We start from the raw sequence: 72,089 nt of genomic DNA, 5'->3' as shown, positions 1-72,089 counted from the left end.
AGCCGGAGCAGTGAGCGTCCCTAGTCTACCGAGGGGGTGGAAGAATGATACAGATGCTGCTTCTTAGAGATCCCCTAAAGGAGTAGCGAAGCGCTCTTTTGGTGATTGCGGCGTTGGGTTATTGTCAGTTGTCTGTTTCGAAAATTTCCTGAAAGTAGACGACAAGTTTGAAATCTTAGCAACCTATTAGGGAAGCCTCGCCCTTAGCAGCTTTCTTAGCAGCTTTTTTTCTATGCCATCTTATTTACAAGGATCTTATCGACGCATCAAGGACTTTAAGATTAAGGCAGTCTTACTGAAAGCTGGTTTTTCCTCAAAGCCTAGATCTTCCTTATCATTTGAAAACTTACCACTAGTAATAATATCATCTGAATAAGGGTCATCCACAGTCATGAATCCATTTTCCAAGAGGAAGGGCAAAAATCAATAAGTGACATGGTCTCCTCCCCTGCCCTATGGAAGGGCAGTGGCCGAGGAGATGAAGGTGACTCTTGTTCCAGTGAATACAACCTATTCTTTGTGACTGCTCTGCAGGCTTGACTTCTTCAGCTTGAAAGACATCTAAGGAAAGAGCTACTTAAACTTAAGAAATTGATTTAGAACCCTTCATACTCGAGAATAAGGTCAGGAAGAAGATGAGTGAGCTTCAAAGCACTCAACAAAGCGCGAGGAGCCCACTCACAATTCTCATTGCCTTTAAGGCATCGGCGAACACTATGTAAGCAGCATCAAAGGAACTGAGACTTTTAATGCTACTTTCAAAAACCCTTGATTAAGAGGCTTAGCAAGAATTCGAAAGTTGGGATGGAGCCTTAGCCTTTCACTAATAGATAGAAAGAAGTGCCATAGTTGCTCTACGAAGAGCAGGCAATATTCTTTTCTTTCGGGCTAAGTCCGCATAGAGTACAACAGCCGATTCCATAGGCATTCTGGCTTGATGAATCCTAGCCTTTAGCTTCTTTCTTTGTCAGTGCAGTGCCATATCAAGAAGGGAAGAATCCCAGTCAATCAGCAGCTTATTCGATCTATATAGGATGCATTAAATTCAATCTCCTCGTCCATTAACAAGGCAAGAGCCAGACAGTCAGAAAGGCAAGTCTGATGTTAGATTATCGGACATAGCATCGTATATAAGAGAAAGGCTGCTCTTATAAGAGCTAGTTTCCCACAAGCTAAGCAAGGAGAGCAGCAATCGTCTTCATGCCATCTTCATTCAGTTGAATGCCGCAGATCGTCTTCTGCATAGGATAGGATGACTACTAAGCAGGATCGGTTATGCCATAAGTAGAGAGACCTTCAAGCACCTTCGAAAGATTAAGGCACAACTCCTAACTCACTAATTCTCACAACAGTTAGTAGACCGGGAACACCTAACTAACACTCGCACCATGAGGCAACCTATCGGTCAAGTGTCTACGATACTCACCTTTGAAATTGAGTGGCATTTGGGCCCATAGATAGAGTCATCCCATCAAATGCCTTTTACTTAGCTTCTGCTTTCTGGAAGAGAGGTGCCAGGTTCATCAGGGTCGAAATCAAACCTGATAGAAGATTCATCAACGCTGGGCACAGTGCTTGAAGATTGAGGGCTTTCCTAAGTAGAAGGCATGGAACTAGCGCTTCGCACCTGACCTTTCCACTAAGCTCTTGGAACCTTTCTATCTCAAGCCGCTCACTTGGTTTGAGTTGTATTCCGATCCTAGAAACAAAGCCAAGAAAGGCTAGTCCTAGTCATCCTTCTTGAGGCTATGAAATTGATTTAATTAGCATTACTTAGAGCAAAGAAAGAGATTTAAACATTAGTAGCTTATTCAATCCGATCAGGAATAGGATAAATAAAATAATGGAATAGGAAGAAAAGCCCCTCTCCGACAATAGGACTTTAAGGCTTAGCTCTTCGAGCCCGCCGCTACGCTCCTTTTTTACAGAATTAATGGTCAACGAGAAAGAACCTTGCCTTAATAATCTCTTTCGAGATAAAGGTTATTACAGAGGTGAAGGCACCCATCTGGCTTTTGAAGGAAGGCTAGTCACTCCCGCTCGACTTAGTCAGCTTCTTAGCCGCTCTCTTTGACTTCGAATATGGACGGACCTATCCCTAGGCCCAAGCCCAACTAAACAAAAAATCTATTATTTCACAATTATATACGTTACCATTTATCATCTTGTTTAGCAGAGGAGCACTCGTAGGTACCAACTCACCTATTCTTGTAGAATTTCGTATAAAATTGTAGTTATATAAAGTAAATTCATCCTGGATCTCATTTGGTATACATACGCGAATGATGAATAAACTCTTCTCTCGTCTCATCCAGGTAGACGCTTTTAGCTTTACTAGATGCAATCCTTGAATGACATCCAACCCCCTTTATCTTGTTTTCAATACAAAATTTCTTGTTCGATACGGAAGACTGATCGAGAGACATTGACACCGCAATGGACCGACTCTTCTCTATCCTCTGGGAGTACCAAATCTTTTTGTTTATATTTATATTAGAAATGTATCCCAGATGTCACAGGTCGAGAAGGGGGGCTAGTGCAATAGCTATTGATGGATTGATCCGCTTCGATTGGATTGATTTCATTCCTTCACTGAGCTGCGGGATAGAAAGCATCAACATTTGGACTCCGATTCATCTTCAAACCCTTCTGCCCAGCTCCACTCCCCTAAGCAGATAGAGAAATGTCGTTCACGGGCGTCTTTGAAAGCTTAGAAAAAAACATATAATGGACTTCGACTTCACTTCTGAACTAAACTATAATAGAGACAGATCTGCTTCGTCGCTTGAATCTTTAATCAATATGACTCAAAATTTGATTAAAATAATATGCAACACAATATATCCAACACAATTATATTTGTAGTGTATTGGAGATGAGAAAGAAAAACAATTAGAAAATCAAAATCTTTTAGTGCAATCACTATTTCTATATAATTAGAGTATTAGTTTCTCTCGACTTCATACGTATCAATTACTCCTAGAGAATTATTTTCCCATAATCCTAAACGACATTTTCATCCGGATATAAAATATTGATATAACCATATACTTATCAACAATATTCGTAAAACCAAAATATTTCAAACAGAGAAACCAATAATAACAATATCAAATTTGGTAGAATATTTTCATGAATTAATATTATGAAATCTCAATGCAATCCAAGCAAAGTTTTTAAACTTGCTTTATATTTTTTGGTTTATAAATTTTGTGGCCATGGAGTCCTTGGCTTTCTTTACCTCTCCGTTATATTTTAAATGTCATACAATACAGCCGATGGCATTTTAATCTAGGGCTAACAAATCAACACGCCCTAGGTATTCATCCAGGTTTCCAAAATCAGCAAAAACAACCCCAGAGTTTATAATTATGTTAAAATAAGAAGTAAAGGGGTAAACTTGTCTTTTCATAATATTTACTTCCAAAATTTTGTTTCGTTCTTTGTTTCAACGGATTTTCTTTTACATCCCGATACATACAAACTTTGGACTGTGGAAACATAGGTTACATTTCTTGCACGTATAATATGCTTATCTTTAATCAATAATTGAATATGTATGGTCATAATATAAATGCATATAAATTATTTTCTTGATCTTATCATTATATATATTTTTAATTTTTTAATTTTTCACTTTATGAAATAGACAAATCAAGTGAAGCAAAAGGATTTCTTCTTATCAAGAAGTGTCAAAATTGAAGAAATGCATGCACCACTCACTTTCTAATACAGCTTTTTAATAGTGTTATTTTTGGACTTTCTGATGTGTAAAGTTTTTTTCATAAAACTTTCTGTTATCAAATNACAATTAAGAGGAAACAGAAACTTAAGGGGTGTGAAAAGGTGAGAGTAGGAGAGAATGTTTCTGCAGTGATTCAGAGAAAACTTCCAGCGAAGTGCAAAGATCAAAGTATGTTTACTATCCCTTGTACGATAGGTAACACTATGTTTGAGAAGGCCATGATAGATTTAGGAGCTTCTATAAATGTCATGCCATATTCTATATATGCTTCTTTGAAACTTGGACCTTTGAATAAAACTGGTGTTATGATTCAATTAGCTGATAGATCTAATGTCTATCCTAAGGGTGTCGTTGAGGATGTTTTGGTACAAGTTAATGATTTAGTTTTCCTTACTGATTTTTATGTGCTTGATATGGGAAATGGTGATCAAACTGCTCCTATTTTGTTAGGAAGACCTTTCTTAAAAACATCCAAGACTAAGATAAATGTTCAAAGTGGCAAACTAACCATGGAATTTGATGGTAAAATTGAAAAGTTTAATATTTATGATGCCATGAAATATCCTGATGATGATGATGATAATCCTGTTTATTCTATTGATGTGATTGATTCTTTAGCACAGGAAGTTTTTGAACTTGATGGAAACGATGGATTGGGAGTTGCCATTAGTAAGCATCTTGAGGAAGAGAATGAGGAGTTAGCTTTGAGTACTGATTTGCAGGAAACTATTGCAGCGTTGAATGATTCTCCAAAGTTACAGCAGCAGTCAGGTAACCTTCGTTATATTGCATTACCAATTTCTAATGAGCGGCCTTTACCCTCTGTTTTGCAGGCCCTCGTTCCATATTTGAAGCCTCTCCCTAGTTACCTCAAGTACGTGTTCCTTGGAGATAAAGGAACGTTACAGGTGATCATCTCAAGTAAACTCAGTGCATCGCAAGAAGAAAAGCCTTGAGTCGAGCCAACGACAATAAACAAAGGCGCTGCTTGGGAGGCAACCCAAGGGGAGTTTGTTTTCTTATTCTTGCATTTTAAATTTTGGTTATTTTTGCCTCTTCTTTGCATTTCATCTTACATTGGGGACAATGTCAGTTTTAAGTGTGGGGGAGGGGATTTAGGTTGTGTTTTTAGGAAGGTTTANTCGCATGTTTCTTAATTAATTAAAACTAAGGAGAGATAGGAAAATAGTTCTAACGGTGAATATTCAGGGTATGAATTGATTTATTTTTGTATCGATGATCAGTTGTAAGATTCCGATGGTGGATGTTGACCTAGACCAAGTTTCGTTATTTGATTGATTTCGATAGTTTAATTTGAATTGTTTTTCCCGAAATTATTTCTGTTTTACTCAAAACCTCCCAGCCTTGTTCACGTAACATTAAACTCGACTAGACACTCTTCATGGGAACAATCCCTACTCACACTACTACGTGTATTTTTTAGGGTTTTAATTCTGGGTGCCTACGACAGCAAGCCAGATTTTTGCGCCATTGCTGGGGAGTGATTCTAGTTGATTTTTTTTTGTTTTTGTGATTCTTATTTTGTTCTTGTTGTTTTTTCTTTTTTTTTTTCTTTTTTTTTTAAGAAAAAAAAAAAGAAAAAACAATTGTGAAAAATAGTATTATTCATAAGAAAAATTTTAGTTGAATTAGGAGTACTGCAAGTATCCGTTTCAAAGAAAATGAAATTCTGAGCAAGACTTGAAATTATTTCTAGCCCCACCCTCTTGAGGCCAGAAAACAACGTTTTGATAGGGTTTTTGGCTAGTTTTGTGTTTTTGGTCATTAAAAAAAAAAAAAAAATAATAATAATAATAATAATTTTTTTTATTTTGTAGTTAGTTTTCATTATTTGTCATTTATTCTAATTCTTTTATGAGGTTTTTTGTTGTATGACTAGGTCCTCTCATCTTGGCGATTTAACATTCGACCCGAAAATAGAGAGCACTTTGCGTAGGCTAAGGAAGGAAGCTCGGAGAAATTCTGAGGAAAGAAATTTTTTTTTTTGAATCCCAATTTGCTAGCAACTCTGATTTAGAAGAGGAGGAAGTCATGGCTGGAAATCGAACTTTGAAAGAGCTTGCTGCCCCTGATTTGAATCAAGCACCTTTATGCATAACGTTTCCTGTTTTAGATGCTATTACTACTTTTGAATTAAAATCTGGACTAATACATCTCTTGCCCACTTTTTATGGCCTTGCAGGTGAAGATCCTCACAAGCATTTAAAGGAGCTTCATGTGGTTTGCATGAGTATGAAACCTACGGGGGTGACCAAGGAGCAAATTAAATTAAGAGCCTTTCTGTTTTCTTTGAAGGATTCGGCTAAGGATTGGCTCTATTATCTACCATCCGGGACTATAACCACATGGAACGAGATGAAGAGGTTGTTCCTGGAGAAATATTTCCCAGCTTCGAGGGCGGCCAACATTCGAAAAAAAATTTGTGGTATAAGGCAACACAATGGAGAGTCCCTACACGAATACTAGGAACGTTTTAAGAAATTATGTGCAAGCTGCCCCCATCATCAGATTAGTGAGCAGCTACTTATCCAGGACTTTTATGAGGACCTTCTATGCACTGATAGGAGCATGATTGATGCTGCAAGTGAAGGAGCTTTGGTGATTAAAACTCCCGAGGCCGCGAGAAACTTGATTGCGAATATGGCGGCCAATTCTCAACAATTTGGCACTAGGCTTGACCTTCCATCTAGGCGTGATAATGAGGTAAATATTTCTTCCCTTGAATAACAAATCTCGAGTCTAACTTCTCTTGTTCGTCAAATGGCTGTAGGTAATATGCAAACGATGAAGGCTTGCGAGATTTGTTCGGTAGTAGGGCATCCAACTGATATGTGCCCAACTCTTCAAGAGGAGCCTATTGAGCAAGTGAATGCAGCAGGTGGTTTTCCTGGACAACCGCAAAGGAAGTATGATCCCTATTCGAGCACATATAACTTGGGATGGAGGGATCACCCCAATCTTGGCTATGGGAATCCACAAGTGAATCAATCGGTGACTCAAAACCACCCAAGTTACCAGCAATATAAGCAGCCATATCCCCCTAGACAACAACTGGGCCAAACTTCTAATTCTAGTATGTCTTTAGAAGGTATTGTTAAGTCTCTTGCCACTAATACTTTGCAATTTCAACAGGAGACGAGGGCCAGTGTTCAAAGTTTGGAGAATCAGATGGGCCAAATGGCAACCGCAATAAGTAAGTTGGAGGCGCAAAGTTCGAGGAAACTGCCTTCTCAAACAGCGGTGAATCCAAGAGAAAATGTAAGTGCAATCGTCTTGAGGAGTGGTAAAGAGGTTGAGATTCCAGTAGAGCACATGATGGACCAAGTTGGGCTCTCAGTCAGACGACTCCCAAACAGTGCTTTCGACACCTTGTACCTCTCATGTGCGAGCATTTGTTTCGAAAAGCTCTTGAGGTGTAGAATTAATGGAAGAAGCGTCCATATTCTCATGCTGCTTTTGCAGCATAGGTGTCAATGATTCTAACATCAAGGATTGAATGCTATCAGCATCATCAAGGAACTTTGATAAGGATTCCTTTAACTTCCTGAGTGGCATCAGGATCAGGCTCGCCATGTATGGCTTTTCAAAGACCTACAATTTCTTGTCTGACTTGAGTATAATCCAAAGATTACGATACCAATAAGAGAATTGATCCATCCAACCTGTTTTCTTTCTATATTATCGGTCACAGGTTCATAATGCTCATTTTGGGAATCTACAATTGCAGAAAGATAAAGTTATATAAAGTTCATTATTATTAATATGGTCTTTTATAAACAAGCCCCCACTATTTTTTACTCAGGTCAATAGCTCCACTATTAACTCGGGAAAGCCCGTGACTTCCTAGTGGACCGGAACTCCATCTTGCCCATTTCAAACCTTTGCTTTGGTGGACAAGCCAAATTGAGTTGATTAGGTAGGCCAATAAACTTAATCCACACCAGTTGGTGCTCTACTATCAACCTCAAATGTGAAAAAGCAACAAGCCAATCACACACATCCAATGGTCCAACCATTGTCCTCAAGTGTGATTCTCAGTATCAGTACAGTGGACACTACATGTCACCTCGTACACATAATATGTGTACTGCTTTACTATGCCTATGATGCGTTTATCAAACCTTCGCTTGGTGAACAAGCAAAAACCGTCATTTAAGTCGACCCCATCACCATTAGAACTCTAATGCATTTTAAACCTCCCACTGGTAGAGTGTACCCTTCACTTTGGCAAAAGGTTTCGACGAACAGTGGTTTGATTAAACCATGGTGAGGAAGGCTTACATGACTTAATATACTTAATTGAGGGTTTGTATTTTAATGTCTGACCAGATTATTATTTTTGTTAGATGACATTGTTGGCAGTTATTGAACATTCAACCTTATCATGCATTTTTAAACAAAATATTAAAACGTGCCGGTACTGCCCAACATAAAAACCGATTTCCTCAAGCTAGAGGAATAGGTGGGTCACCAGGGGTCCTTTATAAACATCTTGAGTCTTCAAGTATGATTGCCTCGTCTTGTTCCGTCTCCCAGTACATACAAAAATATCATGTCTAATTTACAATAAGAATAATTATACAAAATCTTACATCAATAAATTTAGAAAACCTCGATTACATGTCGAGGGAATGAGTATGAGATAGAGAATTGTACATTGAGAGAGGGAAAGGCAGGATAACGTAGCCTTATTTAATAAATTATACAACCAACATACCCAAAAATATTTAAAACATTCACCATAGGTCTAAGGCTCATGTACCGGGCACCATGCAATATACAAGCCAATACAAATATATCTTTCAAAAACAACATTTTTGAAATGGTGGATTAATTATTAATTACCCCCTGACAATTTACAGATCAGATTTTGGTCCAAATAGTTTTGAAACCTTACACTCTGGCCCCTTGCACTCGGAAGTGCACTCGCTGCGGCTATGAGTTAGATCCACTGCAGCTGCGCAGGGTTAACTTGCCGTCACTCTCAACGTGTGATCGCTGCGACAATGGGTTATATCGCCACGGCGAGCGCTGATTTCGTACAGCACTCGTCCGGAGATCGTTGCGACGATGGTTTATATCGCCGCGACGCGAGTGTTGATTTCGTAACCAGTGCGAATGTGAGCAACGCACGCGTACACAGAATCTATAGCTGGATTCTGTTCATAAACAGTACACCAAATACACACCAAATGATTTTGCAATCACTTCATCACAACTAATTTCAACAAAAATCATCACCAGATTACCAAACTGCAGATCATCAACAAATTAAAATTAATCGATTAATTTGGATTCTTACAAACATGCTTTTAAGGCAGATTTTACGCAGATTCTTAAGGAACATATTATCATCAAATACTGTAATCAACCTCCACTAAAACTGTAAAATCTGGTACCAAGGTCTGATACCACTGTTAGGAAACGATCCATTGAGGCAGCGGAAAAAAAAATTAATAACAAGGATCATTCTATAGAACCAAGATCAGGGTACAATTTTACAGTTTATATACGCACTAAGAATCTACAAAAAATTAATCTAGAGTTAGAGAACATGCGCACGTTTGGAGACTCCTCCAAATTTGTCTCTGATGTATTTTTGCTACGACCCAGTGTAGGGCCGAACTGACGTAGTCCACACGAAGACAATCGCAGGAACTAGGAGGGATTTGCTAGATCCCTCTTTAGCCTTACGAACAAAGAGAAATGAAGAGAAATTGATTTTAGGCCAAAATCAATTCTGGCGTGAGAGAGTAAATAAGGGGCTGTGTGTTTTTCTTTTTCAATGAAAAAGAGTGTAATGAAAAACTTTACTTTACAAAGAACCTTGTTCTTTATAGTAAAATTTAATGGCCCTATTCCCATATGGAACAAGCTTGGGCCCTGAAAACACCCACATGTTTCCAAACACTCCCAAGAATTATTTTAATTCATCTTATCTCCAATTAAAATCCATTAATATATATTATATCTATTAACATTTAACAATAATGATAATTTATTTAAATATATGCTAACAATATTTAAAGTAATTCATTATTTAATTTTATTAACAAATTTAATTGCATGTGAAATTATCAAAATCCATTTCGCCCAAAAAGACGAAATCCCTTCTTTCTTCTTGAGTCTTAAATTATCTTCTATGTGTGTGACCCATAGGCTTCCATTCATACTGGTGTGTATAGTATCACGATTAACACCAAACTTTGTCTCACTAATACACAGACAAGATTGGCCCGGCATGAATTATGCTCACCCTATAGATTCGGATTCAGTAAAGTAGCATCTGTCACAATATGGTTTACCATCAATTCGATCCTTTCATCTACGTTATCTCGACGAGACGAAGCATAGAAATGGTGTCAACCTTCGGTTACTTTATGTATTCAGTTTCTAGACCAAGATCAGTATTATAAACTAGATAGAGCAACAACTCAATCCCACTGGGCCATAGTTTAATGTCATTTCTAGTATATTTTTCTAAATTGCGTCGTGGATAGCTTCTCCCGTACCCTAGAAGTGATGAATCCCTTTGTCTATCCACCATAGTCTTGATACACCTCCTTGATACAGCCATCACTACCGTACTGACAGCTCTGATAGAACCGTTAGGCTAGTGTAAACTGCGCTCCAGCGATCTCAAGTCTAAGGATCACCATACACCACCATTCGTTAGAGATTTGTCCATGTTAGACACTGGGTTACCATCCATATGGAAATCGTTTGGTGGGCTAGTCTAGTGAACTGCTGCGGTGTATTGCCCTACAGCAAGCACCTATGTGTTGCACCAGGTGGTTCACCAAACAACCTTGACAGAGATCAGTCACTGCCTTTCGACAGGGACGTTCAACATTATGATAGCCTACCGTATTATCTGTGCCCTTACTTCAGAAATAATACAGGGGCTACGGATGTTTTCTAGAATAGGCCACTGTGAGATTGTAAAATGTCATTTTTACCCCCTTAATGTCTAGTCTTTTATATTTATTTTTTGCCTAAATGTACTCATTAATTCTCATTTTGATTTAGGATGCAAATGGAGTTGTTAAATGCAAAACGGAACTAATTAGGTGAATTCGGATAGTTTGACATCCTCTCGTAATCTTGGCATAACTCTCTCATCCGAACTTGATTGAGATATGATTCAAAATGTTGTGGAACCCTAAGAAGAGAGTATACAACTGTTTATGTTTGAGTTTGGAGAGATACTCTGCATCTAAGGTTGGAATGGGGCTTCAAGTTGACACACCTACACTGCTGACGTTCTGGAACATTCCGCCTTGTTCATGCAATTCAAATAGGCGTTTATTATTGGAAGATTCGAAGACCTATTGCACAGCAAATTACAGCTGGCACACCACTTCCTATTTATTTAGGTCTTATTTAATTTCACATTAATTAGAATCAGATTAGGATAAATGTTATTTTAGGATATTAGAGTATTTTGAGGAGATTTAGTAGAATTCAAATACTGCAATTTGAATGGATATGTTAGAGGAGAGAGAGATCAGATTGACAACGGACACACACGCCTCTCTCTCTCCTCTCTTTCTCGTTTTCTGGAATTTTCTTTTCCTTGAGTTTTGATATGGCCATGAGCGCTAAACTTTTATAACTTGGTCGAAGGAAACAAGACCTCGGAATCAATAAACTGTGAGATCAATCTAGTTTTTTTCTTTAATGTTCATTTATGTTGAGTATTGAATGTTCTTTCTATGCATATTTTCATGATTGTTGCAGTTTAATACTAGGAGGCCCTACTAGTTTATTAATTGTTTGCAATCTACTGCTAAGTTAGATGTCAAATCCGTAATTGTTTGGCCCTCTAACTTGTGAAGTAATTAGGTTAAGAATTTGCTGCGTTAGGAATATTAAGTCTAAGAAAGAACATTTGACTGAATTAAATGCAACCGCTTGAGTTTGTGTTGTTTAGCTTCATCGATCTCTCTAGGTTCTTAGGCTGCCACTGATTAAATATTTAGCGCTTGTCTAGGGTTGTTTAGTAGTAAGGTGAATTGATCGAATGGAATTTATTTGATGAATATGATGAGATTGAGAAATGAATCATGTTGAGCTTCTTGGGTAATCACCATTGTAGTATTGAATGCTAGAGATAGATTTGAGAAACAATGAAATCAACTAGGATTCCATTAGCTTAATGAACTTGGATCTATTATTCTTCATTTTGTTGGGTGTGGAAGTTTAATAGGGAAAAGTGGGAATTCATAGCTTGAGAAGGTATGTTTAACAACATAGAGAATTCGATTTACAAATTGTGCATGTGAGTGTGGAATTAACATAGTTTGTAGAATTCATCCATAGAGTCCGAATGAAGTCAAAACCTCAACCTTTTGTTAATTTGATATTACTCTTGTGTTTTAATTCTTGCCTTTATTAATTAGTTTTTAATACTTAGTAAGTTTTGTTTTAGTTTTAGTTTAAATCTCTCCCATTAATCCGAACAAATTCGGTTCCTCCAACTTGAAAAACACTTCGGAAAATTAGTGCTTAGTAGCCAATCCTCGTGGGAACGATACTCACTCATCACTTTATTACTTTGTGTGACTAGTGCACTTGCTATTTTTGCATGTTGTAGTAAGAACGCATCAGCGTACTCTCCCAGCTCCTGTGCTGCCTGAGGTGATTCACTTTGGTCCACAAGTTATGGAGTAACCTCCTCTTGATGTTCAACCACTTCCTGTGGCACATCATCCCGTACTTCGTCTAGTATATCTTGTGGTTCTAGAACTTCATCAAGTTCTACTTTTCTCCCACTAGTACTTCTTAGAAAATATTCCCTTTCTAGGAAGACACCAGATCGAGCAACAAAAATTTTGCACTCTTCTGGGTGGTAGAAATAGTATCCTTTTGTCTCCTTTGGATACCTCACAAATATACATTTACAGGATTTTGGGCCCAGCTTACTCGAAGTCAATTTCTTAACATAAGCTTCGCAACCCCAAATCCTTAGATAAGACAAGTTGGGCTTTCGCCCACTCCATAGCTCATATGGAGTCTTATCTACAGACTTTGACGGCACTCGATTCAAAAAGTGAGTCGCAGTCTCTAGGGCATAACCCAGAATGATGCAGGTAAATCACTAAAACTCATCATGGACCTAACCATGTCAAGTAAGGTCCTGTTCCTCCTTTCAGACACTCCATTGTGTTGGGGTGTATAAGGAGGGGTGAGTTGTGATACTATCCCACATTCTTTCAGGTACTCTGAAAACCCTAAGCTTAAGTATTCACCTCCTCGATCTGACCGAAGAGCTTTAATACTTTTGCCCAGCATATTTTGTACTTCATTCTGGAATTCCTTGAATTTATCAAAGGCTTCAGATTTATGTCTCATGAGGTAGACATAACCATATCTACTAAAATCATCAGTAAATGTGATGAAGTATGAATATCCATCTCTGGCCTCAACTATTAGTGGACCACATAAATCACTATGGATGATGCCTAACAGCTCAGTAGCCCTTTCACCTTGTCCCGTGAAAGGAGACTTGGTCATCTTGCCTAACAGGCATGACTCGCATACCTCAAATGACTGAAAGTCAAAAGGGTCCAAAACTCCATCCCTTTGAAGTTTTGCAATGCGGGTCTTATTAACATGACACAATCTACAGTGCCAGAGATATGTCTGGTTTTGATCGCTATGTTTAGCTCTCTTGGTTTCAATATTGAGAATATCTTTATTGTTTAAATCAAGAACATATAATCCATTATATAACCTTGCAATTCCAAATAGAATACCATTCAAACTAAAGGACAACAATCCATTAGATATCTCAAAATGATACCCTATATTATCCAAAGCGGATACTGAAATAATATTTATAGAAATAGAAGGTACGTGATAACAGTTATGTAGTTCCAATAACAAACCCGTAGGCAAAGATAAACAGTAAGTCCATACAGCCAATGTAGCCACATGTGCTCCATTTCCAACTCATAGGTCCACCTCTCCCTTGGCGAGCACTCTACTCTGCCTTAGTCGCTACACATCAGTACAAATGTGAGTACCACATCCTGTGTCAATGACCCAAGATGTTGAGTTAGAGAAATTAATCTCAATCATAAAAATACCTGAAGTCATAGCATCTGACTTCTTCTTGCTTGCGAGGAAAGCCTCGCAGTGTTTCCTCCAGCGGCTAGGCTTGCCACAAAAGAAGCAAACTACCTTGCCCTTCCCTATGCCACTCTCAGACCAAGAGAAACTTGTCCTTTGGGCTTGGGCTTGGGTTTGGCCTTGGCCTTACCCTTGCCGTTACCCTTTGTTTTACCGGCAGCAACTAGTACAACAGGCTTGGACTTTTTCAAGGACTGCTCTGCAGTCCTCAACATGTTCAAAAGTTCTGACAGGGTTTTCTCCATCGTGTTCATATTGAAATTCATTATGAATGGAGCATAAGAGTCAGGCAAGGATTGCAGAATTAAATCCATTTGTAATTCTGCATCCAAGCCACATCCCAAAGTCTCAAGCCTCTCTATGTGCTCGATCATCTTGAGCACATGAGGACCAACTTGGGCACCCTCAGTCAGACGACTCCCAAACAGTGCTTTCGACACCTTGTACCTCTCATGTCGAGCATTTGTTTCATAAAGCTCCTTGAGGTGTAGAATTATGGAAGAAGCATCCATATTCTCATGCTGCTTTTGCAGCATAGGTGTCATTGATTCTAACATCAAGGATTGAATGCTATCAGCATCATCAAGGAACTTTTGATAAGGATCCTTTACTTCCTGAGTGGCATCAGGATCAGGCTCAGCCATGTATGGCTTTTCAAAGACATACAATTTCTTGTCTGACTTGAGTATAATCCAAAGATTACGATACCAATAAGAGAAATTAGATCCATCCAACCTGTTTTCTTTCTATATTATCGGTCACAGGTTCATAATGCTCATTTTGGTGAATCTACAATTGCAGAAAGATAAAGTTATTATAAAGTTCATTATTATTTAATATGGTCTTTTATTAAACAATGCCCCCACTATTTTACTCAGGTCAATAGCTCTCACTATTAACTCGGGAAAGCCCGTTGACTTTCCTAGTGGACCGAGATCCCATCTTGCCCATTTCAAACCTTTGCTTTGGTGGACAAGCCAAATTGAGTTGATTAGGTAGGCCAATAAACTTAATCCACACCAGTTGGTAGCTCCTACTATCAACCTCAAATGTGAAAAAGCTAACAAGCCAATCACACAATCCAATGGCTCCAACCATTGTCCTCAAGTGTGATTCTCAGTATCAGTACAGTGGACACTACATGTCACCTCGTACACATAATATGTGTACTGCTTTACTATGCCTATGATGCGTTTATCAACCTTCGCTTTGGTGAACAAGCAAAACCGTCATTTTAAGTCGACCCATCACCATTAAGGAAAACTCTAATGCATTTTAACCTCCCACTGGTAGAAGTGTACCCTTCACTTTGGCAAAAAAGGTTTCGACGAACAGTGGTTTNTGGGGTGAAACATAGAGTTGCAACACCCTACCACCCATAGACTAGCAGACAAGTGGAACTGTCAAGCAGAGAACTAAAGGGAATCTTAGAGAAGAGAGTCAATGCATCGAGGAAGGATTGGTCACGGAAGTTGGATGATGCATTATGGGCCTACCGCACTGTATTTAAGACTCCGATTGGTATGTCTCCATTTAGGATGGTCTATGGGAAGGCATGTCATTTGCCGGTAGAACTCGAGCATAAGGCCTACTGGGCAGTCAAGCAGCTCAACATGGATTTACGAGCTACTGGGGAAGAAAGGATGCTGACTTTGAATGAACTCGATGAGTTCCGTCATGAAGCTTATGAGAATGCCAGGATGTACAAGGAAAAGACCAAGAAGTGGCATGACAAGCATATCAGGAAGAAGAATTTTGAAGTGGGTCAGAAAGTGTTGTTGTTTAATTCCAAACTTAGGCTTTTCCTTGGAAAAATTAGGTCTAGATGGTCCGGACCCTTCATAATTACAAAAGTCTACCCATACGGGTTGGTGGAGCTGTCACATGAAGAAAAGGGCACATTTAAGGTCAACGGATAGAGATTGAAGCCGTACATTGATGGGGTGATGAGTTACAAGTCATTCCCCATCCGACTTGACATCCCGACATGAGAACTTGAGAGAGTTGAGCTTTCCGACTATAAACAAGCGCTCTTTGGGAGGCAACCCAAGTGTTTTCATGTGTTGTTGTTTAATTATTGTTTTGTAGTTGTGTAGTTTTCGTATAATTTTAAGATGAAGTCTAATTTGTGTGGTTTTGGGTGTTTTAGGTGAATTATTGAATCAAGGCGAAAAATGGAATTTTTCCAGTTTTTGCCGTGGCGAACTTCATTTTGCAAGAATTGGAAGTTGGAAAGTCCCAGACTTTGCTGCGGCAAAGTATTTTCTTCGCCGAGACGATGTAGCCTCTGTATTTTTCCACCGCAGCGAAGCAAGTTGGGCAAAATTCATTAAGGAAACTTTGTCGCGGCGAAGCTTGTTCTTCGCCGAGGCGATGTAGCCTCTGTAATTTTTCGCCGCGGTGTCGACTGGGTTGAAAATTTTTTATTTTTGGAATTAAGAACTTCGCCGCGGCGAAGTCTGTTTTTATAAATACCCACGCGACTGTTCATTTTAACGCAACAAACTTCGAACACATTCGAGAGCAAACATTCCCACCTTCAATCTTGAGCCCTTCCAGTGAATTCCGGTCACTTCTCCTAACTCCTAAACTCTTCCAAACACCAAATCAACTCGTTTTAGCAAGGAATTTTTACAAAAAAGTGAGAAAGATTTTGGAAACCCTTGGTTTTCAAAATTTGGGGATTTTGCGATCTAGGCTGATTTTGGCTCAATTTGTGGTGAATACTTCCTAGTTTTGGTAAGATTTCAAGTTCCCTAAGCTTTTAATTGCACAATTTCGAGTTTAAAGTTGTAGATCTGAAAATTTTGGTTGTTGATTGAGTCGTGGATTTTTCGTATTATTGAGCTTTTATTCTGTTTAAGGAAGTGTAGATTGTGAATTGTGTGGTATTGAGGAGTTTAAGTTTTGAATTTTGGAGGGTTTTGTGAAATTTGGAAGAATCGAAGTTTGGGGATCTAGGTGCGATTTTTGGAAGTGTGATATTTTTGCAGGATTGATTATGGTTGATAGTAGGGTGCCTAGAGTTGAATTGTCAAGTAAAATTGTAATTTGGGAAAAATGCCGCTCAAAGTGTTGTCCAAGGGGAAAGGAAAAGGAAAAAAAGTGGACAACCGATTTGTGAATGACAAGGCTCGTAAACGATATGAAGGGGCAATCCAAAGGAAAGATAAAGGATTTATTGCTGAGCGTGGATTGACCGCAAGCCAAGCTAAGGAGTGGAGTCGAGGGAGACGTTGGGAATTGTTTATGAGTGAACCTGCACATGCGGCCGTAGAGGCGATAATGCGAGAGTTTTATGCCAACCTCCCGGAGTGTGAATCTGGTTATGTGTTTGTGAGGGGTACTGATATGGCACTTGATGCGAAGGTCATCAATGAGTTTTATAACCTACCTCATATTGACTGTAATGATTATGAGGATTTTAGGAAGACATAGTTTGAGGATGATATTATTCTTCCGGTCATTACAAAACCAGATACCACTTGGGAGATTTTAAAGAAGGGCAAGAAGAGCATCAAAGGAACTAATTTGGCACCGGTGGCTCAGTTGTGGCAGTACTTTATTTGTGTGAGGATGATGCTGGAGACGCACTATAGTACGGTGACTTATGAGAAGGCATTATTGCTCTATTCTATTGCCACAGGAAAGAGAATGGATGTGGGAAATATTATCCTGACCAACATTCAGCATGCAGCCAAACTAGGGCGAGGGAGTTACCCTTTCCCACATCTCATTACAGAGTTGTGCACTCGAGCAGGAGTCGAGGCAACTGATGATAAGCCACTTATCCATGCTACCCCAATTCTCGACTCAGACTATTATCACAAGCATCTTGAACATCTAGCCAGTGAGCAACCCAACGCCGGGACAAAATGACAAAGAACCACACAAGGCATTACCACATCATCCAGTTCCATAGCCACTATGAAGGAGATGATGCAGCAGATGCTGGGTCAGATGAAACGGATGGCAAAACGTCAGGATTGGCTGGTGGAGCAGACCTAGATGATGTATGACATGCAGCACAGTTGCTTCACCAAGCTCAACGTTGATACTTCGAAATTCCAATGGGCGGACTGGGATTCAGAAGAATGGATGGGCTCCGACTCAGAAGAGGACGATACCGAGGGAGAGGATGAGGCCAAAGAATGAACCTGAATAGCTGTTTTTGTATTTTATTTTTCCTTGTTTTAGTTGTTTTTGTATTTTCATTTCAAACAGTGAACTAATTTGCTTTTTGTTTTGGATTGTTTAAATTTTGTTTTAGTTTCCTAGTAGTTGAAAAGCGAGATTAGGATTGTAATATTTTCACATCAGTCAGTGAACTTTTCTAACACAGTAGACACCACAGTTTTTCAATTGTTTTTCAGAATTTGGTGATGAAAAAGCCAAGGACCGGGTGTGCATGCTATTGAGCAAAACTTCAACTTCACGGATTAATTAGGGAACTATCTCGTACCTTTGTAGATTTCTGTTTTTCTATTCTTCAATTGTGCATAATGTGACATTGGGGACACTGTCATCTTTAGTTTGGGGGTAGGAAAAATTTGAAAAAAATTTATTTGTGTTTATTTTATTTTCATGTTTTGTTGTGTATGCAAATGATGAATTGTATAAATCTATGATGGGAATAGGGTTGTTGGGATTTTATTGTTGAGAAATGTTAAACATTGCTTCAAGTTTATGCTGATTGATTGAATTTTGCTTAAGGTTGTTTGAGTGGTTTAACCACCATTTTCATTTATTTCGGCATGCTTAGATTTATTTTATGTGGTTAGGTAAAGTCTTGATAATGTTGGTAGACTCTAGAACCTAGTTTAGAAATGCTTGAGGTGAAATTCTAGGAATAGACATTATTGAGGAAGTGATTTAGGCGATTTTTCGTAACGTTTGAGCCTTTCCAGCCGACCATGAATTCTATCCCTAGTTACCCATTTGAACCTTATGAAATCATCATTGTCCCTTTTTGTGTTCTTGGACAACCAATAATGCCCGAACCTTTCACCCTAAACACGTCCGCGACCTTTAAGAGAATTCTAAACCTAATGCAAACACAAAGAGCTTGGAGAGTTGTGTGAATGAACTAAAAGATTAGTTTGGGGTTTGTGAGAAGGGCAAGAAGAATAAAAGGGGTAATTAACCTCAATAAAATGATTATTGCTNATACCATTTCGCCCAAAAAGACGAAAATGCCCTTCTTTCTTCTTGAGTCTTAAATTATCTTCTATGTGTGTGACCCATAGGCTTCTCATCATACTGGTAGTGTATAGTATCACGATTAACACCAATTAATTGTCTCACTAATACACAGACCAAGATTGGCCCCTGGCAAGGCATTATGGCCACCCGATAGATTCGGATTCAGTAAAGTAGCTATCTGTCAACAATATGGTTACCATACAATTCGATCCTTTCATCATACGTTATCTCGACGAGACGAAGGCATAGAAATAGTGTCAACCTTCGGTTACTTTATGTATTCAGTTTCTAGACCAATGACATGTATTATAAACTAGATAGAGCAACAACTCAATCCCACTGTGGCCATAGTTTTAATGTCATTTCTGTATACTAAATTGCGTCGTGAGATAGCTTCTCCCGTACCCTAGAGTGATGAATCCTTTGTCTATCCACCATAGTCTTGATACACTCCTTGATACAGCCAATCACTACCGTACTGACAGCTCTGAATAGAACTACGTTAGGCTAGTGTCAAACTGCGCTCCAGCGATCTCAAGTCTAAGGATCACATACACCACCATTCGTTAGAGGATTTGTTCCATAGACACTGGGTTACCATCCATATGGAATCCTTTGGTGGGCTAGTCTAGTGAACTTGCTGCGGTGTATTTGCCTACAGCAAGCACCTATGTGTTGCACCAGGTTGTCACCAAACAACCTTGACAAATGAGATCAGTCACTGCCTTTCGACAGGGTCGTTCAACATTATGATAGCCTTACCGTATTATCTGTGCCCTTACTTCAGAATAATACAGGGGCTACGGATGTTTCTAGAATGGCCACTGATGAGATTGTAAAATGTCATATTTACCCCCCCTTAATGTCTAGTCTTTTATACTTATTTTTTGCCTAAATGTACTCATTATTATTCTATTTTGATTTAGGATGCAAATGGAGTTGTTAAATGCAAAACGGAACTAATTAGGTGAATTCGGATAGTTTTGACATCGCTTCGTAATCTTGGCATAACTCTCTCATCCGAACTTTGATTGAGATGATTCAAAATGTTGTGGAACCCTAAGAAAGAGATATACAATGTTTATGTTTTGAGTTTGGAGAGATACTCGCTGCATCAAGGTTGGAATTGGGCTTCAAGTTGACACACCTACACTGCTGACGTTCTGGAACATTCCGCCTTGTCATGCAATTCAAATAGGCAGTTTATTATTGGAAGATTCGAAGACCTATTGCACGCAAATTACAGCTGGACACACCACTTTCCTATTTTATTTTAGGACTTTATTTAATTTTCAATTAATTAGAATCAGATTAGGATAAATGTTATTTTAGGATATTAGAGTATTTTGAGGAGATTTAGTAGAATTCAAATACTGCAATTTGAATGGGATATGTTTAAGAGGAGAGAGAGATCAGATTGACAAAGGACACACACGCCTCTCTCTCTCCCTCTCTTTCTCTTTTCTGGAATTTTTCTTTTCCTTTGAGTTTTGATTATGGCCATGAGCGGCTAAACTTTTATAACTTGGTCGAAGGAAACAAGACCTCGGAATCAATAAACTGTGAGATCAATCTAGTTTTTTTTCTTTAAGTGTTCAATTTATGTTTGAGTATTGAATGTTCTTCTATGCATATTTTCATGATTGTTGCAGTTTAATTACTAGGAGGCCTACTAGTTTATTAATTGTTGCAATCTACTGCTAAGTTAGATATCAAATCCATAATTGTTTGATCCCTCTAACTTGTGAAGTAATTAGGGTTTAAGAATTTGCTACGTCAGGAATTGTCAAGTCTTAAGAAGAACATTTGACTGAATTAAATGCAACCGCTTGAGTTTGTGTTGTTTAGTTTCATCGATCTCTCTAGGTCTTAAGGCTGCCACTAGATTAAATCTTTTGCACTTGTCTAGGGTTGTTTAGTAGTAAGGTTAATTAGATCGCGTGTTTCTTAATTAATTAAAACTAAGGAGAGATAGGAAAATAGTTCCAATGGTGAATATTCAGGGTATGTATTGATTTATTTTTGTATCGATGATCAGTTGTAAGATTCCGACGGTGGATGTTGACCTAGACCAAGTTTCGTTATTTGATTGATTTCAATAGTTTAATTTGAATTGTTTTTCCTGAAATTATTTCTGTTTTACTCAAAACCCCCCAGCCTTGTTCACGTAACATTAAACTCGGCTAGACACTGTTCGTGGGAACGATCCCTACTCACAATACTACGTGTATTTTTTAGGGTTTTAATTCTGGGTGCCTACGACAGCACGCCAGCCACCATATGTGCTCATAGGGTTCTCACTATCAAGATTTGAAACACTTGATACCCTCGTCACGGTTCTACCATTCTAAGGACATATATCAATACTGTTAGTAAACGGTCCCGTATACGTAGCGGAAACAAAAATAAATAATATAGTAGGAATCGTTTACATGAGCCAAGATCAAGGGTATAATTTTACAATTCATATTAAATAAAATCTGCAGAAAAATAAATCTGAGTTTAAAGAAAACAAACGCACGTTGAAGGCTCTTCNTGGAATGTGGATTGAAGTGGGGATCACCTACTTGGGGAACAATAGAGAAGATAGTCGATGCAACTTATAACTTCTTGGAGTGTTGAACATTTTTCTAGTAATAATTTTTCAATGATCTTTGAGACTTGTTTAAATTCTAGGTAGTTCGTTGTGTTGAGTTGAGTCTAATGTTTTATTTTATTTTCAGTTTTGTTATTTTGCATTGTTTTGGGCGTTTGTTGTTCTAGGTAGTTCGTTGTGTTGAGTTGAGTCTAATGTTTTATTTTATTTTCAGTTTTGTTATTTTTGCGTTGTTTTGGGCGTTTGTTGTTTTTCTTTCTTTGTGTTTTGTACCTGATGCTCGGGGACGAGCATGTCCTTAGTTTTGGGGTATTTGATAATCCGAGAATTATACTGTTTTTATTAGGCTTTTTGGCCGGATTGTAGATACTTCTTAGTTCATTTTTGCCTGAATTGCTACTTAATTCTTTACATTTTGTGTTTCAGGCCAAAATGGACATTTTGAGCAAATAATGAGCGAATTGGAGTTTCTGGACCCAGAAGCAAGCGGATCTCATAAGTTGGGAAAGTTCTAAAGTAGAGTGAAGCACTATGAAGCTTGTTCCTATGGGAGAGCATCGAAGATTGAAGATTTCAAGCAAAGAAGCAAGCGGAGGGCAATTCTATAATTTTAGCATTCTTCATGAAGGTTCGCCATAGACTCCGTCGCGGGGAAATCTGTTAAGCACGAGATTCCATTTTACCTCGTCGTCGTGGCGAATTTTAGTTTCTCCAAAACGCACAGTTTTATTTGAGGAAAGTTTTAGGTCTTTGGGTGAGGTATAAAAGAAAAACTTTACCATTTTCGTAGAGGGTCGTTCGGCTCGTCCAATTTTCGTCTGTTCTCATTGAGTTTTGAAGAGAATTGATATTTAGAGAGAAGATTTGAGCTTGAATATGGGGGATTCTTCAACTAGGGGAGATCTCTACCCTTTTCTCTGCAATTCAATATGTTGAACATTGTGTTTATTATTTTTCTTGCTGTGTATTTTGATTTAGTTATGAACTAACCCATTTTGGGTTAGGGTTTTGATTAAGTTCGGATTTCTATGGGTTAATGAATTGAATANGTCTCACTAATACACAGACCAAGATTGGCCCCTAGCAAGGCATCATGGCCACCCGATAGATTCGGATTCAGCAAAGTAGCTACCTGTCAACGATATGGTTACCGTGTAATTTGATCCTTTCATCATACGTTATCTCGATGAGACGAATGCATAGAAATAGAGTCAACCTTCGGTTACTTTCGATATTATTTATTCAGTTTATGGACCAATGACCCGTATTATAAACTGGATAGAGCAACAACTCAATCCCACTGTGGCCACAGTTTTAGTGTCATTGCCATTTATTGAATTGCGCTGTGAGATAACTTCTCCCGTACTCGAGAGTGATGAATCCTCTGTCGATCCACCATAGTCTTGATACACTCCTTGATGCAGCCAATAACTACCGTATTGACAGCTCTAAATAGAATTACATTGGGCTAGTGTCAAACTACACCAATCGATGCACAAGGCGCTTCGGTGATCTCAAGTCTAAGGATCACATGCACCACCATTCGTTAGAGAATTTGCTCCATAGACACTGGGGTTACCATTCATATGGATTCCTCTGGTGGGTCAGTCCAGTGAACTTGCCTACAACAAGCACCTATGTGTTGCACTAGGTTGTCACCAAACAACCTTGACAAGTGAGATCAGTCACTGCCTTTCGACAGAGTCGTTCAACACTATGATAGCCTTACTGTATTATCTGTGTCCTTACTTCAGAATAATACTAGGGCTACAGACATTTCTAGAATGGCCACCATATGTGCTCTTAGGGTTCTCACTATCAAGATTTGAAACACTTGATACCCTCGTCATAGTTCTACCATTCTAAGGACATATATCAATACATACAATATGATTTACGCGGTATAGTATAAAATGCCTACAAATAGTCAATTCTACAATAATTGATTGGCTCTAGGGCACCTACTCTAACAGGAATACGTCATCAAATTCCTGCAAAAGAGAAACAACCACGCTAGGCAAAGAAAGGTTAGCGTCAGAATCTGAACGTGAACAGTAGATTCAGATCTGATATATGTTGCAATTTTTTTTTTTTAACTTGGCCGACTTTTGTTAAATCAAATATGATTTTTATTGAATTTAATTTGCAATCAAGAAAAAATGCTAACAAGATTCAATCAATTACAAATCAAGACCCAAACGAAATAACATGGATTCAACACAAGATCAGATAACAAAACACGAGATTGAATTCAAAGAACCTTGGTGCACGAATTGATCAAGATAGCCCCAAGATGTTCAAATAACCAAGAAATCACACCAAATTCAATAGTATGATGATCGGTTTATTCAAGATATTCAGCAAGACTCAACCAAGACAAATTGAATACGACGAAACAAGAATAAAGACTTGAAAACAAACAAAAGAAAACAAAAAAATAACAAAGAATTTGATTTGAACCTGGCTTTGATACCAACTGAAACAAACTCCTTCGAATTGCGAAGAAACCCGCTAATCAAGAACATAATGATCTTGGAACAATCAGCATTCGAAGAACAGCGACCTGAAACGAATCTATTGTCAGAACCTTGGTATAAATAATCTGAAACGCCACAATCTAGATTTAGATTGATAAGTTTCATGGAAGAACACCACAAGAATTGGTTATTCTTGATGAGTTCTAGAGATCAAGAGGCAATCCTAAAAAAAACGAGATATTTAATTATTACTCCCAAAAGTCTGTGGCTAAAACTGCCTACAACTATATATAACTAACTAATTAGCCCAAAATAAGGCTAACAGCCCATTAATAGGTCTTAACCCTAATAACTAACCCAAACCCCACTAATAAAAATAATAAAAGACTTGGGCTTTAGTAAATAAATAGCTGCAGCCCATTATACAAAAATAAGTCTTAAAATAACTTAAAATAGCCGACATAAAATAACAATTATTAAACCCCATGAACAAAGGCTTGGACGCCAACTTGGACCCAATTAGGGCTAGCAAGAATCGATCTTTAATTCCTCAAACTTGGACTTGGGCTTCAATCTTGTTAAAAATCTTTTTGGATCCCTCTAAGGCATACTCAGCTTCATGCATCGCTTCCTTGGCTTCAAGTTCTTCAATTATGCTTGACAAGGCATGTTGCATCTTTTTAGCTTGACTCCTCATAATTGGGCCCACCGAAATGTGAAGAGGATCTTGTGTCGGCTTTATCATAACAAGCTACTCGGTCATGTCCTTATCAGACATAGCCCAACAAAACTCCCACACGGCTCAACAATACATGTTAGAAAAAAAATCTAGCAGCATGCAAGCGGGATTTTTTTTCTAATATGTTAAATATAGAGATGCTTCTGCTTGGGTTGGTGCTAGGGAAGTCTTCGGCCGGGATTGTTTTGAGCCTTAGAAGAGTCGGTCCTTTCGTTAGCTAGAGTTCGTTGACTTTGAGTTAGGTGACCTAGTCAGAAATCGTGGGACCTTACTTAAAAGGAGCGTGAACGTGTGATATAGACGCATTTTTTGGGCTTCTCGAGCTTTTTTGACTTTGGTTGGAGGACTCATGATTGCATGGCTTGGAGGCCCCTATATTGATTGGACGGAGCTTAGTGGGGCAAGTCAGTCCTTAGCACGTGATAGACAATTCCTTCTTTTTTCACATTCACAGCAAGGGCGTTGGGACGGAAGCCCGAGATAACACCAGGCGTCGCTGCGGTTTGCCAAAAGTCTTTTTTTCCTTACATCATCAAAATGTTATTGAAAGATAGCCCTCTCCCTAAAGTTAGTGCTCCAAGCCCTCTTCCAATACCTAACACTTTCTAAGGAATAATTTGACCCAGGAGATCATCGGGATGGATTTCGTTCTCTGGGTCTTGCAGTAAAAATGGGTACAGAACCTGAATCAATATTCGACAGATCCATGTGCTTACCTCTGGACTGACAGGAGCTTGTGCTCGAAACCCTTGGCTCTTTTAGTCTTTTAAGATAATCACGCCCCGAAGAAGTAGTTGGCCTCTTCTTTGTATCTGACACTGAAGCTTGGTCTAAACCTCAACCTCTTCTAGCACCCGTGACTTAAAACATTCCTAGCATTTCTCTATCCTCGTCTTGCTTGCCCAAAATTCTTCTACAGCATCTCGACGGATGGCCTACGAGTCTCCCTTCTCCGAGATGGCATGGATAACTTTCAGCTGATTAATGAGTCCTTGAATATACTTGTTCCAACGTCCACACGAAGCATGGCTTGATATGCTATCTAGTCTCAGTAGGCCTATAACAGATCTTTATGGTAAAGATCTGGGTACTTCCTCCAGAAGTCTTTCAAAGCACCCTTGACTATAAACTCAACCATCTCGGGCCTCGGGATCAGGCAACCCTCTACTCCATAAGGGCAGGAGGACATCGATGCTATGATATCCCAACATCAATGCAGAAATCCCAAGGCTGAGAATGACCGAGCAGCTGGCAAAACTGACGATTCTAATAGTTTAGACGGGTTGGTGTGAAGTCAGGGCTAGGTCTCACACCCGAAAGATTCTTTCATCCACTGTCCACTCCACCGACCGGTAACTGAACTAGCTTGACTTAACTATCCCGAGTGCATTAACATAATGATGACCTTTAGAGCTAAACTGCCCAAAAGCCTACTAAAAGAAAGAGCGAATAACCTGACTTGCTTAACTTACAAAGCAGGACTGTTTAGAGGAACTTTCTCCAAAGTCGCCCAAGAGTACTGAACTAACCGCGTCGTTGGGGAAAGATTCTTCCCAAAAATCAGAGACGCGCATAACATTCCAGAAAGAGGGATTTCTCTTCGACTCCCTAACTTGACTTTACTCTCGCTACCAAACATGGATTTTTTCTCTAAGCAAAGCCACCTGACCATCAAACAACAAGAGAGTTTAGCTCTTTTGAAGAAGTTAAGGGCTTGAAACTGACTACTGCCTTCCCGAGAGTACTTCGCCTACCCCGAAAGAACAGTAACATGACTTTTCTATCTCTGATCCACCACTTAAGATCCCAGACTAAACTATTGCTTGCGTAGCCCAATGCTCTATCTATTGCCTTTCACTTTAAGGTTTTTACAAAAATACAGGAAAGGTTTCCGCAGGCTCAGAATGAAATCGCTTGGCTTGACTGGAGCCTTTTTCTCAAGTCTTCTCTCCTAGCTATCTGGATTCCTATATGTTACTATTCATGGCATCTAAAGCTCCTATTGAAAAAAAGTCATGGCAAACAACCTAATAGGGGGCTCAACAGTCACCCTATGTTTTTGGGCACATGCGTAAAGGCATGATTAGTTCCACAAATCTCACTGCACTGACCATAGTAAACTCCTTCTCACTGTACCGAAATAGAGATCTGATTTAAATGACCAAGTACAACATTACATTTGACACCTGGGGAAGGTACAACCCAACTATGAGGTACATCAGCAGATGTTACAATAATACGTAGATTACTTTTGGCTGGTACAACCACTTTATTGTCCACTTCTAATAAACGTGATTGACCCAATTCTAGATCATCTTATGGAATCGTATAACTGTCAAAAGTGACTGTTCATCGGAACTGTTATAGTCTGAATACTCATAAGTCCGATACCATTGATGTCCAATAGCTTTGATAGTAATGGCTAGATCTACTACTTCCTCGTCCATTGAGTATAATAGAGCAAATGATGGTATAGCAATGAACATGAGGATGATACTGGGAAAAATGGTTCGATGAATCTTGATAGTAGTTCTATGAACAATCCTTTGTGGGATTGGATTTTTTTTATAGTGGAAATGCCATAAAGCACGAACCAAGATCCGTAATACGAAAACCAAAATCAGAATGAGGAAGAAAAAGATATCGTGATGTAAGTCTATTATTCCTTGCATCATAGGTGTTGCTGCGTCTTGAGATCCTAATTACCACGGATCCGCTGCATCACAAGGAGCAATTGTGAGGAATAACCATTCTAGAACAATCATTTCCTTTGCTTCNGACACGAAGAGGAGGACTAGACTGGAGGAGATCGTGAATGGCAGTAGCAAACGGCAAAGTGCAAACTGCAAACCAGAAGAAAAAGTGAAACTGAAAAATTGAAGGAAGAAGGCGACGGCAGTCACGGCACTATCAGTGTATCTGTAGGGCTGTAGCCAAAACAAAGTAAAAAGAATTTGTTTTTTTAATAAAAGTATTTTGAGGGTTTGGTTCAAGGTTCTGAGTCTTCTGACAAAAGTTTGACTTTTGCTTTTTTGCATGTGATTGTTTTGAAATTTAAATGTTTTTAACTTTTTTTTTTATTTCAGTTTTTCATGCGTTAAACCGGAAAAACCAAGACCGGAAATTTTTTAAATAACGGTTGGACCGTCGGTTTGCTACAGTGCGATGGTCCAACCGCGGTTTGAAACGGTTCAATAGCAAATCCCGGTTATTTACTCTCTTCAAACTGGAAATATGAGCGGGTGGCGGTTCGACCGCCCGGTCCGGTCCGGGTTTCAGAACCTTGCTTTCAACTTTATGCTGGAAGGAGTTCTGCAGGTTATCCTCTGTCTCTGTCTCTCTCTCTGACACAAAAGCACACACATAGGTTTATAATTAAAGCTCACAAATTTCCACATTACTGTAGGATCCTTTCTCATTTTCTCAGGAGTTGACTTGGCAACTGTTGTTTTCGACTTTCGTTGCAAAGATGGTTCCAGAGACTAAGGGTTTGCTTGGGAGTTTTAAGGTAGCGGTTATGACGGTAAATCATCATAGCGGTTTTGAAGGTAAACCATCGTAACGGTTTTGAGGGGTTTTTAGTAGCGGTTTTTAAAACACCCAACCTGTATTTAGGAGTTTATTTTCCAATGGTTCTGATAGTTTTTTTAAATAATAAATTTACATAAATGCCCATAAAGTTAAACACTCTCTCTTTGCTTAATTAACTTTGAAGTTATAAATTTGACTTGCATGTTTTTAGCTATTCAGTCTTGTGAAAAAGGTGTCCTTACAAAGTTGTACTTATGTTTCTTATTTAACACCTGGTTTTGGGTTTTACTTCCATTATCATTAGTTTGTGTCATGTTTTTAGCTACTCACTCTTAACTCCTGTAAAGAATAATAGCAAGCAAATAAAATTTGAAAAGAAAGGAAAGATTGTAAATTAAGTTAAATGGGAGAAACAGATTGCGGTCAAATACTGGACACGGTTTGCTTGAGAGGCGTTGAAAATGGTGGGTTTTAAATAGCCGGTGAATTGACACTTTTTCTTTTCAGGTTTTGAGAAGATGTAATAGTTAATACATGATTATTATTGAAAGGATTTTTTGAGAAAGAAACTAATGGAGTTGTTTGTTTAATTGCCACTAAGAAGTACTGCATAAATTCCTTATTCTAATGTATCACCTATCTTCCACTATTAGACGAAGAATCATTTCATACTTGCCATTCCTTCAAGTGCAAACAAGAAAAAACGCGTTCTCCTACAAGCATTTCTACAAACATTCCAACACAAAATCCAGCCAAAACAGCAGCGAGAGTTTGTGTGCAGCAAAGGGAGTGGAAAGAGGTTTTTTTGGGATAAAAGTTTTAAACCAGCCAAAACACTCCGATTTGGGGTGTTTTATAAACCCCTCAAAAATACACTACATTAGTTTTGGGGGTTTTTTAAACCAGTCAAAACCAACCTATTAAAAATATGGCAAGTGAGGGTTTTTAAACACCTCAAAACCAATCTAATTAAAAACCCCCTAAAATCAGTGAAAAAAAAACTCCCAAGCAGACCCTAAAGGACGAACTCTGGAAGAAATAATTAATTAGTTTTTTTTTTTTTTTTTTCTGTTATAAGATAAATGCTAGATTTTTTTATGTGTGATGAACTGCATTGTATTTGGTATATCAATTCATGTCACATTTTGGGTTGCTAATTGTTAAGGCTAAAAATCGTCTTGGGTTTAACGAGGCCCAATAACAAAATAAACATATCATAACCTAAGGCCTCAACCCAATTTCGATTGGACCTACGCTTAAAATCACCTTGTGAACTACCCATTCTATGAGTTGTGCTATCCTATAAGTTAAGCTAAACTGGGTTTCAGCTTATTAGCCTACAACAGTCTATAAATAGGAAATCAGAATCACATTATATTTCCTCTTCTACTAAGATTCCAAATCTTACTCAAACTATTAAACTTGATCTGATAAGGTCAATAAATCATATCCCTTTAATGATAGGGATTATTTCCTAAAATAGGACTTAGTGTCCTACTAAGATTTCAAATATTATTTAAACTATTAAACTTAATATGATAAGGTCAAGAAATCATATCTCTTTCATGATAGGGATTATCTCCCAAAACAGGACTTAGTGTCCTACTAAGATTCCAAATCTTATTTAAACTATTAAACTTAATCTGATAAGGTCAACAAATCATATTTCTTTCTTGATAGGGATTATCTCCCAAAAAAGAGGACTCAATGTCCTACTAGGATTCCAACCCCTTTGGTTCACTATAAAAACAGAGGCTTGCCCTCTCATTAGGCATGCAATCTCCTATAGTCAATCTACACTACTCAAAACCATCTATTTGCTCCTAAGTTCTTGCTCCCAAAAACCCGACGCCTCCGCCGTAGTCCTAGCTTCCGACAAGACTCCTGGTAATTCTTCATCTCCTTAATTCTTATCAAATAATATCTTTCAGCCTTGCTGACTTGAGCGTCAGAGTGCCTACAGCAAACACCACCCCGGTGTTTTCCGAAAGCTTCACGCTTACCCTTTCATGTGTGCAGGTCTAGCGGATTGTCAGTGGCCTCAACCTCACAGGATCAGACCTTATTTTCATGACGGTAGATTTTTTGCTTCTACAGTTTGGTGCCCACCGTGGGGCCCTGACAAACATCTGCCAATGACGACTTACAACATGGGAGGCGACACGGAACTCCTTTTGACTGACAATGTTAATCAGAAAATCCCATCACGATAAGAATTTTTTTTTCTTTTTTTTTCTTCATTTGTTTTATCTATTCACATGCCATATTATATCTATTCGGCATATCGTAATTTATTTTATGTTATATCCATTCAGTGGGTAGTATAAGACCCTGAAGCTCATACTATTGTTCTAAATTAATAATAGAATAATAATGCATTAGAGTTTAAAGTGGTGTTCCTAAACCACTTGATTCATTGACTTTGCTTCAACAATCTCTCTTCTCTAACCCTCTGTTCAGATAAGGCAATAGCTTTTGTCTCTAACCTCTCTACACGTGCCTTTTCACTTCAATCACCAGGTGGTCCGCCACTATCATCAGAGCTTTGCAATGCATTACCCGCCATAAAACCAGTCAATTTGTTCATTCAAGAAGATGTCGCAATACGCCAGCATCTCCAGGACCTCTGCCCCATTAGAAGGTAACTCAAAACTCGACCAACCTTGATCCAATCCCAATTCAACTTCACGGAGATTTGCCACCACTTTGAAACCCAAAACCCGTCCACCTGTTCTCCTAAAATCGCCCTAATAGCTTCTCCAATCACACAGTTAAATCCTGAAAACACAGCAGTAATCCTCTCAAAACACCCAAAGTCATCTACTAAACATGAAAAGAAACCCCCCAGACAAAACCTGCTTAAGTGACGCCACCCCACTCTCGCCTAATCACCTTACTCCACCGTATTCCAAAACTCCAAACTCGAACCATTGCCCCTTCCCAACCAATACATATCGACTCAAACCACCTTCACATCACAATCTCCAGCACACCTGTCACAAAAGCCCTCACGCTCCCTGCTGTTTGCAAACTTTCCACTCCCCATTGCAACTTATCACCACTAAACAACATGAGTAGTCCACTCAATGATATTTGCGTCTGCACATACAATATCAATGTGCCCATTCGATTCAGCCCAAAAGTGAATCACGTGCCCACTCAACTTCAACTGGTTCAGCTCTGACATAGAAAGTAACACCCCTCTCTCTACTCGGTCCAGCAAGCATGGGTGACAGCATTTGATAGGGAAATTTATGTGTCATTATCTCCTTTTAACTACCACTCTATTTGGTTAAATCTTTCTCTATTCGGCTCATTACTTAAATACATGCAGCCCATTTTTCCATTTAGCTCACTCTTCATTTAGTCCATAACACATGCACATCATACATATTGACTCTCCATTCGGCTCTTTGCTGAAAACATGCATGTCATGCATGTCACTGCTCCAGCTTCTATCAAATGTTTTCAACTACAAAGTCGGTCACGCTGACTGGGCCACATAACCCTCCAAAGTTTCAACTACAAACTGGTCACGCCGACTCGACCGCAAGCTCCATACAAGCTCCACTTGGCGTACACCTTCGATCGGCCCTACCTGATTCACGAGTTTACACCTTCGATCGGCCCTGCCCGATTCACGAGTTTACACCTTCGAGTCGGCCCTGCCCGATTTACGAATTTACACCTTCGAATCGGCCCTACCCAATTCACGAGTTTACACCTTCGATCGGCCCTGCCCGATTCACGAGTTTACATATTTGAATCGACCCTACCCGATTCACGAGTTTACACCTTTGATCGGCCTAGCCCGATTCACAAGTTTACACCTTCGATCGGCCTAGCCCGATTCACGAGTTTATACCTTCGATCGGCCTAACCCGATTCATGAGTTTATACCTTTGATTGGCTCAGACCGATTTATAAAGTTTACACCTTCGATCGGCCCAAACCGATTCATAAGTTTACACTTACGATTGGCTCAGACTGATTCATAAGTTTACACCTTCAATCGGCCCAAACTGATTCATAAGTATACACCTTCGATCGGCCTAGACCGATTTATAGATTTACACATTCTATCGGCCTAGACTGATTGAAGGACTTGCACCTCAAATCGACAAGTCATTGACCCAATCCACACAACGATCCATCCGACCTAACTAGCTGCTATCACTAATCTGCTCAGTCTGCACTCATTCGATTAAATCTACTCTCTAAGCTAAATACTCTTTAACTTAGAGAGTGGGGGGCTAACTGTTAGGGCAAAAAATCATCTTGGGCTTGACGAGGTCCAGTAACGAAATAAACATGTCATGACCCAAGGCCTCAACCCAATCCCGATTGGGCCTACGCTTAAAATCACCTTGTTAACTACCCACCCTACGAGTTGGGCTATCCTATAAGTTAAGCTAAACTGGGTTTCAGCCCATTAGCCTGCAATAGTTTATAAATAGGAAATTAGAATCCCATTATATTTCCTCTTCTACTAAGATTCCAAATCTTACTCAAACTATTAAACTTAATCTGATAAGGTCAAGAAATCATATCTCTTTCATGATAGGGATTATCTCCCAAAATAGGACTTAGTGTCCTACTAAGATTCCAAATCTTATTTAAACTATTAAACTTAATCTGATAAGGTCAAGAAATCATATTTCTTTCATGATAGGGATTATCTCCCAAAACAGGACTTAGTGTCCTACTAAGATTCTAAATCTTATTTAAACTATTAAACTTAATCTGATAAGGTCAACAAATCATATTTCTTTCTTGATAGGGATTATCTCCCAAAAAAGAGGACTCAATGTCCTACTAGGATTCCAACTCCTTTGGTTCACTATAAAAACAGAGGCTTGCCCTCTCATTAGGCATGCAATCTCCTATAGTCAATCTACACTACTCAAAACCATCTATTTGCTCCTAAGTTCTTGCTCCCAAAAACCCGACGCCTCCGCCGTAGTCCTAGCTTCCGACAAGACTCCTGATAATTCTTCATCTCCTTAATTCTTATCAAATAATCTCTTTCAGCCTTGCTGACTTGAGCGTCGGAGTGCCTATAGCAAACACCACCTCAGTGTTTTCCGAAAGCTTCACGCTTACCCTTTCATGTGTGCAGGTCTAGCGGATTGTCAGTGGCCTCAACCTCACGGGATGGTAGATTTTTTGCATCTACACTAATATAAAGTGAAATACTTGGGATTACGGGTTAACCAAATCTGCGTGATTTGTGGATGCCAGTCGGATAGTAACTTTAAGTCGTTCGCCGAAAATTTGGGAGAAGCCTGTGGTGAAACTGTAGGATAAAGATAAGAAAAGTGGTGCAACGAATCCCGTAAAGGGCAGCTGAAGTTAAAAAGAATTTGGTAATGTCTGATCTAGAAGGACTCCATTCTTTCCAATTCTTCTAGTTCCGAGTGAGGAATTCGAATAAAAAGAGGAAAATGAAAAAACAGAGATTTTCAGATGCAGGTTCTCAAGGACGGAATTCCATCCTCCTTGTTCTACCCCGTATTAGAGAATGATGAGTCAGCTGCCACAAAAAAAGAGCAAAACCGAGAGAGCAACACCATTACATGCCCAACAAATTCGCAACAGAATTCTCAACAGATTTGATCATGACATGTTGAGCTGTACATATGCTTAGGGGCAATATTGTATATTCATTTTTCTGTTTTCTCATGTAAAGATTATTTTATTTCACTTGTATTAATAAGCCACTGTACACCTTTCACATCAACTTTTTGAGAAAGAAATTTCAGAGTAATTCTTTATTACTTTCGTTGCTCTGTTTCTCTTTTCTTCCAGAAAACCAGACCTCTACATTAACTATCATGGCATCAGAAGCAGGTGTCGAAACTCCCACTCTCAACCTTACCGACCTCAGCAACCCAAACAACCCATACCGTCTTGAAACCTTTGATAATCCTGGTACCTTTCTGGTCACCGAACATCTCACAACCAAGAGTTACTCTACTTGGTCCAGATCTATTCAACGAGCACTGCGGGCAAAGAATAAACTCGGATTTCTTCACGGAACTATCGACAAACCCACCTCTCCCTCTGCACTCCTCCCATTGTGGGAACGATGCAATGATATGCTTGTGTCCTGGCTTTAAAACGCTATAAGCCTTTCTCTTCGTCCATCGGTTGCATTTGTTGATGATGCTCGCGTATTGTGGCTTGACTTATAGGACTGGTTTTCCCCTCAAAATGGTCCCCGTATCTATGAATTGAAGAAAACCCTTGCCAATCTGTCACAAGAAATGGATATGGTAAGCACCTACTATGGCAAACTTAAATCCATCTAGGATGAACTCTCCATCTATGACCCCTTACCCGTTTGCTCTTGTGACTCAACAAAAGTCATCTCTGACCGATACCAGTGAGACTATGTGATCCAATTTCTGATGGGTCTCCATGACTCGTTTACAAATGTTCGTGACCAGATTATGTTGCTTGATTCTCTACCACCTGTCAACAAGGTATTTTCCTACATTCAACAACAAGAACGACATCATCTCATCACCTTCGCTGCCCCTCCAGTTGACACTATTGCGTTGGCTGCTCGTCGACCATCTCAATCTTCTCCCAAGCGAGACAAGCTGTATTGCTCTCATTGCAAAATCACAGGCCATACTTTGGCCCAATGCTTCAAATCTGGAAATGCCACAGCCCTTATCTGTACTCATTGTAAGATGACTGGCCATACTGTCGAGCGTTGCTACAAGCTTCATGGTTATCCCCCTGGACACAAGTATCACAAGCCACGCCTCAATGCCGTCTCCATGGAAGCCCCTTCTTTGGCAACCAACAATGACCCAAACCTGGTGTTAACTAAAGAACAATATCAAGAAATTATAGCCTTGTTGCACAAGACAAACTCAACTGCTTCTCCATCTGCAAACCAACTCCAAACTGTTCCTCCAACTCAACCCCATATTTCATCGGCTGCTAGTATCTCTTTGTGTTTGTCTTCTTTTTCCTCTTCTTCTCAACCTTGGATCATTGACACGGGAGCTACAGATCATATGATATGCAGCCCCTCCCTCTTCACCAAAATAACATCCACCACTTCTAATTTTGTTAGACTCCTAAATGGGGAAGTAGCTACTGTCACTCACATTAGTACCGTGCAAGTGACAGCAACTCTTCTCCTCCATGACGTTTTATGTGCTCCCAATTTCCATTTTAATTTGTTATCTGCAACTAAACTTGCCAAACAACTGAATTGTTGTCTCATGTTTTTCTCTGATGTTTGTTTTTTACAGGACCTTTCTCCTTGGACAACGATTGGGAAGGGTAGCCTGTTACATGGTCTCTATCACTTACACAAAGAAGATGTCTCACCTCAAGCTTTAGTTCATACTTTTTCACAGCATTTTGCTCTTCAAAATCCCATTTCAGCCTCTGTACAACCTCTCGACAGTGCGCATTATTTATGGCACTGTCGATTGGGTCACCCTTCCTATTCTCGCATGTTACACATACAAGATACCAATGTAACCACTCTTATGAATATCAATGAAAATTTACCTTGTCTTACGTGTCCTCTTGCCAAACAAACAAGGCTCCCGTTTCCTTCTCGCACCAACTTTACTTCTAATTACTTTGATCTTGTTCACTGTGATTTATGGGGACCACACAACATTTCAGACCACAATGGTTCTCGTTTTTTTCTCACAATTGTTGACGACTTCTCTCGCTGCACTTGGGTGTATATTCTGAAAAATAAATCTGATGCGCGTCCTTGTTTGAAATCCTTTTGTAATCTGGTTGTCAGTCAATTTAACACAAGAATTAAAATCCTGCATAGTGACAATGGCCTAGAATTTTCCATGACTGACTTCTATTCTGAACACGGCATAATTCATCAAACCTACTGTGTCGAGACCCCCCAACAAAATGGGTTAGTCGAAAGAAAACATCGCCATCTCCTTCAAGTGGCTCGTGCCTTACGTTTCCAATCAGGAATACCATTAGAATTCTGGTCTGCTTGTGTTCTTACAGCCACCTAACTAATTAATCGTATTCCCACCCCTCTTCTTCAAAACAAGACTCCTTATGAAGTCCTATTCAATAAACCTCCCTCCTACTCTCATCTTTGTGTCTTCGGTTGTCTTGCATTTGCTTCCACCACCTCCCACCATCGTCACAAATTTGATCCCCGTAGTCGACGTTGTGCCTTTATTGGATATCCTTTTGGTGTGAAAAGGTATCAGCTTCTTGATCTCCACACCCATCAAATTTTCATTTCAAGGGATGTTATCTTTCATGAAACTTTATTTCCTTTTCGAACTCCATCCCTACTTCCTAAGTCATTCACTCCCTCTCTTTCAACCTTTTTCCCCAATTTCCAATTACCTGATCCAGACTCAATCTCAGCACACCTTTAACCCATGCAGCACCACCCTGCCCCCAATAATCATGTTTCCCCTCCAATTGACACATCCATAACTTCTCCTCCTTTAGTTCGTAGGTCTACTCGCTCTCGTCGCCCTCCCCCTCATTTAAGTGATTTTCTATGCTCTCCACCAATGGTTCTCCACCTTCTCAAACAATGCAGCTTAACCCCTTGTCAGAGACGTGTAATAATGCTTCCTTCTCATTTTTGTCCACGGCAAGGCCTTGCAACTCAGGTGAACCATTTCCTCTCTCTTATTCTATTTCTTTCCATAAACTTTCTTCCTCTTATCATGCTTTTATTTCTACTTTGTCTACCACACCTGAACCTCAGTCTTATGGAGAAGCTATCAAGTACCCTCATTGGTGTGAGGCTATGAATTCTGAAATCTCTGCCCTTGAACTCAATAACACTTGGTCACTTGTTGATTAACCACCTGGTAAGCATACCATTGGCTCCAAATGGATTTTTAAAGTCAAGCATAATTCTGATGGGAGCATTGAGCACTACAAAGCATGACTTGTCACCAAAGGATTTACACAGCAAGAGGGACTTGACTACAACGAAACCTTTGCCCCAGTTGCAAAACTTGTTACTGTTCGGACTTTGTTAGCAACTGCCTCTATCAAAGGCTAGTTTCTTAGGCAATTTGATGTTCAAAATGCCTCCCTACACGGCGACTTGGAAGAAGAAGTTTTTATGCGCAAACCTCTTGGTTATTTCAAAGGGTCACCAAATCAGGTTTGCCACTTACACAAGAGTCTCTATGGTTTAAAACAAGCTCCGCGACAATGGCATTCAAAGTTTTCTCAAGCCTTATGCACTTTCGGCTTCCAACAATCTAAGGCTGACCACAGCCTCTTTACTTGGCTGCACAATGGCTCTTTCACAGCACTTCTCGTCTATGTTGACGACATAATTGTGGCCAGCTCAAGCATGGACTCCATTGCTGCTCTTCAGTCATTTCTCAGTGAGCATTTTTGGATTAAATGTCTTGGTAATCTTCGTTACTTTCTTGGAATTGAAGTAGCTTCTTCTTCCAAGGGTATATCTATTTGTCAACGGAAGTATGCTCTTGATATATTATCAGATGCTGGTGTTCTTGGTACTCGACCACTCAAGTTGCCAATGGAACAAGATTTGAAACTTCGAATGGATGATGGTCAGCCTCTCTCGGATCCTCTCCCTTATTGACGTTTGGTTGGGCGATTAATTTATCTCACAATTACTCGCACCGATATAAGCCACGCTGTCCATGTTTTAAGTCAATTTATGACTGCTCCTACTTCCTCACATCAACATGCATCTCACCAAGTTCTCCGCTACATCAAGAATGCACTTGGTCAGGGACTCCTTTTTCCCTCCAGCTCCTCTTTTCATCTTCGAGGTTATACTGACTCGGATTGGGCCTCTTGCCCCAATTCTCGCCGCTCCATTACGGGTTTTTGCATCTTCCTTGGATCCTCATTGATCTCATGGCATTCAAAGAAGCAAACCGTGGTCTCTCGCTCCTCCGCTGAAGCTGAGTATCGAGCCATGGCAACTACTTCTTGTGAACTTCAATGGCTGTCTTATATTTTACAAGACTTGCACATCTCGGTTTCACTTTTAGCTGATCTGTATTGCGATAATCAGGCTGCCTTACATATCGCAGCAAATCCAGTGTTTCACGAGCGCACAAAACACATTGAGATCGATTGTCATCTCATTCGCGACAAAATTCAATCTGGTTTTTTATGCACTTCCCATGTTCGTTCTTCACTTCAGCTTGCAGATGTCTTCACCAAGGCACTTCCTTCCACTCAACTTGGCTTTCTTCTATCCAAGATGGGAATAGAAAACATCTATTCTTCATCTTGCGGGGGGATATTAGAGAATGATGAGTCAGCTGCCACACAAAAAGAGCAAAACCAAGAGAGCAACACCATTACATGGCCAACAAATTCGCAACAGAATTCTCAACAGATTTGATCATGACATGTTGAGCTGTACATATGCTTGGGGCCAATATTGTATATTCATTTTTCTGTTTTCTAATGTAAAGGTTATTTTATTTCACTTGTATTAATAAGCTACTGTACACCTTTCACATCAACTTTTTGAGAAAGAAATTTCAGAGTAATTCTTTATTACTTTCGTTGCTCTGTTTCTCTTTTCTTTCAGAAAACCAGACCTCTACATTAACTATCACCCCGTCCAGACAGAACTAGAATATAGGTAGTGTTAACCGCCTGAGACCAGAAGATGGGCTTTTATCAGCCAAACCAATTGCAATTAAGTCATTCTAACTTACTTTTCCAGTGGGTATATGCAAGTTGTGGATTTGATCGGGATCAAGTAAAATTAAGATCTGATTTTGAATCGCATTTCCAGAAGCGACGCATCAGATTTTTCTTATTAGAGTTCTGTTACAAGTTTTATGGAATAAATTAAATTCAACACACCAATGAAACAAGTTTGCCGCAATAAAGTCGTCGACGCCGGAGAGAACGTCGTATGATAGTTATGGAGACCTGGAAATCTGGAGATGAAACAGAATAATGTTACACAACATAATTTTCGTCACTTATGCCGCGTCGTTTGACAACTTGTACTGCAGGCTTAAAAAAAGGCTACATACTCTGAGCCGAATGCATAGAATCGATGATCCAAAGTTGATGTCATTCAAAGGCTTGTATTATGTATTACATCGGCGATGAAACAGTGGCACATACTGCGGCAACCAAGCCACTCGTATCCAGGATTGGACGCTGCAGGGTAAGTCGTGATATAAAGGGTAGGGCGACAATATCCTCTGCGTTCGTGTCTAATTTGGTAGTATTTGACTAATTTTCTCGTGGTGTATATATCTTCACAGATTCCCAAAATATTAGGTGTATTATCTTTGTTATAATTGATAGTTGACAGTTAAAGGTGATAAAAGAAATGTATATATGATAGGATTAATGTCACTACAAGAAAACTCTAAACAAAATAGTCGGGAAATTTCCCAACGCTTTGTGAAAATGACTTTTTGATAAGGGTTAACGATAATGGCTTAATGATTTTTTTTTATCTATATCTAAATTTATATTCTAATAGTAAATAAATAACAAATTTGGTTCAAACTATTAGAGTTTTTGAAGAGGAGAAGTCCATGAGTCTTTTAGTGGTAAAAAATTAGATTTTAATGGTTATAATCGATTAGAATTTGACTTGAGAGATGTGGTTGCGCAAATCCTAATTGCTCGATCTTGACAATTGACAGAGTCGACGGGAGTAGGGTTTGAGGAGTTTTGGTGAGTGATGATTGGGGAAGAGAATGATGGTGGTATGTGGTTGCAACAATGCTAGAATTAGAAACGGAATATAAATTTAGATAATAAAATAATATTTTAAAAGTCTGTGGGTAAGAAATGTCATTAAGCCATTATCTGGGTGGGAAAAAAAGTCAATTTACTCTTTTGACAACATGCAAACTATGTATGTTGTGAAACAAATCTTTACACAATGTGTACATATGAATATTATATAATATAGTCTATTTCAAGGCATCTTGCTTGCCAAATACTCTTCTGCATTGAATCTCTTGCTTCTTGTCAAATGATCATCTATATAATCACGGGTGGATCCAGCCCCTTTAAAGGTAGGCCCACAGATTTAAAAAAAAATTATTAATATATAGGCTTATAAAAAATTGTTATTAATATATATGTCCAAACCCATCCTCATATTTTTAAAAAAATGAAAATTATTATACATATATCTAGGCCCATAAAAAACTTGCTTTTAATATATATATTTCAAGCCTACATTATATTAAAATTTTAAATCTCTCTCTACTCTTCTTCTCCACGGCTCTATTTGCTTTTTATGATTTTATCTCCAAATTTTTTTACTTTTTCATTCTCTATTTCTCTTTCTCATGCTATTTGCTTTTAAAACTTTTGAAGACTGAAATTGTTGAATCTTTCATTACTCAATGTGCCACAATTAACCCCGTTTTCTGTTTTATCAATTTTAGATATGTGTATTGTTCATTTCAAATTAGTTTATTATATGGTTGAATCATGCTTGTTTTTTTGGAGATTTTTTATTCTAATTTGATAGAAAAATACATGGATCTTGTGAGTTTATTTTGTGTTTTGTGTATAAGAATAAACATGCTTTTCCAAATTAAAACCTTAACTATATTTTAAAGGATGTTATTCTTCACCCATCACTTTCCTATATTTCAAACGTCACTGTTTGGTTGCTAAAAATTATTAAAGAAATTTGAGTTACTATTTATGTTTATCCCAAGAAAATTCCTAATTTTTATTAATTCATACTAAAAGTCAACACAATGTTGACTTGATTTAAGTTTTAACTGACTTTAGCTTAGACTAAGTCTGATCAAAGTCATGAAAATTTATATTATAATCTTTGGAAGCAAAAAATTAAAAGAATTTTGCTCAAGGTTTACTCAATACATTTACTCAAAATTTTGCTTCTCATATATTTATTCAAGTAGAAAAGTATTGTGTTATTACATTTTTTTTCTCATGTTCTTGATATTGTATTGATTTTTTTTGCTTAATGTTTGATAATTTTTAAAGTTTTTACTAGTTGTTTGATAAATAACGGTAAAACCGCAGAGTTCCTCCTTCGCAAAAATCCTGATATGACTTCTTTTGGTTTTAGGGGTTAAATCATAAATGTAGCTTCTTGTAGGTATTCCGGTTTTATATCTTAAACTTTTCCACGATTCAACAGTTTAGAGTGTTAATGATAGGTAGGTGAGGTATCAAAATCAAATCGGTTAATTAGTCAAGTCTTCTTCTAATTAATTCACTTAATTTCTTATCCAAGATTGTAAGCAAAGATGGAATAGCTTCTTTGATTGGAGAAGTACGAAATGTTATTCAAATGGCTCTATTCAAAGTTTGACAAATAACCTTACCCGAAATATAAGAAAAAATTGATACGAAACCTAAGAAATATGTTATTCGAATGGCTCTATTCAAAGTTTGACAAATAACCTTACCCGAAATTAAAAAAAAAAAAAAAATTGATAAAAAGATTATATACAATTGTTTGTTCATCATTTTCTATATCAGATTCGCAGTTGTAGTTTGTCTCTTAACAGCTGGGAGCATACTCTTGCTGAGGTTGTAGCCCTTTGGGATTTTTAATTAATAACTTAATTATTGATAATTTTATATTTGAACTTTTACATATATTCCCTTTGTCCCCCATAAACTTAAAAAAAAAAGGTTCTCATACGTTTTGGATAACTGCTAAGAATTTGAGTGTTTACAAAAAAGCTAGTAATTTGTAGTTTCAAGTTTACGTAGCTAGATTGAATAGCACTCATCTCTCTCTCTTTCTTTTTCATGAAGAAGACAGGAGACAGCAAGTAAGAAATGGAGAGACAAAACCTGGAAGAAGGACTGCAGGCAACTTTGCTTGAATCAAAGCCACATGGCACCGGAATTGATTTTAGCAACACGCGGTTGGCGCCCCCGCCACGCAGCTGTTCATCCGTGACGGCAGTGCTTGTGTTTAGCACCTTGGTGGCTGTTTGTATCTTCTTCTGCTATGGATTTGCTGTAAGTAGAACAAGTTCTATATATATATCGGCCTAGCTAGGACTTACTACTTAGTAATATAAATGTTCATTTTGTGTTCTTACATGAACATGCAAGGTCAGAATAAACATGAAAATTCCCAGAAAAGTTAACAATCTTTAATCGACTTTAGAAGACTTCGTATAAGCCCATTCTAATTTCTCCCAAGTCCAAAATTGTGTTCAAGCAAAATTTGGACTGAATGTGGACTGGTATAGGTAATGGTGTCATTCATCATTGGATCTATACAGGTTTAGTCCAGTCATCAATAGGCCTGATATGTGGATCATTTCTTTAGCCAGTCAATATGAAACTATCCAATATATGAGAGCATAGCCACACAATCAGCTGACTTTGACTGGAACTAATGGGTTGTCATTGTTTTGCAGCTGGGTTACTCATCACCTGCTGAGCCTGGCATCATGGAAGACCTGGGCCTGACAGTTGCAGCTGTTAGTACTAATTGTTTCCATTTCTCCATAATTACCTTTGTTTCCTTTCATTATTCATAGTAAATCAAACCATTTTATATACAATAATATTAAAGTTATCCTCATATAGTTTAAAGAATATATTCGACATTATGCTGTTTACAAGCTACAGAATACAAAGGAAAAGAACGCAAGTTTTAGTTTTTCTCATAGACAAGTGTTTTTAAGAGAATGTTTTTGGTCTCATTTGACTTGTCTACATTTTCATTAACATAAACAAAGTGTATATACAAGCTGATTACATCATCATATACATCATTAATACTAACTCTTGCAGAACATTAAATGCTAACCTAATCTGTAGAGATATTTACAAGATATTATCACAAAGCCATACATTCTAATTACTACAAAATCTGTCAGACTTAACATCCCTAAAAGTCAGCTAAACCACTCTGGGTGGTTGACCAACTTTGACACCTTCTAGATCGGCTTTGAATCATCAACCTTTTTTAAGGTCACTTAATGCATCTGATTGCATACACATTTGGTTGCATGGATTCCATCTTGTATTGCTTCTAGGTCACATTACTTCCTGATTGCTTCTTCCAGATCACATGCCCTTTAGGTCACATGCTCTTTAGATCGTTACCGATCACATTTATCTTCAGCTCGCATCCATCTTAGCTTGTACACTTGATTGCAAGCTTCAGCTCGGGTAAGCCTTCACATTGCATTCTCATGTTTCTAGCAAGATATCACTTGCTTTAACGCATTAGCTTAAAACTATAGATCCTGTGTGGAAGCCGAATGTATTGGAATATTTTCATTTAACATGCATAAACATTTCTGTTTCTTCAAATACAATGCTATGCTACATATGTCATCTTGTGTCTCCTTGTCAATTTCAAAATCATATAACTCATAAATTCTTCTGCATTGGACTGCATTAATTCCCTAGTTTGCTTTCATGCTTACCCTGATCATGAATTGTGCAGTATTCAGTTTTTGGCTCAATAATGACTGTTGGAGGAATGATTGGTGCCATATTAAGTGGCAGGATAGCTGATATACTTGGCAGGAGAGTTGTAAGTCTTATTTAAGTTTCCCTGATCTGTAAACTTCAACCATTCTTCTCCATTATGTAACTTGTTCATCTCATTAAGCAGGCCATGTTGTTGTCTGATATATTATGTACCTGTGGTTGGTTTGCTATCGCTTTCGGGAAGGTTTAATTCTTTTTTCCCTTCTGTCCCTTTTCATAACTACACTTCATTCACCAAATGCTTTATGTAATCTTATTTCTACATTAGTGTATCAGTAAGATGATTATGGAATTGATATTTAATTCTACCATTGGCAAGGATGTTCTGTGGCTGGATTTGGGAAGACTTTCTATAGGGTTTGGAATTGGACTTATTTCTTATGTGGCAAGTTAACAGATTAATGTTTTTTATTTCATATTTGATCATTTAGTTGTGGCACAGAATGATAATTGCATTCTTTATTCCAAAACAGGTACCTGTATATATTGCAGAAATAACAACTAAAGATCTCCGGGGAATATTTACTTCATTCAGTCATGTAATACAAAAAATTCAGTCAATAGGTTGTTTGTTGAGTGCATACTGCAGACATCTAATTTCTTAAGTCTACAGTTGATGAGGACATGCGGCTTTTCACTCGTATACTTAGTTGGAAATTACATTTCTTGGCGCACATTGGCTCTAGTTGGTAATAAAATTCCCTGCTGTATTGTATTACTTTAATCTAAAACTTCAGTCAAAAGTGACACTTTTTGCTCATTTTTCTCCAGGTGTTATTCCATGTCTGTTGCAAATTGTAACTTTATTTTTCATTCCTGAGTCTCCCAGATGGCTGGTGAGTTCAATTCAACATATTGTAGGGAAAGCAGTTTGATCTTTCTGTAGTATACGTAAGACGATAATGGAGTTCTAAGTAGAAAGGACAAATGCTATTTCTTTTGGCAGGTTAAAGTTGGAAGAGAAAAGGAGTTTGAAACGGTTCTGCAGCGCTTCAGGGGAGAAATTTCTGATATTTCTCAAGAAGCAGCTGATATTAGAGTATGCTTACCAATTACCGCTTATGTTTTTAATGGAGACTTCAATTTCACCTTGAGGGAATTACAAGTACTTTTAATTGTTTTGTAGGATAATTTGGAAAACTTTCACCAGGGCTCGGGAACTAGATTTTTGGAGCTGTTCCAGAGGAGATACGCAAATTCACTCATTGTGAGCGTCCCAAATATGACTCATTCTGTCACCTTTCAGTTTCATGATTTTCCTGATATATCAATGGAATTAAAACTCATTAGATTGGAGTTGGCCTTATGTTCCTGCAACAACTAGCAGGAGTTAGTGGCATGACATATTATGCTGCTAGTATATTCGAAAAAGCCGGTAATTATCCGACAGGATTTGGTCATATCAATCATACAGATAATATAATGAACAGGAAAAGAGATTACTAATTCAAATATCTGATTTTTCCATAGGTATTTCCACTAGCCTTGGAAGTACAGTAGTAGCTATCACAGTGGTAGTAACTAGACTCTTTAATTCTCATCTCAAATTTGGATTCTCCTTATTGTATTTCTTATTATGAGTACATATTGTCGGCAGATTCCAGCATCGGCTGTTGGAGCTCTATTAATGGATAAAGCAGGAAGAAGACCACTCCTCCTGGTTAGAATGGCAGTGAAATTTGTTTAAAAAATTTAATGTTGTTCACCAACAATTCAATAAGCAATGTTTACCAAATATTTGCAGTTTTCAGTTGCTGGATTGTGCATCTGTTTCTTCGTTATGGGATTGGCATTCTGTTTCCAGGTTAACAAAATCCTATTAAAAATTCATTCTACTTTACTCTTGACTATTGATTTTGCTTGTTATTTCCATAAACCATCTTGTTTTTTATTTCCGCTAAAAAAGCAGAGTATTTTGGTGGACAGGAAATTCCCCACATGGAGGAGCTCACTCCTATTTTGGTGCTTATAAGCTTAGTGGTAATCCAACAAAAAAATAAAAATCCAGTAATTCTTGCTGCTTTTTTATAAATGTTATAGGTTGCTACAAGTAATATATTAACAGATTTTGTGTCAACTAATCACTACTACAACAGGGTGTTGTTGTAGCTGACGCTGTGGGCATGGCAGGAATACCCTGGGTTGTAATGTCTGAGGTAAATAACCTTTTCAAATTTATTCACAGGAATTTAAATTAAATAATGTTTATAGCATATATTCATGGATGTATTCCATTTCAGATATTTCCTATGAATGTGAAAGCCGCAGCTGGAAGCCTAGTGACCTTAGTCTACTGGTCATGCTCTTGGGTTATGACTTACACTTTCAACTTCATGATGGAATGGAGCTCTGCAGGTTATCCTCTCTCCCTCTCTCTTTCGCAAAAGCCTCAGACACACACATTAGTTAGAAATAATCACTCAGAAATTGCCACACTGCTGCAGGAACATTTTTCATTTTCTCAGGAGTCAACTTGACAACTGTTATATTCATAGCAAAGATGGTTCCGGAGACTAAAGGACGGACGCTAGAAGAAATACAGTCAACAATTAGTACTTCTTTTTTGTCATAAGATAAATGCCAAATCTTTATAAGTGCAAAATTGTATTGTCTTTTGTGTATGATCACATGTTAGGAGCCCACGTCAAAATCTCACACCCATCAAGTGTGATAGTTAAGCCTAGAGGCTCTTCTACCCATCAGGCTAGTCTTTTGGGTTACGCTCTCCCTTGGGCTTAATTTCTAATACTGATGTTTTTCATTGAGAGTTGGATTGCGGAAATAGTTACTTATAGGCTAGATTAATGTACAGTGTGTAACTGATAGGTGAGTGAAGCTGTCCAAACGGGGAAAGGTCTATCGTTGGGTCAATGTTGATAGAGTGAAAGCCCTCGGGGGGGGTGGGGGTGGTCTGGAGGGTGCAATCTTAGGATCCCACATCGAGATCTCATACTACCAAGTATGATACTTAAACCTAGAGACTCTTCCACCCATCAAGCCGGTCTTTTGGGTTGGGCTCTCCCTTGGGCTTAAGTTTCAACATCACATCCCATTGTGATTATACATTTCTATTTTTGAAACATTAATGATAATTAGGTAATGCTATTTATACAAACTTTTTGTACAAAAAAAGTTTATATAAATTGACGTGACACATCACAAAGCATGCCATGTGGTATTAGAACTCACGTAACTTAATTTCACATTAATGTTATGTGAACCTCATGTCACGTGACACTCACACGGTGTGTCACGTCAGTTTGTATAAAGAGTTTGTACAAACAGCATTATCCATGATAATTATATTTGATTTTCCATCAGCCGAAGAAATCCTAACATCTTATTAGGCTACAGTTGTTGTCGCAATGTTACATTCCATTTATGTCGACAATAATCAAAATCTTTCAAGAACATCTACAAGAGTGTTTCTGTATAATGGTTTCACCCTTGCTTCTTTACCAGATGTATTCCATTGCATCATAAATTGAAAGTATGAGTAGAAAGAAAAGCGCAGAACCAGGGAAATAATGTCACAAGGCTTCCTGCTGAACCCTTGATGTTTATAGGAAATATCTGGAATGCAGCTCAATGACTTATTAATCAGTTCCTGTGAATAAATTTGTGAAAAGATGTGGAGTGTGCTGAATATTAGGAGTGATCGGTTCTGAGCACCCTGTATTTTTGAAAGGAATCAGAACTGGCCAGTTCTAGTTCCTCAAAACCTGAAACTAATATTTTTAAACCCGGCTCGGCCCGACCGGTTTAAGCAGTTCGACTGGGACTTGGCCGCCGAGTCGGTATAAAAATTGGGAATATGCATTCACCCTCTATGACCCACGGTTGGATTGGGGTCACTGTAGCTGATCATCGGTCCAACCGGTTTTGGGGTAAATAGAATCGATAGATCTTCAATCTAGTAGCAGAGCCATATCTCACCTTCTTCTTCTTCATCAAAATCCAATTAAAATTTCAATCAAAATCTCGTTTGTCTCTATAAACTTCCAAGCATACAATAATTGAAGAAATAGAATAAAGCTTTAAAATTCTGTCAGCCAAGTAAATAGACCTTACATACTTGCTTGAAGCTAATTGAAAATTTTACTAGAAATCATTTTTTAATCGAAAGTGAAATAATCGTGGGTGTATTTGTTTTATTATTTTGAGTAGTATTTTTGAAAAAGTTGAGTTGGATTATTATTATTTTGAATTTGAAAATGTGTTTGGTATGATTATTTTTTAATCCTTTATATTTGTTAATTTAATTAAACACTTTCTACAATAAAAATTTTAAAATTAATAAAAACACCCTTACTCACTAATTAAATGCTGGCTGCCAAGAATATGTGAGAGGGTGTAAATGTTTTTGTTAATTTATAAATTTTTATTGTTGAGGATGTTTAGTTAAATTAATAAATTTATAGAATTAAAAAAATTTAAATATTTTGAATTAAATAGAATATAATTAAATTTTAAAAATAGTAAAATAAACCTATATATTTTGAATAAGATAGGATTGAAATAATAAAATAAAAACATTCCGGGGTGCGTTTGGTTTAGTATTTTGGATAGGATTTTGGGGATAGTATTGGGTTATTGGATAGGGGAGTATTACGAGGTAAATTTTAAAAATTTGTGAAAAAGCCCTTAGGTTTACTAATTTAACTAAAGACCCTAACATATAAAATGATAAAAACACCCCCACCACCTGCAGTGTCAGATTCCGGCCACCACCGTTGGAATCTGGCCGGAAAATTTCGTTACAGCACAGACCGGTCGGATCTGTGCCGTAACATGTCGTTATGGCCTTTTCCGGCCAGATTCATGGTGGATCTGGCCGGAAAAGGCCAAATCTACGGTCTGTTATGGCCGTCGACGGCCGAAAAAGGCCAAAAGTCGGCCATCTTTGGCCGTCAGCGATGGCCAAAGATGTGGCCGTCGTTTTCGGTCAACGACGGCCATTTCTTTGGCCGTCGCTGACGGCCAGATCCATGGTGGATCTGACCGAAAAAGGCCACATCGGTGAACTTCTGACCATTTATGGTCAGAAGTTAGGCCGTTGTATAGATTCTGACTATCACCGATGATGGTTGTCGAAATCTGACAAGTTGGGTTGATAGGGGTGTTTTTGTTAATTTTTAAACTTTTTTAGGGGGTATTTAGTGAAATTAATAACCTTATGGGGTTTAAATATAATTAAAAAAATAAGATAATATTTCTGAAATAATGTGCCAACATCCAGAATATGGATAAAAATATTAAGCCAAACATGCAGCCGATTATTTTGACTTTCGATTAAAAAAAACATATGACTTCTCTTTTACTATTTTAACAAAAGGTGTTCCATATTAAATAACCTTATCTTCATATCTTCAGTACAAGACATCTCGTATCACCGTCATTTATGAATTTTCTGATCAATTACTTTATTTTGAAAACAATCATTCTCTTTTTGATTTTGATTTCTTACTTTCGGTTTATTATTATTATTATTTTTTTAATATAGGACATGTCATATCTATCAGAAATCTAGTAGAAGAAGATTAAATCTATTATCAGATCTAGTTGTCGATGATCGTAAAAGTTTAACGATAAAAAATATGGTTATTGTTGACAATCAGATCGGTTAATTACCGATCAATTCTAATCATTTTTATGCTATTATGATAGATTTCGATCACCATTAATAATGATTATCAAAATCTAGCAACTATATGTGAGTAAATATGTTTTTGTTAATTTTTAAATTTTTTTTAGAATATTTAATTAAATTAATAAATTTAAAAGGTCAAAAAATAATTAAATATAATATAATAATATTTCTTAAATAATAAAAAAACAGTTATTTTGAAAATAAAATTAAGAATAGAATAGAAAATAAAGAAACAAATAGACTCAAAATAAACTTATATTTTAAATATGATAGAATATAAATAATAAAACAAACACATCCACCCTTAAAAAAAAAAAAAAAAAAAAAAAAAAAAAAATTCTCTTTAACTATTTTAACAAAAGGTGTTCCATATTAAAAAGCCTTATCTTCATACCTTCACTACAAGACTGTCAAGACATGTCGTATCACCGCCATTTATGAATTTTTGATCAATTACGTTTTTTTTTTTGAAAACAACATCACTCTTTTTTTAATTCTTACTTTCGGTTTATTTCTTTGAAAACATCTTTTTTATTTTATTTTATTTTATTTTATTACCCTTGGTTTATGATGGTACACCCACAAATATATAAAAGTTTTTTTGTCATTCTGATACAATGACATCACTAGTTCAACCCGCCGGTCAAACCGGTTGGATGGGACTAGGCCTTTGACCGGGTCAAGGTTTGGACCAGATTTTAAAACATTGTCTGGAACAAAAGTTCCAATTGTGGTTCCTGATCATTTATTACCCCCTACTTTTTAAAACTAACAAATATACCTCCAAAAATTACAAGGACACCCTTGATAATTTAAAAATTATAATTTAGTCTCAGTTTCTACCCAAGTACCCAGATCTTAGTTCTGATTTCGGTTTAGAATCTCGGTTCCAGCATTATAAGAACCGAACCAAAAAATTCTCGATTCCAATTTTCTAGAACCAAAATCAGACCCTAATGGGATCGATTCCGGTTCCTATCTGGAATCGACGAGTGGGTACCCGTTGGTTTCGACTATACCCTTTACCCATGCTCATCCATACTAAATATAGTAACATACCTCAGACATTATGACACTACTCGGTATTCCTTGGGATTCCTTTTAGCAGTTATCAGTCAAGAAAATGTCTTGTTTAATATACTTTCTTTAAGATTATATAATTTATTCATCTTGTCATGTTTAGTCAACTGTCTTAGAAACAAAAGTTTAAGTTAAATTATGGGTTCGTTCGAATCTTTCAAACAAATTTTGCATTTGTTGCTTAAATTAATTTTCATTTCGACTAAAAAATTCAATCGAGTGTTTAATATTGGGGGAAATATTTGTCAATTCTTCTAGAATTAGAGATTATATGAGACAAAGAAAGAACATGGTGCTTGGTTTACATTATAACCCATGAGGAATATTTAAAATTTGTAAAGAATATTCTGAAATAGGAAATATGTCACATAGTCTTTGCATTAATTAATAATTTATGTTTCAATCATGTTGACTATATGATATCTTCATAGATTTGTAAAATATTAGGTGCATATATAATATGGATTAATGTGATCACTACAAGAAAAAATGAGACAAAATAGTAGGGAATTCCGGAACATGTCATGAGATACGTATGTTGTGAAAACTGACTTTTTGACAACATGCAACAAAATCTTTACATGACGAATGTTATAAAAAATGACTTTTTGACAATTTTTTTTTTCTTCTTTTTTTAACAGAGCATTTAGACCAACTTGTATACATCTCGATTAGTTCGTGTAAGTGACTAATACAACAATCCACCACCATGATCACGGATGTAGTTAGAATTTTTAATGAGTGGGTTCAAAATATTTAAGTTAATAAATTTACAATACAATTTTGTAGGATCAATATGAATTTAAATGAGGTTAAAATTGTAAATATTATAAAATATAAAGTCTTTTCTAATTTTTTTCATAGTTTGAGTGAGTTTAATATGAATTTAAATGAGATCAAAATTGTAAATACTATAAAATTTAAAAAGTTTTTTTTTTTTTTTTTTGAAGTTTTAATAGATTCAACTAAACCGATATGTTATAGTGTGTTGCGTCCTTGACTACGATCACCTATTTAAATCCTAGGAGCACGGGGAATACGAACCTAGGACTTTTTGACAACATGCAACAACGTAGATCTTGAAACAAAATCTTTACATGATGAATGTTATAAAAATTAAAATAGTCTATTGCAAGGCATCTTGCTTGTCAAATAATATATATATATATATATATATTTTTTTTTTTTTTTTTGAGTGTTAGTTAGGTAGTTGAGGTCTTAAAATCAAAGCGGTTAAACACAACTTTCTTATATCTCTAATGTCTGGGGATCGAGCAAAGAGTCGGTAGCCTTAAAGAGTTAGTCAACTCTTTTTCACTTAATTTCTTTACCAAGATTCTACGCAAAGATCGAATAGCTTCTTTGATTGGAGAAGTACGAAACCTAATGAGTATGTTATTCAAATGGCTTACGCAAAGTTTGAAAAAGAACCTTATCCGAAAAATTAAAAAGTCTAATGACATGAACTGGATTTGTTTCTTCTTTGAAAGGTTATAAATATTTGTTTGTTCATCATTTTCAGTACCTCAGATACTCAGTTGTAGTTTCTCTCTTAACTGGGTGCACTCTTGGAGGTTGTATCCTATTTGGGATGTTTATTGCATGTGATTACATACATTCATCTTAATAATTTGTTTTTGTTCCTTGTCTTTCATGAAGAAAGCAAGAGCTAAGAAATGGAGAGACAAAACCTGGAAGAAGGACTGCAAGCAACTTTGCTTGAATCAAAGCGTAATGGCACCGGGATCGATTGCAGCAACACACAGTCGCTGTCCCTGCCGCCACCGAGCAGTTCATCTGTCACCGGGATGCTTGTGTTTAGCACCTTGGTAGCTGTGTGTGGCTACTCCTGCTATGGATTTGCTGTAAGTATATACAGGACTTACTACTTAGGAACGTAAATGTTAGTTTATGTTCTTCAAACATGCGTGGTCAGAACAAACATGAAAATTCATGATGGGTATAAAAGACCTCGCACACACGCTCACAGTATATAGTAGCTGGTAATTTATTTAGTTTCAGACTCTTGTAAAAATAGGTGACCTTATGAGCATGGAAGTATTCCATTAGATTACCGAGCCTATTTTTCCTTGCAGCAGAGTTTTCGGCGTCATGATCCACAAAAAGTAAGCCAGTAGGATTGAATTTAAAACATGAGAAGGTTCACATCAATTGACTTTACAGAAGAGGAGGACTTCGTATGAGCCCATTCTAATTCCTCCCAAGTCCAAAATGTTGTTCAAGTATTAATTGGACAGGTTTGGGTAATTCGAACAGTGGATCTTTAGGGGTTTAGTCCAACCCAATATTTTGGGCCACTCATCAATAAGCCTCATATGTGCATTATTTCATCGGGTGGTAAATAGACTATCTCTATCCAAGTTATGAAAGCATAGCATAACTTTGACTAAAATCAATGGTCTTTTGACTCTTTTCCGATTGTTTTGCAGGTGGGTTACTCATCGCCTGCTGAGTCTGGCATCATGGAAGAACTGGGCCTGTCTGTTGCGGCTGTTAGTACTAATTGTTTCAGCTTCTCCATTATTGCCTTTGTTTCCTTTCAAAATTAACAAGCATAAACATTATTGCTTCTTCAAATTTAAGGCAATGCTACATATATATCATCTTGTTTATCCTGGTCAATTTTAACATTGTATCAACTTATAAATTTTTCTGCATTGGATTGGATTATTCCCTTGTTTATTTTCATGCTTACCTTAATGATTAATTGTGCAGTATTCAGTTTTTGGTTCAATAATGACTGTTGGAGGAATGCTTGGTGCCATATTAAGTGGCAGGATAGCTGATATATTAGGCAGGAAACTTGTAAGTATTATTTAAGTTTCTCTTATCCATAAACTTAAACCATTCTTCTCCATTATGTAACTTGTTGATCTTATTAAGCAGGCTATGCTGTTCTCTGAAATATTTTGTACCCTTGGCTGGTTAGCTATAGTGTTCGCCAAGGTTTAATTCCTTTTTCCCTTCTGTCCTTTTTCATAACCATTTTTCTACACTAGTGTATCAGTAAGATGATTATGAAATTGATCTATAATTCTTGTTCTATTGCAAGGATGTTCTGTGGCTGGATTTGGGAAGACTTTCTATAGGTTTTGGCGTTGGACTTATTTCTTATGTGGCAAGTTAACAAATTAATGCTTTTCATTTCATATTTGATCATTTAGTTGTGTCACCGAATGACAATTGCATTCTTTTTTCCAAAACAGGTACCTGTATATATTGCAGAAATAACACCCAGAGATCTTCGAGGAGTATTTACTGCATTCACTCAGGTAACAAAAACAATAGTAGAAACAATTCAATCAATAGGTTATTTGTTGGATACATGCAGAGTTCTAATTTTTTTAAGTGTCCAGTTGATGAATACATTCGGCTTTTCACTTGTATTCTTCATTGGAAATGACATTTCTTGGCGCACATTGGCTCTAGTTGGTAATAAATTTCCCTGCTGTATTGTGTTACTTTAATCTAAAACTTCAGTCAAAGATACTTTGTTCTCATTTTTCTCCAGGTGCTACTCCATGCCTGTTGCAAATTGTAACTTTATTTTTCATTCCTGAGTCTCCTAGATGGCTGGTGAGTTCAATTCAGCTTTAATGTTGGGAAAGCAGTTTGATATAGGAGTTCTAAGTACAAAGGACAAGTGCATATATATTATTTGCAGGCAAAAGTTGGTAGAGAAAAGGAGTTTGAAACAGCATTGCAGCGCCTCAGGGGAGAGATTGCTGATATTTCTCAAGAAGCAGCTGATATTAGAGTATATTTTCCACTTTTTATCTTTCTAATGTAGAATTCAACTTCAACTTGAGGTAATTACAGGAATTTTCATTGGTTTGTAGGAAAATTTGGAAAACTTTCACCAGGGCTCAGGAACTAGATCTTTGGAGCTGTTCCAGAGGAGATACATAAATTTTCTCATTGTGAGCCTATCAAATATATCTACATCTGTCACCTATCATTTTCATGATTTTCCTAATATTTCCATGGAATTAAAAATTTTTAGATTGGAGTTGGCCTCGTGTTCCTACAGCAATTAGCAGGAGTTAGTGGTATGACATATTATGCTGATAGTATATTCGAAAAAGCTGGTAATTATCCTTCAGGTTTTGGTTACTGATAATATGACGTACAGGAAAAGAGATTTTTAATTCAAATATCTGATTTTTCCATAGGTGTTTCCACTAGCCTTGGAAGTACATTGGTGGCTATTGCAGCGGTAGTCACTAGACTCTTAGTTATAATCAAATCCAGATTCTCCTAATTGTATTTCTTATTTTTGTATACATATATTTTGGCAGATTCCAGCAACAGTTGTTGGAGTCCTATTAATGGATAAAGCAGGAAGAAAACCACTCCTCCTGGTTGGAATAGCAGAAGAATTTTTTTCAANGAAAAAGTGTTTATTAGAATAAAACTTATAAGAGTAGAGTTTTAGTAAAAAATTTATTAATTGTTTAGTTAGAAAAATATAAAAGAGTTTTATAATATCATTTACCAAAAAAAGGTTTTAATATCCGATAATAGATCAATTCAAAGTTACAAAATAAAATAAGAATATTTTTGAAATTATTACATTTTAAATTTAAAAAAGAGTTTATTAAAATTCTCCTCTAAGATATAAAATTAGCTTATTTAAAATCTTGTAAGCATTTTTTAAAGAAAATTTGTAGATATGCAACTAATATTTATTTAAATACACATTTGTTATTTCTTTTAGTAATTCAAACATGATCTGTAGAAGACTTTAAATAAAGTAGAATATTTCTAAATTAAAATAAAATAGATACATAATATAATGGGATTGATGTCATATTAATATTTAAATGTAGATAAAATGGTTTTTAATAGAACAGGACAGACATATCTGGTTTGAAGGTGGGCTAGTTTATTTCTTTTGCAGTTATATGTTGACTTCAACTCGTTCCATATGATTATCTCTTGTATGTTATATCAATGCAACTCTGATTCATTTTCAGAAATTCTTAGATGTTGCTTGCCATCAATATGGGGGTTTGATATTTTGAAAGGGATCATAAACATGTTGGAGGTTTTATTATCTGTGTTTTGTGGAACTTGCAGTCATGCAGAAGAAAGAAGATTCAATTCAGTTCATGTGTCATTTGCATGTTTCAAAAATGTCTCAATTATTTCTGTTGATATCCTTGTTTTACTAATGATATTAATCTTCTTCATGCTTGGATTATTCTCCAAAAGGATTGAGAATTCTCTAAATTCTCATGGATTACTTCCAGTGCAAATAACCTCAGCCATTTACAACGTTGTACTGGGGTTGGTCCAGTTGGGACTGGGTTTATGGATTCTTGGAGAGAAAATTGGTGCAAAGAAGACAGTGTTACCTCTATACGAGTGGCTAGTGGTTTTATTTCAAGGCTTTACATGGATGTTGCTGAGTTTTACTGTTAGCTTCAAGCTGCAACAACTTCGACATACCATCATAATGAAGCTTGGTTCAATTCTTGCCTTCCTATTATCCATGTTTCTCTGCATTACATCTGTTTGGGAAGCTATCCGGCAAGAAACAACATCAGTTAAGATGGTTTTGGACATTCTATCTTTTCCAGGAGCAATCTTGTTGCTTTTCTGTGCCTTCTGGGGGCCCAAATATACAAACTACAATCAGGATGTGAACAATCATACTTTATATGCACCTTTGCGAGATGAAGACATCAACACTAGTGGTGAATGTGCCAATGAAGATGACAATGAGGAAGGCCTTGTGACACCGTTTGCTTCTGCTGGACTGCTTAGCAAGATGACATTTTGGTGGTTAAACCCCTTAATTTTGAAGAGGAAGAAAAAAATCCTTGAGGAGAAAGATGTGCCACAATTGTGTTTGGCTGATCGAGCTAAAACTTGCTACTCCTTACTCATAGGGGAATTGAATAACCGGAAGAATAATAGATCATCTGAACATCCTTCTATTATAAGGAGTATAATTTCCTGCCACTGGAAATCTATTTTATCCTCCGGGTTCCTTGCATTGATCAAGGTGATTACCATATCCTCTGGCCCATTGTTTCTCAAAGCTTTCATTTCTGTTGCTGAAGGGGAAACAATTTTCAGGTATGAGGTCTATGCACTGGCCTTAGGACTCTTCTTGGTGAAATGCATAGAATCACTGGCGGGAAGACACTGGTACTTTCAAAGTAGATTGATTGGACTCCAAGTCAGGTCTTCCCTTTGTGCAGCTATTTATAGCAAGCAGCTAAGACTTTCGAATGCTGCTAAAGTAGAGCACACTTCAGGTGATATAGTGAACTATGTTACAGTAGATGCATATAGAGTAGGTGAATTTCCATACTGGTTTCATCAGATATGGTCAACAATTCTTCAACTCTGCATTTCATTAGTAATTGTCTATTACTGTGTGGGATTGGCAACTATCGCAACTATAATTGTCTTAACATTGACGGTATTTGGAAATTCTCCAATCGGCAAACTTCAACATAAGTATCAGGCAAACTTCATGATTGCACAAAATCAAAGGTTGAAGGTCATTACAGAGGCCTTAGTGAACATGAAGGTGTTGAAGTTGTATGCCTGGGAGTCCTACTTCAGGAATGTTATAGAGAGGCTAAGAAGCGAGGAATATAATTGGCTCACAGCACTGCAGCTTCAAAAGGGGTACTACCTAGTGTTGTTCTGGTCGGCATCAGTATTAATAGGGGCGGCGACCTTAGTCACTTGCTACTTCCTGGGGATTTCTCTTAATTCTAGTAATGTTTTCACCTTCCTAGCGATCCTACGAATCATTCAGGGACCTATCAGATCACTTCCTGATGTTTTGGGAGTGTTTATTGAGGCAAAGGTTTCAGTAGATCGAATTGCCAATTTTCTTGAGGCGCCAGAGCTGAAGAATTCAAATATTCGACAGATTATCAATGAAACAGAACTCAAGCCCTCAGTTTTAATAAATTCTGCTGATCTATCATGGGCATCTGATCTTTTGAAGCCAACTCTGAGAAATATAAATTTGGAGATTAAACCTGGTGAAAAGGTTGCAATTTGTGGAGAAGTTGGTGCAGGAAAATCAACCCTTCTGGCCGCAATTCTTGGAGAGCTTCCCAGCATAGAAGGCTATGTAAGTTTTATCAATCTTATCACTGCCTTTTACTCCAGGAATGTTAATATAGATGGTATATTTAATGCAATCCACTTTTTGAGAAATGCTGATTTTGGTTCCATTCTGCTGCCTTAAAACTATATAGTGTTTTGAAATTATTAGAACTTTCAAATTCATTCCTAGACTCCAGTCTGTTCAGGTCTATGAAGTGCTTTGAGAGCGCCTGGCTAAGTTTCTTGTTTTTCCTTCTTTCTGTTGTTCAGATTAAAGTTTATGGAACGGTAGCATATGTATCTCAAACAGCATGGATTCAGACAGGTACCATACAAGAAAATGTCCTTTTCGGAACCGCCATGGATCATTGCAGGTATCATCAAGTGCTTGAAAAGTGTTCACTAGTAAAGGACCTCGAGATGCTTCCATTTGGTGATCTTACTCAAATAGGAGAAAGAGGTGTTAATTTGAGTGGTGGGCAGAAGCAGCGTATTCAACTTGCCCGTGCATTGTATCAAGATAGAGATATCTATCTTTTGGATGATCCATTCAGTGCGCTTGATGCACAAACGGCAAAAAATGTATTTACTGTAAGTTAAAACGCAAGTATTATTCAATGAAACTTCTGCTGTTCGTTTCTTTTCAAGGTAAAAGCTTATACAGATTTTTGACAGGAATATGTCATGGGAGCTCTTTCTGGGAAAACTGTGTTGCTCGTGACCCACCAAGTTGATTTCCTTCCTGCATTTGATTCTGTCTTGGTCAGTTAATGTAGATCAATAAACAATCTTTGGGGTTTCATTTCCCTTGCCAGTTTTTAGAAAACGGGAGATTCAAAGATATAATGTCAATCTGACTTTAAAATTAGAAGCTAAATTAATATGTTCAATATTCTTCGTTTGCAGTTACTATATGAAGGGGAAATCACACATGCTGCTAAATATGACCAGTTGTTAGCCACTAGTAAAGAATTCCAGAACCTTGTAAATGCACACAAAGATACAATGGGTGAAGAAACTCTTCTGGAACTTGCTCCTTCCAAACATAATAAACATTATGATGGAGAAATCAAGAACATAAATTACGAGGAACAGTCGAATGCAGCTGTAGGGGATCAGTTAATAAAGGAAGAAGAAAGAGAAACAGGAGATATAGGTCTTAAACCTTACAGAGACTACTTTAGTCACAATAAAGGCCTCTTGTACTTCTTTTTGTCAAATTTAGCGCACCTTATGTTTTTGGTAGCACAGATACTGCAAAGCTGGTGGTTAGCTGCATACATCAAAGAAGGAAGCACTAAAACTTTGAAACTGGTCATTGTATACTCGGGGATTGGAGTAGTAATGATAATCTTTTTGCTCATAAGATCCTACCTTGTAGCTTATTTAAGTCTTGAGGCATCAGAATCCATTTTCGACAAACTGCTGACCTCTCTTTTCCGAGCGCCAATGGCCTTCTATGACTCAACACCTGTGGGAAGGATACTCAGTCGGGTAAGAGTTATGAATTTAGAAGCAATCTTGCACAAATTATGTTTTTGGAAACTCAAATTTATATTCTTTTCATCAGGTATCTTCGGATTTGAGTATTGTCGACCTCGATCTAGGTTTCAAAGTTCCTTTGGCAGTGGGATCAGCCATGACTGCTATCTCCACCTTTATAGTGTTGTGTGCTCTTTCCTGGCAAGTCTTGATAGTTGTTATACCCGTGGTATATCTGATAATTCTCTTGCAGGTACTGCTGCCACCAAAACAGAATCATTACTACTTTTTGGGATTATTTTTCCAAACAAAATAATTCTTGTGAAACTTGTATTCTTTGGTAAATAGAATTACTACTTTGCTGTGGCGAAGGAGTTGATACGAATCAATGGCACTAGAAATTCTTTGCTTGCAAGCCATCTAGCTGAATCTATTGCAGGAGCTGTGACAATAAGAGCTTTTGAGGATGAGGAGCGATTCTTTGCCAAGAACCTTGACCTTATCGATAAAAATTCTACTTCATCCTTCCACAGCTTTACAGCAAAAGAGTGGTTGATCCAACGCCTGGAAACCTTAAGTGCAATTGTTATTGCCACCTCAGCTCTGTTTACAACTTTGCTTCATCAGGGATATGCGGGGTCTGGTTTGTATCAATATTTAAGAGTTCAAGAGCATGGGTTTAATTCACAGAATGTGTTCTGTCTATGCACTAGAGTACCCTTAAGCTTTGTAGAACACAAGTATATTGTAGGCTTATCAATTTCTGTTGGCAGGTTATATTGGAATTGCGCTATCATTTGGTCTTACAGTGAATGAATTCCTCGTATATTCAGCAAGTGAACAATGTGTTGTGGCAGACCTAATCGTTTCAGTTGAAAGGCTAAATCAGTACATCCATATACCTAGTGAAGCCCCTGAAGAAATAGAAGAAAATCGCCCGCCACCAAATTGGCCTGCTACTGGCAAAGTTGAGATTAATGATCTGCAGGTACGAAAAATGACATCAATTGATTATTCGCCATTCTAGAACTAAAAATTTCACGTTGATGACAACGTCGAAACACTTTCATGCAGATAAGATATCGGCCTAATGCTCCACTAGTCCTCCGAGGGATAACTTGCACATTTGAAGGAGGGCACAAGATTGGGATTGTTGGTCGAACTGGTAGTGGCAAGACAACTCTGATCAGTGCATTGTTTCGCCTGGTAGAGCCTACAGGGGGCAATATCATCATAGATGGTCTTGACATCACTTCAATTGGACTTCATGATCTCCGGTCAAATTTGGGGATCATTCCTCAGGATCCAACTCTTTTTAGTGGGTCTCTGCGATATAATCTAGACCCCTTGTCTCAGTTCACTGAACAAGAAATATGGGAGGTAACATATACCCTTTTGTTCTTGTGTTACGTGGTTGCAGTAAAAAACATTTTGATCAACTTTGGACAGGCAGTGTAGTTAATAGTTGATAACTTGCTAACCCTGACAAAAATAAATTTCATTACTGTCAAAGGTGCTTGAGAAATGTCATCTTCGAGAGGTCATTCAAGAGAAACAAGAGGGGCTGAACTCCTTAGGTATGAAGCATAAGCAAGGTTTTATCATTTATGTATGCTATTAAGATTTTGAACTGTAAGTAATGATCAACAACTCTGTGCAGTTGTACAAGATGGCACAAATTGGAGCGTGGGACAGCGACAATTAATCGGGTTGGGGCGTGTTTTACTGAAGAGATGCCAAATACTAGCGCTTGATGAAGCCACTGCATCAATTGACAATGCAACAGATTCAGCTCTGCAGAAAACCATTAGAGCAGAATTTGTTAATTGCACTGTAATAACAGTGGCACACAGAATACCAACTGTAATGGACTGCACAATGGTGCTTGCAATAAGTGATGGTGAGTTTCTCATTCCAAGGCCTTGTTCTGAAGAAAAAAACATCTAATGCAAATATGAATTTTGATTGAAACAGGGAAAATAGTGGAGTATGATGAACCAATGAAGCTATTACAGAGGGAGCATTCACTATTTGGGCAGCTTGTTAAAGAATACTGGTCTCATGCTGCAAATAAAGATTCTGCCTTATAGTTGCTGTGAAATAAGTAATAAGCTCTAGAAAATTGATATTGGAGCCTTAAGCAAATAATGTTTTGAGCACTCATGTTTCTATATGATAGGAAAATGATTATATATCTGTATCGACTATTTTTATAAACTCATTTTCTTTTACACAAATTGCTATTACATATGTATTATTGTTCTTATCAATTTTCCTCAGTAATTTTTATAACTGTGGATTGGGCTATTACAAGAAATTAAATTTGTTATTACTATTAGAACAATAATACACATACAAATGTATGTGTAGTATAAGTATATGTTGTCAACTCATTGCATTTTTCTTTGATTAAGCGACTTTTTCCACCCAAGGTTTGCCTCAGTGACCTTTTCCCACCAAAAAGTTTTAAAATACCACTTTTCCACCCAAAGTTAATATTTCCGTTACTATCCAAAGCTGATTCATGTGGCGAAAATTCTCTTAGTCATCACCATGTGAACCTCCAGTCTCCTCTCTACAAAATCCCTCTCACTCTGGCATCTGATTTCTCTCCAATTGTCGACCACCACAAAGTTAGGGTTTCTAGTTCTTAGTTGATTTTCAGCTGATTCCGACGACAAATATTCAATTGGTCACCACCATTCGATCCACCGCTTCCAATCTACAAAACCCCTCCTCCCTGGGCTCCTGGTAACTCGTCGAACTCCAACTAAGAAGGTGAAGTGTATTTTGAGTACTAACGGAATATAAAGTTTGGGTGCGAAAGTGATATTTTAAAACTTTTTGGGTAGAAAAGTGCTATTAACACAAACCCTGGGTGGGAAAAAGGCGTTTACTCTTTTTCTTTCCCTATTCCATTTATCTGGGATAAATGTCCAGGATTCTGTGAAGTTCTATGAAACTAAATATCGATCCTTCAACTAATGAGATTAGTCTAATGTTACAAATTCAATTTCAGTTCAATCTAGAAAAAATTTCATCTCAAGTCGGAGGGCTGATGTCTGATGGTGGCTTGGTCAACTGCTAACAGCGCACAATGACAATTTGGTTGGTGGTGGGTGCGTCCCCATCATTGGTCTTTTAACTTTTCCAATTTTCACGTTACAGATAGAAACAGACTCTCAGCAAAATCCAAAACAAGGTAATTGCCAAAGGTCATGATGAAAATTATTAAAGAAGTTAAACCAAACTATTTGCTAAAGCACCAGCAATGACATGCAAGCATATAACATATGTAATAAACAAATGAAGAAAGAGTTATTTGCTAAAGGCCACGAGATCACTTATCTATATCCTCTTGTAATCTCAATTTGTTTATTCTATTTCAACTGCTAATGATTTAGATGGTGTATGCCCTTGTTTCTGTAGTTAAGAAGCTCCATAGCAATCCTTCGAGGTATGAAACCAGTACTCCTTGACAAGCTGCCCAAATAGGGAGTGCTCCCTCTGCAATAGTGTTGAAGTTTGAATCCTTCTGGTAGAAGAGGAAGACACGATGAAGAAGAAGAGCGATAAAGAAGGCATGCTAAAGAATTTCAGTTTTAGATAAAACTGAATTGCAGTTATTTTTAAATTATGAATTTGAATTTCTCTTAACTACTAAGTGTAGTTATTTAGTTTTATCCCTATTATGTATCGATTGAAGAAAATGAATAGATAATGTTTTCTTCTTCTTCCATAGTTACAACATGGTATCAGAGCTTTTTTTCTTAAGGGACTTATGGCAATTGAGTTTGGAAAAGACACTCCAACAGAAGATTGGAGGAGAGCCATTCCAATAGAAGATTGGATGGAAAAGAAGACACTCAAATAGAAGATTGGATGGAAAAGAACCACTCCAACAGGAAGATTGGAGGGGGCAGGAATCAACATGTTTGGCAATAAGATTGGCTGCAAGATTGGTTGCAAGTTTGGCTTGAAAAGCCATGAAGGTATGAAAGGTCATGCATGAAGTGAAGAACATGCTTTGATGTTCACTACCAAAAATATTCAAGGAGGAGTGTTGAAGTTTGAATCCTCTTGGTAGAAGAGGAAGACACGATGAAGAAGAAGAGCGATAAAGAAGGCATGGCCAAAGAATTTCAGTTTTAGATAAATCTGAATTGCAGTTATTTTTGAATTATGAATTTGAATTTCTTTTAATTGCTAAGTGTAGTTATTTAGTTTTATCCCTTTAAAACTATAGAAAGGAGAATATATTATGTATCAATTGAAGAAAATTAATAGATAGTGTTTTCTTCCTCTTCCACAGTTACAACAAATAGCTTCATTGGCTCATCATACTCCATTATTTTTCCTGTTAATCCAAAAAACCATATCTTCATAAGATATTGATCTCTCACTTCTCAATACAAATGAGAAACTCACCGTCACTTACTGCAAGCACCATTGTGCAGTCCATCACGGTTGGTATTCGGTGTGCCACTGCTATCACAGTGCAATTTGCAAATTTTTCTCTCATGGTCTTCTAGAGAACAAAAAAGCGTAAACATTTGACATCTCTTCAATAAAACAAGCACCAAGCCAATTAATTGTCGTTGTCCTACGCTCCAATTTGCTCCATCTTGTACAACTGGACCAAATTGTAGGTTATTACTTTCATTTCAAAGTTTCAAGAACATACACAGACCCTTCTTATGCCATACTGATACATTTACAAGTCCTAAAACACTTGTAAACATGATTGGACAAGGAATTACAAGTCCTAAAACACTTGCTAATTCATTTGGATTGAAGAATTTCACTCTAAGTCCTAAAACACTTGGATTGTGGAATATGGAAAACAATGGAGAAAATTCGGCCCAAGCAAGTTCCAAGGAGGGAGGGAGTCCAAACATTTTGGCCCAAACCATTCTAAGCGCAAGCTCAACAAGGGAAGCTCAAGCCCGCCAAGAAAGAAGCCTAAGTGTTGAACTGGTCCAACTAGCCTAAGTCTCATTCCAAAGGGGAAGATCCACATGAACCCTTATTGGATCCATTTGCATGATTCTCAAGGCTCAAACTCTTACACCCTTATTAGTAGACTTAATTAGGATCATTGATCAAGTTTTGATCTAATGAAGTAAGTTTATTTCAACTAATAAGGTGGTTAAAGACATAAATCCTAGAATTAGGGAATTATGTCTCTTTGCATTAAATAGGCATGACCTTGCTTTTGAATGAATGGCTTGTAATATTAGTTAAGTTTATTTTTATTTTATTCTATTTGTCACTTGTTTATCGTTGTATTTACCTATATAAGGGCAACTATTTCATTGTAACAATTAGCTTATGAAAGATATGAAATTGGTTTATCCATTTGAGAGAACTTTTGTGTTCTTGAGTGTGCATTCTTTATCCAAGTCTTAGCAAGGGGATTTGGTGGTGAATCAATTCAAGTTGGTGGAGTAATCCTTTAGGCTTGAAGTGTTTCTACTTGTCTTGGTTCGGATTTGCAAGTAAGTGTGATTTAGTTCATGTTTTTAATTTGGCCGAATTTCTACTTGATTTTTGGAGTATGTTGTGTTGTTGAAATTAGTTGGAAATGGATCACATACCTAAGGAGTTCAGCCCCTCTTGTTTCTTTTGGATGATTTCGCAAAGATAACATTTGTCAAGCACCTTTGTCATTAAAGAAATAAATTTCATCAGCATTAGCAGACTTATCTACTATTAATAAACTGCCAGTCTACAACTGACCACATTGTTTCCTGTAAGTGTTTTTATCCATTAACATATAAAGTTAATAACAAAATTCACAACTGAAAGATTGAAGTTTGAGAACGAAAACAAGATATGGAGCATCATTTATTGTAATCTTATTGCAGTGCTTATGATCTCTGGAATAAACTTTTGGACCAATTACTGTTCTGCAAATACATAACAAATTTTGATGTAAAAAAGAATAGACTACTAAAGCTCACCTCCCATATTTCCTAGTCTGTAAATTGTGACAAGTGGTCTAGATTGTATTGCACGGGCCCATTAAAAAGAGTTAGATCCTAGGGAATGATCCTAAATTTCGACCACAGATCATGAAGGCCAATCGAAGTGATGTTTAGGCCATCAATGATTATCCTTCCCCCTATTGGCTCTACTAGGCGAAACAATGTGCTGATCAGAGTTGTCTTGCCACTACCTGTCCTACCAACAATTCCTATCTTGTGACCTCCTTTAAATGTACAAGTTATCCCATGGAGAACAAGTGGAGCATTAGGCCAATACCTTATATGATAGAAAGCATTGTTTTTGAAGGAATCATCGATATGAATTTTTTAGTCTTAAAGTGGTAGAAAATCGGTTGATGTCATGTTTAATACCTGCAAATCATAGATCTCTACTTTACCAGTAGCAGGCCAATTTGGTGAAGGAAGATTTCCTTCTACAACTTCAAGTGATTCACCTGTTACGTAGGCATATTGATTTAGTCTTTCAACTGAAACAATAAGGTTTGCCACAGTGCACTGGTCGTCTACTAAATTTACCATGAAAATATTCACTGAAAGACCAAATGATAATGCCATTCCTACGTATCTTGCCATCAAAAGATTGATAACCCTATTATATGAGTCAACATTTTTGTGCCATCAAAACTAATTATTTGAAGCGAAAATGAACAAATTTTGTGATTTGACAATATTTATCAGTGAATTCTTATGTAATATTGATAAAAAGAATTCAAAAGGTTTACAATTATTTAAAACTGAACAATGTAATAGTACAAATCAGAGCCCATTATCCTTGATACAACAAAGTTGTGAAAAGAGCTGAGGCGGCAAGAACAACTACACTTAAGTTTCTAGTCATTGGATCAACCACTCTTGTGCTATAAAACTGTGGAAGAATGAAGTTGAATTTGTATCAATAAGTTTCAGGTTCTTGGCAAGGAGTCGATCCTCATCCTTGAAAGCTCTTATTGTCATAGGTCCAGCAATGGATTCAGCTAGATGGCTCGCAAGCAAAGAACTTCTTGTGCCATTGATTCACATCAACTCCTTCGCCATAGAAAAGTAGTATTTCTAATTTTCCAAGAATACAAGTTTCATTAGAATTATTTTCAGAAGCAAAAAGAATCACAGTAAGGAATAATGATTCCGTTTTTCAGTGAGCAGTACCTGCAAGAGAATTGTCAAAAACTACATAGGTATGATGACTAGCAAGAGTTGCCAAGTAAGAGCACACAATACCACAAAGTAAGAGACTATAATCATGGTTGATCCAACTCCTAAAGTGAATTTGAAGCGTAGATCAAGGTCAACAATACTCAAATCCAAAGATACCTGAGAAAACAAATACAAGGGCCTGGAATTCTTTACTGTTGGCCAACAACTGGTCATATGTAGTAGCATGTATGATTTTTGTTGATAGCTATGATGTTTTACAAAAAACATGAAGATAAGTAGTAGGTTTGCAGGTTTTTGGCGCCAGGTTTGAAGGTTGCAAGGCTGAATTTGAATGATGGAGCAGTTAGATTTTTGAATTGTAATGTGATGGCTTTAGGTGATAGCAGCTGGTTGTTAAGGCTTTAGTACCAACATTAGTTTTAGATGAATGGTTAATAATGCATTTTACAAAATATCCCTGTAATATTAGGTGGAACAGTAGATGATATTTTGTATAAATCACCCCTGTTTTATGAATGAAAAACAGAGCAAAAACTTCAGTTTAAATTTTCCCTCTCTACATCTCTCTCTACATTTGTTTTGGTCTCTCTCTTTCCTTAGTATTCTCTATCTAAAAAACCTACAATTGGTATCAGAGGCACCATGATTCTCAGGGCCAAAAACACAACTCTACAACTCAACTCAACCCCATTAAAGGTCTTCTTCATGGCAACAAACCCAACTCCTCTTTCTCCACCCATCTTCAATGGTGAGCAGTTCCATGTTTGGGTTGTCAAAATGAAGACTTACTTGAGAGGCCATGGTTTGTGGCAATATATGGAGGAAGAGAGACAAGTCCCTCAGCTTGGAGCAAACCCAACATTGAATCAGATAAGGATTCATGAAAAAGAGCTAACAAAGGCTCCAAGAGCCCTGTCTTGCATCCATTCACTAGTAACCGACCAGGTTTTTACCATAATTATGGCGTGTAAAACTCCTAAAGAGGCTTGGGATAAGCTTAAGGAGCAGTTTGGGGGCAGCAATACAACACGCAACATTTAAGTTCTAAACCTAAGAAGAGAGTTTGAAATGCTTAAAATGTAGGAGACTGGGTTTGTTAAGGCATATGTGGACAGGTTAATGAATGTTGTGAACAAAATAAAACTTCTTGGAGAGGAGTTGACTGATAAGAGGATTGTGGAGAAGGTTTTGGTTAACTTACCCAAGAGATTTGAAGCAAAGATCTCTTCATTTGAAGACTCCAAAGTTTGTCCTAGATCAACCTAGTAGAACTTGTGCATGCTCTTCAAGCACAAGAACAGAGGATGTTGCTAAGGCAAGAAGATTTAAGTGAGGGAGCTATGTTAGCAAGCCAAAAAATGAGGGCATGTTAAGGTGAAAACAGGAGGTATGCTAGAGAGAAGAAGGGAAACGAGGAAGTTAACAACCAAAGAGGAAAGCATGCAGGAATGAGAACCTTCCCTCTTTGTTCTCACTGCAAAAAAACAAAAAAAAAAAAAAAAAAAAAAAAAAAAAAAAAAAAAGTCCACTGAAAACAATAGAAAGTGTGAAGAAGATGCACAATGGACAAATGGGAACACACCAAGAAACTGTGAAGAAGATGCACAATGGATAGATGGCAAAACATCAGGGAGACAACGCTGGTGACATGTGTTTCCATCCTCCAACTCTATAATAAACTGAGATTATTGTGGTCCTATGATTGTTGTGCTGTCATTCTCTCATTACTATTCTTGCCCACCAAGTTTTGTAAATTGATCAGGAAGCTTCCTGAATTTGTGACATAAATGTGTATAAATTAATTGTTTTGCAATAATGAAAAACATTTTCCCTTCAAACTTAATATTCATTTGTCTCTCTCTGGTTGCTCTTTCTCTTTTTTCTCACTTGGTATCAAAGTAGGTTGGAGAAGATGACAAACTCCACTCCTGGTGGTTCTAACACATCTACTCCACAAACTACAAATACCACCAACACCACCCTTTCAAACACGTTCCAACCTACCAACTTCAACTTCACTATACCCACTAAGCTTGATTTCAAAAACTATCTTTCATGGAAGACTCAGGTAATACCTCCGATCATAGCCAATGATCTTGAGGGCTTGATTTATGGAACTAAACCAGAACTAGCTCCCTTCCTTACACCAAGTCTAAGGACAACAGAGATTGTCAATTCACCAAATCTAGACTATCTAATTTGGAAAAGGCAAGACCAGACTCTCCTTGGCTGGTTGTTTTCCACCATCTCAGATGGTATATTGAGAAAAATTAACAAGTGCAACACCTCTAGAGAAGTTTGGGACAACATCAAACAATTCTATGAAGCTCAATCACAATAGAGTTCTTCACCTGAAACTCCAGGTCCAAAACACCAGGAAAAAGGCAACTGAAATAACCAAATATTTTGACAAAATGATGGATATTGTAGGTGAGCTGAATCTAGCTGGCCACATCGTCCCAGAAGATAAACTCATCTTACAAATACTAGGTAGACCAAGGATTGGGTTCGAAACTATGGTCTTAATCACCACCTCTCTCAGAACTCTTCCCTCAATGCAAGAAACATATAACTTACTTCTCAATCATGAATCTAGATTGGAAAGAATGCACACCAACTCAACATTTGAGATGCAACAAAATCCTTCTGCTCAGTTTTCCAAAAGTAACAATTCAAGGCAGTTTTCATCTCAACAAAATCCTAATTATTATAATAGGAACCAAGTTAACAGAGGAAGCGGTAGGGGGAAATGCAAAAATACTAGAAATAAGAATGGTTCAGGGACCAAACCAACCTGCCAGCTATGCCTGAAATATGGCCATTCAGTTGAAGTTTGCTATCATAAATATGACAAGAACTTTGTTCCTCCAAGCCCAGGAAACCAGAACCAAGGAGGATGCAAACCAAGCTTATGTTGCAGCCTCCAACCAACCATTTTCACTATCCAAATTCTCATGTGAAGGAGGATGGTACATGGACAGTGGAGCATCAACACATATCACCAACGACTTAAGCAACTTGAGCCTAAAAAGTGAATACCAAGGACCAAAGAAGGTGATGGTGGGAAATAGCTAAGCTCTTAACATAACTCATTATGGTAAGGGATTCCTAAACTCTTCTTGCTCTACTCCAATATTGCTAAAGAACATTCTTGTTGTCCCTAAAATCACCAAAAATCTCTTAAGTGTATCTCAAGTTACCACTGATAATAATTTGTGTGTATTGTTTCATGGAAAATATTGCTCCATCAAGGACAAGAAAGGGACAATTCTACTGGAAGGAGTAGTTGAAGTAGGACTTTACAAGTTGAACCATCACACTGGAACCAGACTGCAAAATTCTAAGGAAAAAAGGTCTAATGTTATCTCACTTTTAGCTTTCCAAGAAGTTGATTGTCAACATAATTCCTTTCTAGTTACTGGAAAAGAAACAAACCTTGTCTCTCCTTGTTGTAAACCTGAAAAGGACCACATTAATGAAAATTTGTCTATTTCAAATTCTTGTGTCAATGACAAAGTCACACTTGACCTATTACACAGATGTTTTGGACATCCAAACCTCAATACTTTAAATCATATCCTAAAGTCATGCTCCATCAAAATTCACAACTTTAAGAAGAACTCTCTTCTAAATTTCTGGCAAGCATGTAGGCTAGGGAAAATGCATGAAATTCATTACCCTATTTCTCAGAAAAAATCAAGTCACCCTCTGGAACTAGTTTATGTTGACCTATGGGTTCAGCACCCATACTTGCAACCAATGGAGCTAGGTACTACCTCAACATCCTAGATGATCACTCAAGATACACATGGCTTTATCCTATCGCACTAAAATCCTAAACCTTAGACACCTTTAAACAGTTCAAAATCATGGCAAAAAAACAATTTAACAAGCCTATCAAAACCATTCAAACAGATATGGGAGGAGAGTTCATTGCCCTTTCCCATTTTCTCAAAGAAAATGGAATTTTCCATAGATTTTCTTGCCCACACACTCACTATCAAAATGGAAAAATAGAAAGGAAGCATGGGCACCTTGTTGAAACTGGTCTAACCCTCTTAGCCCAAGCTAACATGCCTTTGGACTATTGGTGGGAAGCTTTCCTCACCTCTACATACCTCATAAACAGAATGCGTTCTCCAATCATTGACAACCTATCACCTTATGAAAAACTTACTCAAAGTAAACTTGATTACAACTTCCTTAGATGCTTCAGATGTGCCTGTTATCCATACCTAAGAGCCTACAATAGACACAAGTTTGACTCCCACACCAGCAAGTGTATCTTCATTGGCTACAGCCCAAACCATAAAGGCTTCATATGCCTGCGTGAAACTGGTAGAATCTACATCTCTAGAGATGTGGTTTTTGATGAGAATGACTTTCCCTTCAATAAAATCATGAACAAACTGCCATGAAGTCTAAACAACATATCAAACACAACCTTTACCACCCAATTCCTAACAACCTGTAATAGCATGGAGCTCCACCAGTGTGATGGTTCAATAGTAAGCAGTCCACCAACGGCAACTCCTCAAGTAAATTCTTCACCTTCTCTGTCTCAAAATTATGATAACCTCTCCAATTAACCTCAATCTAGTTCTCTAGGCAGTGATGAGGCCCCTACTTAATCTAGTCCTTCAAGTAGTGATCAAGCCCCTGTAATCAATGATGAACCAGTAGAATCTGATGAAACCACTCGAGGAAAAGCTCCCAAAAACACTCACCCCATGGTGACAAGAGCCAAGGTTGGAATTTATAAGCTTAAGGTCTTTCAAGTGACTTCTGATATAGTCCTAACTCCATCATGTACTCAAGATGCTCTGAATCATCCGAAATGGAAAGAAGATTACATTGCACTATGTAAAAACTAATCTTGGACTTTGGCTCCAAGAAACTCAAACATCAAGACCATGGAGTGCAAGTGGATTTACAAAATAAAACACAATGTAGATGGAAGTGTGTCATGGTACAAGGCAACACTGGTGGCCAAGGTATTTCTACAGACTGCAGGGGTAGATTACTTCGAGACTTTCAACCCTATGGTGAAATGTAACATTATTAGATTAGTGTTAAGCTTAGCCACAACACTAAACTAAGAAACAAGGTAACTGGGCATCAATAATGTCTTCCTCACTAGAGATCTCACCGAGAATGTCTTCATGGACCAACTAGAAGGTTTTGAAAATCCAAGACGACTAGATTTCATATGCAAACTCAACAAAGCACTCTACGAACTCAAACAAGCTGCAAGAGCCTAGTTCCACAAACTCAAAGAAGCTCTTAATAGTTGGGATTTCAAAGGATAAAAAACTGACTCATCTCTCTTCTACCTACACCGAGGGAAAGACTTAATAATCTTCTTGGTGTATGTGGATGACATCATCATCATTGGAAGTTCAAGCTTTTTGATAATCAAGTTGTTTAAGAATTGAAAAACAAGTTTGCTTTAAAGGACATGGGAGAGCTATCCTACTTCTTAGGAATTGAAGTAAATAGACAAGGGTCCTCAATGCATCTGTCTCAATGCAAATATATTTAAGACATTCTCATTAAATCCCATATGGAGCTAAGTAAACAATGTCTTACACCAATGATCACTGGGCATAAATTTACAAGTAATGATGGAAAATATCTGCCAAATTCTTCCTTATACGAGAGTGTGATAGGGTCTCTGCAGTATGCAATGATTACAAGACCTGA

General features: G+C 37.5%; 3 protein-coding genes and 1 pseudogene across 3 annotated transcripts; 3 read left to right on the top strand and 1 right to left on the bottom strand.

Moving 5' to 3' along the window:
* Positions 1-42,219: 42,219 nt before the first annotated feature.
* LOC116139874 (sugar transporter ESL1-like) lies at positions 42,220-53,775 on the top strand. Its single transcript, XM_031425508.1, has 21 exons — positions 42,220-42,419; positions 42,827-42,889; positions 43,867-43,956; positions 44,038-44,097; positions 44,233-44,298; positions 44,387-44,452; positions 44,527-44,602; positions 44,685-44,749; positions 44,860-44,952; positions 45,040-45,120; positions 45,204-45,288; positions 45,384-45,427; positions 45,511-45,573; positions 45,658-45,717; positions 45,840-45,893; positions 46,010-46,069; positions 46,154-46,268; positions 46,358-46,465; positions 53,380-53,469; positions 53,551-53,610; positions 53,717-53,775. The coding sequence occupies exons 1-19, from the start codon at positions 42,234-42,236 to the stop codon at positions 53,448-53,450; spliced, it is 1,506 nt and encodes a 501-aa protein (XP_031281368.1). The 5' UTR covers positions 42,220-42,233; the 3' UTR covers positions 53,451-53,469; positions 53,551-53,610; positions 53,717-53,775.
* Positions 53,554-55,076, top strand: LOC116139854 (sugar transporter ESL1-like). The gene is made up of 9 exons (XM_031425494.1): positions 53,554-53,610; positions 53,717-53,782; positions 53,871-53,936; positions 54,145-54,240; positions 54,329-54,421; positions 54,504-54,584; positions 54,668-54,752; positions 54,837-54,880; positions 54,963-55,076. Exons 1-9 carry the CDS (start codon positions 53,554-53,556, stop codon positions 55,074-55,076), a joined length of 702 nt encoding a protein of 233 aa, XP_031281354.1.
* Positions 55,077-55,807: 731 nt separating this feature from the next.
* Positions 55,808-61,313, top strand: LOC116139898 (ABC transporter C family member 10-like). The gene is made up of 11 exons (XM_031425530.1): positions 55,808-57,766; positions 58,012-58,332; positions 58,417-58,503; positions 58,648-59,235; positions 59,312-59,476; positions 59,572-59,866; positions 59,997-60,211; positions 60,298-60,603; positions 60,737-60,800; positions 60,884-61,123; positions 61,198-61,313. Exons 1-11 carry the CDS (start codon positions 55,838-55,840, stop codon positions 61,311-61,313), a joined length of 4,326 nt encoding a protein of 1,441 aa, XP_031281390.1. The 5' UTR covers positions 55,808-55,837.
* A 1,339-nt stretch (positions 61,314-62,652) lies between these two features.
* Positions 62,653-67,126, bottom strand: LOC116139853 (annotated as a pseudogene).
* Between the last annotated feature and the right edge of the window lie 4,963 nt (positions 67,127-72,089).

Source organism: Pistacia vera, unplaced genomic scaffold (assembly GCF_008641045.1).
Source record: "Pistacia vera cultivar Batoury unplaced genomic scaffold, PisVer_v2 Contig36, whole genome shotgun sequence".
Lineage (NCBI taxonomy): Eukaryota > Viridiplantae > Streptophyta > Magnoliopsida > Sapindales > Anacardiaceae > Pistacia > Pistacia vera.
Note: the sequence above shows the minus strand (reverse complement) of the source record. Positions and strands in the feature narration are given on the sequence as shown.

Bases quoted from the DNA above. Each gene is read 5' to 3' on its own strand.
- LOC116139874 (XM_031425508.1), top strand. From the start codon at position 42,234: ATGGAGAGACAAAACCTGGAAGAAGGACTGCAGGCAACTTTGCTTGAA. The intron at 44,299-44,386 runs GCAAGTTAACAG...ATTCCAAAACAG, and splicing joins TTGGACTTATTTCTTATGTG to GTACCTGTATATATTGCAGA. The intron at 46,466-53,379 runs GTACTTCTTTTT...TTAATTGTGCAG, and splicing joins AGAAATACAGTCAACAATTA to TATTCAGTTTTTGGTTCAAT.
- LOC116139898 (XM_031425530.1), top strand. From the start codon at position 55,838: ATGATATTAATCTTCTTCATGCTTGGATTATTCTCCAAAAGGATTGAG. The intron at 60,212-60,297 runs GTACGAAAAATG...ACTTTCATGCAG, and splicing joins TTGAGATTAATGATCTGCAG to ATAAGATATCGGCCTAATGC. The intron at 60,604-60,736 runs GTAACATATACC...TTACTGTCAAAG, and splicing joins CTGAACAAGAAATATGGGAG to GTGCTTGAGAAATGTCATCT.